Source organism: Myotis yumanensis, unplaced genomic scaffold (genome assembly GCF_028538775.1).
Source record: "Myotis yumanensis isolate MYYU_CA2020_CCGP unplaced genomic scaffold, mMyoYum1.0.hap1 SCAF_5, whole genome shotgun sequence".
In the NCBI taxonomy this organism is placed as follows: domain Eukaryota; kingdom Metazoa; phylum Chordata; class Mammalia; order Chiroptera; family Vespertilionidae; genus Myotis; species Myotis yumanensis.
In genome coordinates, this window is record NW_027223756.1 from 89,072,163 (window position 1) to 89,142,652 (window position 70,490).

At 52.9% G+C, this 70,490-nt stretch overlaps 1 protein-coding gene across 1 annotated transcript; it reads left to right on the plus strand.

The window, feature by feature from the left end:
• The first annotated feature begins 888 nt into the window (after positions 1-888).
• Positions 889-29,064, plus strand: AP1M1 (adaptor related protein complex 1 subunit mu 1). The gene is made up of 12 exons (XM_070416301.1): positions 889-1,052; positions 9,240-9,396; positions 9,998-10,065; positions 11,937-12,067; positions 12,726-12,873; positions 20,335-20,461; positions 21,326-21,468; positions 21,917-21,988; positions 22,641-22,799; positions 27,386-27,511; positions 28,076-28,151; positions 28,280-29,064. Exons 1-12 carry the CDS (start codon positions 1,011-1,013, stop codon positions 28,300-28,302), a joined length of 1,272 nt encoding a protein of 423 aa, XP_070272402.1. The 5' UTR covers positions 889-1,010; the 3' UTR covers positions 28,303-29,064.
• The last annotated feature ends 41,426 nt before the right edge of the window (positions 29,065-70,490 follow it).

Genomic DNA, 70,490 nt, shown 5'->3' on the forward strand with positions numbered 1-70,490 from the left:
TTATGATGGTCCGTTGGCACAGAATGCAGGCATTTTTCCATAGCCCAAATGTTCATAAAAGCAAATGAGATACAATTCAATTGACTAATCAGGGGTCACAATTTGCATTACCCATCAGTGACCACTACGCGCAGTGATGGCGAACCTATGACACCTCTGACACGGGAACTCATTTTTTTGGTTGATTTTTCTTTGTTAATTGGCATTTAAATATATAAAATAAATATCAAAAACATGTCTTTGTTTTACTATGGTTGCAAATATCAAAAAAGTTCTATATGTGACACGGCACCAGAGTTAAGTTAGGGTTTTTCAAAATGCTGACACAATGAGCTCAAAAGGTTCGCCATCACTGAGCTACAGAAATAAAAACGTGCTTTTCGCCCAGGTGCAATGGGGCGTGGTTTTCAGATCATTCCAGGCAATAAACAGACATGCTTGTTCACTGACTAATGCTGACACTAACAGGTGTCAGGTAGTGACTGTTGGTTAGGCTTGATTGCTATTCAGGGTTTGTTTGCCCTCTTTCCAAGTAACCACCACCTCCCCATTAAAGCGTATCACAATTGGTGACTGCATATTTATTTGTTTCCTAGGCTCCCCCATCAGAATAGGGGTTCCATAGGGCTGGGCCCCAGGTGGATCCATCAGGGGGATCTCTCAACTAACAGCCCACAGGATGGAGATTCCCGTGGCCAAGTCTTCCACAGCAGCTGTGCCCGCATTAGTTGGCTCCGCCCGGCCCCGTCAATCTAGGTGTTACTTCCGGGACGCTTTAGGTGGGAGCGTGAAATAAAGTCTCCTCGGGCGTACTGCGCCTGCACATACTGTGCCCTGCGCCTGTGCGTTCCTGGCAGCTCCGCCCCCTACCGGACATAACGGTTCGCGCGCGGCTCCCTGGACCGGAAGTGAGTCGAACCGTCGCAGGGTGTGCCTGGCTCTACTTAACGCCCGGCAGGTCTTGCCCTCGCCGCCGCCCTCGGCCACTGCCGAGGCTTCCCGCAACCGCCATGTCCGCCAGTGCCGTCTACGTGTTGGACTTGAAGGGCAAGGTACGGAGGGCTCCCCACCCTCCCTGTTGCAAAGCAACCGGCGAGTTCCTCGCCCCTGGGGACCCACCCTGTTATGGGTTATCGGCCAGTGGGACCCACCCTGGCCCTAAGCAAAGAAACCAATAGGTATCACCCTGTTGCTAAGTAACCCATCTGCCCGACGCTGCTTCCCCTGTGGGCCGGGGCCCAGGCCTCGGTGCTGGCCGCGGGGAGGGTGAGCCGTCGGCGGCTTCAGAGCCGGGCCTAGAGCCCAACAGCTGCGCGACCCGGGGCGGAGGTGGGGAGGCGTGTCGCGACCCGGGTGCCCTCGGGCCAGTCCCGCCCTCTCGACGTGCGGCAGCTTCTGTTTATCCGGCTGTTTCTCTGTGCTAGTCTCTGTAGGAATTTTTTAACGTTCGTTGTGACATGAAGTTACAAGGGTGAGGTGAAGTGGGTGGTGGGGGAGCCCTTCCACAGAAGGAAGAAACGAAGGCACGGAGATCGTCACACTGGTCACAGAGAAGTGGCAAGTGTAGGAGTTGAACCCAGAGCCGTCTGTTCATTCAGCGGACGATTGGAGGAGCGCCTCCTAGGTGCCGGGCAGGGTGATAAGCCTTGGGCTGCCTTGAATGAGCAACATCAGAATCAGGTGCTGCCCTTCTGGAGCTCACAGTCTGGGGGAGAGGGACACTGATCTCAAAAAGCACAAGTAAATGGAAATTGCAGTAGTGCCGCAGCGAGGAGGTGATAGGGAGGCTCAGCGGGGCTGGGGTGAGGGAGGGCTTCCTGGAGGGGATGACGAATCCGGCTGAAACCTGGAGGAGCTGGACATAACTAGGACCCAGGTGCCTTTCCGGGGGGGGGGGGGGGGGGGGGGGGGGGCGTGTCTGAAAAAGCTGCTTAAAGGGGGGCTTGCAAATCCTTTCAGAAGTGGTCTGTCCCCTTCCCCCTAGTCCATCCTGCTGGATGGAGAAAGCAGGTATCTGGCCTCTTGCATCTGGGAGCAACAAGAACAGGTCCAGCAACATTAAACTTTAAGCCCCACATCGATCAGTGAGAGAACTGTGGGTGTCCAGCCTAGGTGGGGCAGGCAGGAGTTAGCTCAGAAGCAGGGGGAAGTGAAGTTGAAGTGGCTGCTGCTTCCTGCCCCGCTCCTCACCCCAGCACTTCCCCAGAGCTCCTTGAGTGGGTTGCCTGCCTTGGATGCTACCCAGAGTCAACAGCCAGTGATTCCCAGTGTGGGGCTTCCTTCCCCAGCCTTCTTAGAGGCAAGGGAAGACACGGGCACGCCAAGGCTGGATGGGTGTTGGTGGGTTCCTAAGTCCCGGTAGCATATGTTCTTGCTTCCATCTTGGCCCCATGTCCCCAGAGGTCCCCCAGGCTGCCTGTCACAGCTCACTTGTTCCTTCAGCAAACATGTCAGCAGTACCTAACATGCACCAGGCCCTGTGCTGACCATCTCACCATGACTGTGGGGTTAGGGCTGAGGTCAAAACTGCTGCTCAGTGATGTGATCTTGGGCAAGTGCCTTCACCAATCTGGGCCCACAGTCCATACTAGCCAACATGGGCCTGCGGTCTGGCAGGGGAAACACACGGATCCAGATGGTCAGAGCCAGTTAGCCATAGGGGCAGGGTCAGTCCTGCCTTGTGGAAGCTCTTGAGGCAGCCATGGGCTTCCCTCCCATCCTTAGCAGCCACCCTGTCATTTATTATTCCACTCACCACAGACTGCATGTTATGAAAGTTTCCCTCCTGCATAGACTGCATTCAATCCAAAATAAAGTCATGGCACATCAAGAAGTTCACAACCACACATCTGCCTGCCAGCCAGAGCCTCTGATCACGAAGGAAACCAGCATGGCCATACTTAGCTAATAGACAGCCTCCGCAACACTTCTCTGCCCTTATCTTTCTTGCTCCTCTGCAGCTTGACACCACTGCCACTCACTCCTCAGCATGCTTCCGCTGGCCTCCAGGTCACTGTACTCTCTGTTTTCCTCCTGTTTCTCTCATTGGCTGCCAGCCCCTCCTCTCCTGCCCTCCCCTTGGATTCGGCCCTCAGGCTTGAGCCTAGATGTGCCTCTCTGTCCTCTTGGGCTGGCTTTGATTCATGTCAATGTGCCAATGACTCTCCAATTTGTACTGTACTCCAGAGCACTTATCTGGAGACCCACTGGCCTGTGGGACACCATGGAGGTCCCATAGAAAGTGCAAACTCGGCATTTCCAAAAAAGACCTGCTCTCTCTCCATCTCAGTGAGTGGCACTGCCATCCATGGGACTGTCCACATTAGAGACCTGGGCATTATCCTGGCCTCCTTTTTCTCACCCCCACATTCACTGCACAGACATGTACTGAGCAGCTACATGGGCCAGGCTCTGTTCTGGATGGAGGGACACAGCCGTGAATGAGTTGGAAGTGGTCGCTGTTCTCTGGGAGTGTTAGACTTTGGTAGAAGCGACAGGCAATAAATGAGGATACAAATAAATGCAGCTGTGATGTGGGCAGAGAAGGTAAACTCAGGTTGGGGGTAAAGAGGGATGGGATGGGATGGGATTTTTCAACCAGAGCAAACAGGATAGATTTCTTGGAAAAGGTGCCATCTGGGCCGAGGCTTGAGAAATGAGAAGAGCCAGGCCAGGGCATTCTGGGCAGAGGGAACTGCATGTGCAAAGGCCCTGAGGCAGGAGCAGATGTGGATTGCTCAGAGACCAGCAAGGGGGCCAGGATGGCTAGAGTGGGGTGAGCCAGGGGAGTGTGGACGCAGAGGGGTTGGAGAGGCTATAAAGAGCCAGATGGTCATGGAGACAGACTTGCAACTAATTCTGTGTGAGGGGAGGCCAGGGAATATTGAAGTTTCAGCAGGGGAGAGACCTCGTCTGACTTCTGTTTAAGAAGGCCCGTGGAGCATTTGAGATCTTGCTTTCAGGCATGTCATCAGTTTGGCTCAAATAAACTCATAAAAATCCACCACCCCCCCCCCCCCCAAAAAAAGAAGACCCTTCTCGCTCTCTGTGGGGAAGGAATTATGGGTTAAGAGCAACATCAGGGGTAAGAGATTGTCACCTCAATGTTGTCCGCCTCCTCCCTTTATCCTCTTATCTGGGAGCCAGCTTAGAGGTTATCCTTACTTCACCTAACCAGTGCTCCCAGGACCCCCATGGGCTGTGTCCCCTACACCTATGGCCTCCGCCACACTGGTCCCTCTGCTTGTATCCTGCCTGTCCCCTCGGACCTCAGTTTGAAGGTCAGATCCTCAGGATTGCCCTCAGTTTCCCCAAGCAAGTATCCCAGTATAGGGACTGTTCGTCTTGGTCATGTGTGTGTCCCTAGGCCCAGCACAGTGTCACCATAGAGGGACACATGGTATGTGCTTGTTGAGTTGAATGAGCAGACCTCTGTTCATCTCTGGTGAGAGTGAGCAAATAAATTGCCCCCTCCTCTCTCTGAGCACTCTGGGGGCCCAGGGCTCCATGCTAGATCCCAAAGTTTGGATGTCTGGGGAGGAAAGTGGCCTTGGGAAGCTCAGCAAACAATGTGCTTAGCAAGCAGAAGTGGCCCTGCAGGGAGTGAGAAATGGGGCTAGAATCCTGACTCAGCTTTGCTTGTCCTGTGACCTCAGCCAGGTAGCCCCACCTCTCCTGCATAGACTGCATCTAATCCAAATAAGGTCATGGCACGTCGATCTCTAAAAATAACAGTTCTCCCTCACGGCTGGGGCAATATATGAGGCAGTATATACTATACTCTTGGCAAGGAGTATCTGAGGGAGTACCCTGGAGTCCCTTAGCTGGTCTCACCCACTGGTTGCTGGGTCCCTAAGAGGCCTGAGGGTACCGGGTCCCTTGCCCACAAGCCAGGAAAGAGAAACTAGGAAAGGAAGGGTCTTTCTCCCTCACCTCTCTGGCTTGAAACGATAAAGACAATGATGTATTTTATGCAGCTACAGGTTCTGAGGCAGGCCGTTCCCAAGTTGGTCAGCTCAGTGATAATCTCAGCGAATTTCTGAGTTTTGCAGTTGGCTGTCCTCATGAGCCCACAAGAGCGGCAGCGGCTCTAGGTGGCATCTCCAAATAGAGCCTTGCTCAGGCTGGCAAAGCCTCAAACCTCCTTTTTATTCCTTCAGGGAGGTGTAACTTACATGTAACAAACTGGCTTATTTAAAGCCCAAAAGTTGAAGAGTCAGGCATTGTATATACCCAGGAAGCCATAAACACACATTCTATCACCCCCAAAGATTCCTCTTACCCTTTTGGTCCAGCCTATTTCCCAGGATTTTATAAAAGTGGCATCGTGCAGGATATGCCATCCATTTGCTGGTTTCCTCTTTTTTGTTTTTTTTTGTACATATAAATATATTTTTTTAAATCTTTATTATTGAGAGTATTATAGATGTCCCCCTTTTTCCCCGCCTGGTTCCCACCCCAGGCCTTCACCACCCTATTGTCTGTGTCCATAAGTAATATATATATGCATATAATATCTTTGGTTAATCTCTTCCCACCCCCACCCTCCTTCCCTCTGAGATTCATCAGTCTGTTCCATGTTTCCATGCCTCTATTTTATTCATCAGTTTATTTTATTCATTAGATTTCTTCTTTTATTTTGATTTTTAGATTCAATTGTTGATAGATAGGTATTTATTGCCATTTTATTTTTCATTGTTCATCTTTTTTACCTATATCCCCTCCTCCTCCTCTTCCTCCTTTCTCTTCTTCTTCTCTTCTTAAAGAATACCCTTCAACATTTCACGTAATACTGGTTTGGTGGCGATGAACTCCTTTAGCTTTTTCTTGTCTGGGAAGCTCTTTATCTGACCTTCAATTCTAAATGATAGCTTTGCTGGGTAGAGTAATCTTGATTGTAGATCCTTGCTATTCATCACTTTGAATATTTCTTGCCACTCCCTTCTGGCCTGCAAAGATTCTGTTGAGAAATCAGCTGACAGTCATATTGGCGCTCCCTTGTAGGTAACTAACTGGTTTTCTCTTGCTGCTCTTAAGATTCTCTCTTTGTCTTTAACCCTTGGCATTTTAATTATGAGGTGTCTTGGTGTGGACCTGTTTGGGACTCTGTGCTTCCTGGACTTGTAAGTCCATTTCTTTCCCAGGTAGGGGAAGTTTTCTGTCATTATTTTTTCAAATAGGTTTTTAATATCTTGCTCTTTCCCTTCTCCTCCTGGCACCCCCATAATGCGAATGTTGGTACTTTTGAAAGTTGTCCCAGAAGCTTCTTACACTATCTTCATATTTTTGGATTATTTTTTCTTTTTACTCTTCTGGTTGGATGTTTTTTGCTTCCTCATACTCCAAATCATTGATTTGATTTTCGGAATTCTCTACTGTTGAATTCCTATAAATTCTTCTTTATTTTAGTTAGTGTATGCTTAATTTCTGACTGGTCCTTTTTCATGTCTTTGACATTCTCACTAAGATCCTTGAAAATCTCACTAAGCCCCTTGACACTCTCATTAAGATCCTTGAAGCTCTCATTAAGATCCTTGAGTAACCTTAGAACCATTGTTTTGAACTCTGTATCCAGTAGTTTGCGTGCTTCCATTTCTTTCATTTGTAATAGATTCTTTGTCTCTGCTTCCCTGTGTGTGTTTTTATGTACTGGTTAGAGCTGTTGTGTCTCCTGGAATTGGTAAGTGGCCTTGTGTCTTAGATGTCCTGTAGGGCCCAGTGACTCAGTCTCTCTCCCCAGTCACCTGAGCTGGGCACCCTAGGTGTGCACCCCTGTGTGGGCTGTGTGTACACTCTCGTTGTAGTTGAGCCTTGACTGCTGTTGGAGTCACTAGGAGGAAATGACCTCCAGGCTAATCGGCTGTGCGGACCAGCTGTGTCTACAGTGGAAGAGCTGCTGTGCAAGAGACACCCCTATGGAGGACTTTGGTGCCCCTTGAGTGTGTCACTTGTGGATGTATAGAGTTGTAATCTGGTATGGCCTGAAGCACTGGCTCTGGGGCCACCCGGCAGGAGCTACAGAGAGATTTACAGATGGCTTCTACTTGTATTGGGCTAGGACAGGGGTGGGCAAACTTTTTGACTCGAGGGCCACAATGGGTTCTTTTTTTTTTTTTTTTTTAACTATTTTATTTTATTTTTTTTTTAATATATTTTATTGATTTTTTACAGAGAGGAAGGGAGAGGGATAGTGAGTTAGAAACATCGATGAGAGAGAGACATCAATCAGTTGCCTCCTGCACACTCCCCACTGGGGATGTGCCCGCAACCAAGGTACATGCCCTTGACCGGAATCGAACCTGGGACCCTTGAGTCCGCAGGCTGATGCTCTATCCACTGAGCCAAACTGGTTAGGGCCACAATGGGTTCTTAAACTGGACCGGAGGGCTGGAACAAAAGCATGGATGGAGTGTTTGTGTGAACTAATATAAATTCAAAGTAAACATCATTACATAAAAGGGTACGGTCTTTTTTTTTTTTTTTAGTTTTATTCATTTCAAACTGGCCGGATCCGGCCCGCGGGCTGTAGTTTGCCCACGGCTGGGCTAGGAAGTGCCCAGGGAAGGCCCAGCTATGAAGCAAGGCAGGCTGGTGCTAGTGCCAGGTCTTGGGCCTTTTATTGATAGGTTTGGGGCACACTGACTCCAGTTACTGCTAGTTTAAGATACTTTAGGAAAGTCTGAAGCCTGAGCCAGGACAGGCCATTCATGTGGGAAAGTAGCTGCAAATAGCTTGGGTTCGGGCTGCAGATTGGATGGGACGGGGTCTCAGGGAATTACCAGGGCAGAACGAACAGAGTGGGCTATGCTGATGGAAACTCAGATATGGCTGCCAGTCAGCTCTTACTGGTGGAGGTCCCAGCACAGGAACAGTGACCCCTGTGAGCACTCCTGTCTGGGAGAAAGCCACCCCCGAGTTCCTGCCCCAATGCCAGACAGTCCAGTTCCTCCCCGTGTGTCCCTGGAATCCCCCCAAAGATGTCCTGCGCTGGAGCTCAGAGGAAGCGAGACCGTGTAAATTCATGTATAGGCCTCTGTGTCATTCAGCCACAATCCTTGCTGGTTTTTACATCCCAGAGTTACAGGGCCTTCTCTTCCCAGCTGTGGAACCCTGGGCTGGGGCTCTGGTGTGCAGCTGGGGCCCCCTGCTTCTCACAGGAGGCCTTGGAGATAACCCTCCCGATTAAAAACACGCCACACGTGGGTGTAGGACTAGCGTGTTTCGCACCTCCGCCCCTCCCACCAGTCTCAGTGTGCTTTCTTCTGTACTTCTTTGGTTGTAGGATTTCCATTTACCCAGATTTCAGGCAGTTCTGAATGATGGTTTTCTGTATTTAGTTGTAATTTTGATGTGGTTGTGGGAGGCAATGAGTATAGGTGTTTACCTATTGGTTTTCCTGTTCATATAAATATTTTCCATTTGCTGGTCTCTTTCACACGGCCCAGTCATCCTGAGATTCCTTCATGCTGTTGCATGTGTCGTTGTCACTCCTTTTCATGGCTGAGGAGTGTCCCATGGTGTGGATGGATATGGTTTGTGTCTCTATTCACATGTTGAAGGACATTAACATTTTCTCCAGCCTGGGTCCGTTTAAAGTAAAGTTGCGTGAACATTTGCTTCTGAATCTTCACATGGACAGTATGGTTTAATTTCTCTTGTGTAAAAACCTGAGAGAGGAATAGCTGGGTCACAAGCTGGTTTAGCTTTGTGAGAACCTGCCAAGCTTTACTGAATGGTTGTCCTACTCTTTGTTCCCATCGGTAGTGGATGAGGACATAACCAAAACCACAGGCTGTGAAAGAGAGATGCCAGGAGAAGGGCTTCTCCTCTTCAGGCTACTGGGTGGGGTGGGAAGGGTGGTTGGGTTCCAGCAGGTGTGAGCACTCAGCAGTGTCCCCCAAACAGGTACCCTGACCCAGGCAGAAGAGCAGGGTGAATTAGCACAGGAAAGGCTCTGAGAAGGTCTGCAGTGAGAGTCTATGGAACGTTGTTGAACCTGGTGTCTCCCAAGCAATTCAGTCCTGGGCCCTTGCCCCACATCGCCTCCCACCCTCCCCTGCAAAACCCCTGCTGGTCTCTGTAGTTCACTTGGGAAACACTGTCCTTGAGGAATCCCCTAGGGTGTGGCAATCAGATGGCCAGTCTATACTCTTTGATGGATAGGGGTGTGATTGGGGCCCCCTGGGGGAGGGAAGCTGGCATTTGAATTGAGTGTCTTCCCTCCCTCCGCCCCTGCCCAGGTGCTCATCTGCCGGAACTATCGCGGTGATGTGGACATGTCGGAAGTGGAGCACTTCATGCCCATCCTGATGGAGAAGGAGGAGGAGGGGATGCTGTCACCCATCCTGGCCCATGGGGGTGTCCGCTTCATGTGGATCAAGCACAACAACCTGTATTGTATCCCTTTGCAGGAGAGCCCCTGGGGGACTCCTTTGTGGGCATGGAAGTGTGCACATGTGTGCTCACGCATACAACTGAGAGCTGCCAGCACCTGCCCTGGCCCGGCCCAGAGTGCCCAGGCACAGTCTTCCTGCAGCTCCCTGCTGCCTGAGGAGATGGGCAGAGAGTTCACAATGACAAGAGTGATGGGTGTTAGAAGAAGAGGGGGTGTGATGGGACCGCACCTGATCTGGGGATCCAGGAAGACTTCCCTGAGGAGGCGACATTCTGGAGGAGACCTGCAGGCAGGCAAGGCATCTGCCAGCCAGAGGAGTGGTCAGGCCCAAGGAGCACTAGGCCTGAGCAAAGGTTCTGCAAGGGAAAGCGGGGCTCATTCCAGAAGCTATGGCGCGGGTGGCTGGACCATGGGGAAGGGATGTGTGGTGGGAGTGAGACCCGAGGAGTCAGCAGGGTGCATACATTGGGGTCTCACAGGACATCACCTTAAATGTGATGAGAAGTGAACAGCTAGGGTAGGGTTGGGGAGGCTCCAGGCCCCAGGATCTGCGAGGTGACAGCTTAGGCTTGTGAATGCTCCTTAACTACAGCTGCCATGCAGTGGTCGCCACTTCCAAGAAGAATGCGTGCGTGTCACTGGTGTTCTCTTTCCTCTATAAGGTGGTGCAGGTGAGTCGAGCCTCAGGGGCCCCAGAGGGCTGTGGGTCACCTGATCTGTTGTGTGCCTCCCCATACCAGCCATTCCAGAGCTATAGGGGAGCTCCAGCTGCCCCATGTATGGGATTCGTCACCTTAGTTGTCTCCCCTCCCCTATTCCAACCCCCCCCCCCCCCCCGTGAGGAAAGTGAACAGGAGAAGGTGGGGCTCAGGGCAGGGGTGCCCGCTGGCCCTGGGAGGAACAAGTATGCCCCCCAGCTGGCTGTGGAAGGGTAGAGGCTAGTCAGCTGAGAGTTAGGGGTTGGAGAGGTGAGGTAATTGGGAGAAGGGCAGAGCCAAGCTCTGCTCAGGATCTCCTAGGGCTGTGGTTGGCAAACTAGCTCGAGAGCCACATGCGGCTCTTTGACCCCTTGAGTGTGGCTCCTCCTAAGCCTTAGGAGTACCCTAAAGTAACAGTGTACCTACCTATATAGTTTCAGTTTAAAAAATGTGGCTCTCAAAAGAAATTTCAATCGTTGTACTGTTGATATTTGGCTCTGTTGACTAATGAGTTTGCCAACCACTGTCCTAGGGGGCTCTCACAGTAGAGGCCCACTGAGGCCCACCATGGAGAGAGCTGACACGCCAGGCCCAGGCTGACAGCGAGATAGGGAGGCAGAGAGAGTGGCACATGCAAATGCCCTGGGGCAGAAGTGCACGTGGCGCAGTCAGGGAGCATCAGGCAGGCCAGTGTGCCCAGGACATAGGGAGTGAGGGACAAAGTCTGGGGCTGAGGTCAGCAAAGTTGTTAGAGCTGGATCACAGTGGGGGTGTGGAGAGGCATACAGGCCTGGTGAGTTCAGATTTCATTCCAAGTGTGATGGGAGATGGTGGGAGGGCTTTAAGCGAAGACTGCTCAGGCTGATCTAAGTTAAGATGATCGATCTCTGGCTGCTGAGTAGAGGAAGAATGTGAGGGCAGCAGGGAGGCCGGTGAGGTCCCTGCAGCTTGTAGAAGAGAAGTGGAGGGGCCTGGCTGAAGCTGGGTTTGGGGTGGAGAATGGGACCTAGGAGAACTGGGGTGGGCCCAGGAAAGCGTGTATACCTCCAGTGGTACCATGTGCAGCTAGCTCAGGAGCCACTTGTGCTCAACCTTCAGGAGCAGGGGCTGGTCTGACATTGAGGGCACGCGTATGGGAGGGGAGAGCAAGGAGTGGGCCTTCATTACGGGGCGGTGGTGCTGTCGCAAGCAAGGCCTGGGCGTGGGGAAGTGGGAAGGAGGAAGTTCTCCTCCATGGAGGGTCTAGCAGTTCTCTCTGCTTTGGTGTCAGTGCTAATGAAACATTCCTTCCTTGAGCCTTACAACTTCCTGCTGAAACGGGGACGATGTATCTGCCTGCACAGCTATACAGACTGGGAACTCAGGGAGGCCGGAAGAGTCCAGAAGCATCGCTTGTTCTGTCCCCAGTGGCTCTTGCCTGTCACTTGAGTTGCCTCTGACTCAGAGGCCAAGGATGACAGTTATAGTGAGGACTAAAGGGAAGCTGGGAAGGGGCCGCAGGGATGTGGATATGGGGCTTCTGACCAGGCTTCAGAGGACACCTGCAACCCCTAGCGTGGTTCCTGCCTCTCAGGTAGCCACATTGCTGCCCACATTCCCTGAGTCAAAGGTCTAGTCTGTAGTATGTTGCCAAACCTAGAAAATGGGCAGGTGCAGCTTGTGGACAAAAGGGTTGTTGTCTCTGGGCCTCAGGGCATGAAAGGCAAATGGATTTGTGCAGGCCTTTCTCCCTTCCTCGTCCTTCCCTCACCCATCAGCCTGCCCCCACTGTCAACATCACAGGTGTTTTCTTTTCTTTTCTTTTTTATTTGTAAAATTTAAAATTTATTTATTTTAAATCACAGGTGTTTTCAGAGTACTTCAAGGAGCTGGAGGAGGAGAGCATCCGCGACAACTTTGTCATCATCTACGAGCTGCTGGATGAGCTCATGGACTTTGGCTACCCCCAGACCACAGACAGCAAGATTCTACAGGAGTGAGTAGGCAGAGTGGGGGTCTGGCGGGTCACAGCAGTGGCAATTTGGGATCCTTTCCCATGCAGCAACCCTGCACAGTATGAGCATTTTCCTGTTACTAGGTCTTTATTTTCCACCCACAAAGGTGCACTAAATGCTTGGTTGTTCGAGTGTCAGTCACCTGCCTTTGTTTTTTTCTGTCACAGAGGAGGCTGTGATAAAATATCTTCTTTTCTGGAATCCTGCCCTTCAAATAATGGCCACTGTGGATTAAGCGCCTCTTGTGAACTGTGCCCTGTGTGAGCACTTAGCATCCACTCGATTCACCATCAGAGGCACTGTCTCCCATTGTACCAGGGAGCAGTGTATCTTGCCCCTGCCCATACCTGTTGCTCCCCAAGTGGGCATGGGGTCACCACGTTACTTTACCAGGGGCTTAATCCCCCTCTGCAGACCAGTAGTGCTTTTCCTCACTACCGCTGTCTCCTTGGACCCCCCAGATGAACGTTCAATGCTCATTGTAATGAGTTTTTTGGGCTTTTTGAAATTTACGATATTGTTGAATTAAACAGCCACAGATGAAACCAGAGCCTGCCTTTTCTGGAGCCTGTTACGGTGAGGGGCTGTTTTCAAGAAAGTCGGTGCTTTCCTGCCTTAACTCTGAGCATGGTCTCACAGGTACATCACTCAGGAAGGCCACAAGCTGGAAACGGGGGCCCCGCGGCCCCCAGCCACCGTCACCAACGCAGTGTCCTGGCGGTCTGAGGGCATCAAGTACCGGAAGAACGAGGTGTTCTTGGACGTCATCGAATCTGTCAACCTCTTGGTAGGCTGCTTTTCTTTATTATTTTAAAATGTTGTCTCCTCCATGATTGTTGTGAAAGCAACTAGACTTTTAAAATTAGTGAAACCCTGAGAAATAGTTAGGTTCTGTGTGATAGATCAGCAGGATTCAGTTGGGGCTACTCATTGCAATGTGAGCTTGTTTTATCTTCATGAGCTTTTGTTTTTACTTAGAATCAAGACATTGACATTGTTTTTAAAAAGAAGAATATATAAAATTAGAAAGTGAAGGGCTCCATAATCAGAAAGCCCGCCTCACTATATAAACATATGTTGTTTTTCTATAAAACAGAGCATAAGGTGTGGTTTTTCTGCAACTTGTTTTATTTTGGTGGGAGGGGTGTTGTTTTTGTCTTACTGTTTTATAATCTTTGTTTTTTTCTTTAACTTTATTTTTTAAATACCATTAGGTAAAATTGACCTATGAATTTTAGAATGTGTACATGTTTGTGTACGCACTCTCATTATCAGGATACCAAACAGTTCCATCACCTCCAAAACCTCCCCCTTGCTGCCCCTTGGTAGTTGCACCCTCCTCCCTGTCTCCAACCCCTGGCAACCACTGATCTGGTCTCCATCCCTGTAGTTTTGTCTTTCTGAGATTGTTCTATGAATGGAATCCTACAGTACGTGACCTATTGAGTCTGCCTTCTTTCACTCACCATATTGCCTTGAGAGTCATCCATGTTGCTGTGTTTATCAAAAGTTTGTTTCTTCTTAAATTTGTTTATTTTATATTCTGAACCACAGTATGTTTATCCATTCACCCACTGAAGGACATTGTGCTGTTCCCAGTGTTTGGCATTTGTAAAAAGCGTTGCTATAAACATTTCGTGTACAGGTTTAGATGTGGGCAGTTTTCATTTCTCTAGGGCAAATACCAAGGGATGGGGTTGCTGGGTCATATGGTAAGTGCATGTTTAATTTTATAAGAAATTGCCAAACTGTTTTCCAGAAGTAGCCACAGCATTTTGCATCCCTACCAGTAGCACAAGAGAGTTCAAGGATGCTTCACATCCTTGATTAGTATTTTGTTTTTGTTGTCCTACTATGTATATAGTGGTATCTCATCATGGCTTTAATTTGCATTTCCCGAATGGCTAATGATGTTGAACATCTTTTTATTGCTTCTTTGTCATCCGTATAGCCTCTTTGGAGAAGTGTCTCTTCTTGTCTTTTGAGCACTTTTAAACTGGGTTGTTTGTTTTCTGATTATTGAGTTTTGAAAGTTCTTTATATATTCTGGATATAATTCTTTTGTCAATATGTGATTTACAAATATTTTCTCCCAATCTGTCACTTGTCTTTTCATTCTCTTGGCAGTATCTTTCACAGAGCAAAAGTTTTTAATTTTTAGAAAGTTCAATTATTGAGTTTTAAAAATTGATTCTAAATTTTCTTCTTTATAGTTTTACATTTAAATCTGTGATCAATTTTGAGTTAAATTTCACATAAGTTATGAGGTTTATATTGATTGTTTTTGCATATAGCATAATTTTTTGTAGTTCTAATAATTTTTGAAAAGACTATCCTTTCTCTATTGAATTACTTTTGCATTTTTGTCAAAAAGTAATTGGTCATATTAATGCAAGACTATTTCTGGACTATCTATTCTGTTCCATTGGTCTGTATATTTATCTGTTCCTTTGCCAATACCACACTGTCTTGATAACTGTAACTTTATAGTAAGTTTGAAAATTAGATAATGTGATTCTCCCAACATCCCTGTTTTTTTAAAAAATTGTTTTAACTATTCAGTTCCTTTGTATAGAATTCTAGGATCAACTTGTCTGTACCTACAAAAAATTCTGGGATTTTGATTGGTATGGTGTTAAATAACTATTTAGTTTGGGGAAGAATTGATATCTTTAAAAAATATATATATTGATTTCAGAGAGGAAGTGAGAGGGAGAGATAAAAACATCAATGATGAGAGAGAATCATTGATTGGCTGCCTCCTGCATGCCCCATACTGGGGATCGAGCATGCAACCCAGGACCCTACAGTCTGCCGGCTGACGCTCTATCTACTGAGCCAAACCGGCTAGGGCTGATACCTTTTTTAAAAAACTATGTTTTTGATATTTTTAGAGAGGAAGGGAGAGGGATAGAGAGATGGAAACATTGATGAGAGAGAAACATTAATTAGCTGCTTCTTGCATGCCCCCTACTGGAGTTTGAGCCCACAACTCAGGCATGTGCCCCTCACCAGAATTGAACTGGTTCATGGGTTGATGTTCAACCACTGAGCCACACCGGCCAGGCAAGGATTGGTATATTTAGCGTATTAAGTCTCACAATCCATGAAATAGTATTGTTTCTCTGTATACAAGGTGGGGCAAAAGTAGGCTTACAGTTGTGAGTCTGCGAAACACAGAGTTTATTCTTGTATTATTAATTATTGTATTTGCTATACTTACAACTGTAAACCTACTTTTGCCTACCACCACTCTTGTGTATTTAGGACATCTTTGATTTCTTTCATTAGCATTTTGTAGTTTTTACCATGTACATGTTTTGTTATTTAGGTATTTTAGTGTTTTGAAGCTATTATAAATTGTATAGTTTTGCTTTTATTTGGTAGAATTCACCATTGAAACTATCTGAGCCTGCAGATTTCTTCTTTTAGCATATTTTTAATTACAAATTTCAATTCTTTTAAGTTGGTCCATTTCATCTAAGTCATTGGGTTTATATGCATAGTGCTGTTTATAGTATTCCCGTATTATCTTTTTAAGCCTGCAGGGTCTCTACTGCTATCCCTTCTTTTATTCCTGATATTGGTAATTTATGTTATCTTTTTTCTTTGTCAGTCTTGTGAAAGTTTCATATATTTTACTAATGTTTACAAAGAATCAACATTGATTTTTTTCTTTATTATTTTTGTTTTCAATTTCATTGATTTCTGCTATTATCTGTAGTATTTCTTTCTCCATGATTTGGGTTGATTTTGCTCTTCCTTTTCCAGTTTCTTAAGGTAGAAACTGAAGATATTGATTTGAAACCTTCCTTCTTTTCTAATATAAACATTTAATGCTATATATTACTCACTAAGCACTGCTTTAGCTGCATTCCACAATTGGGGATTTTCAGATTCAAATTTTCAAAATATTTTTAAATTTGACTTAGATTATTTAACAAAAACGTTTTGGTTAATTTCTAAATGTTTGCAGATTTTTCTTTTATCTTGTCATTGATTTTTAATTTTATCATTATACTTTGTATAATATCAAGTCCTTAAAGTTAAGGTTTGATTTAATGGCCCAGAATATGATCTATCTTCTCACTTTGTTCTCATCATTTCACATTCTGACATGAATATTAGACTTTCTGTTATTGTTCCATGGTTCCCCGAGGTTCTGTTCATTTTATCCCATCATTTTTCTGGTAGTTTAGATCGGATAATTTCCATTGATCTGTCTTTAAGTTCACTGACCCTTTACTATGTTATCACCATTCTGCTATTGAGCCTATCCAGCAAGTTTTTAGTTTCAGTTATTGTATTTCTTAGTTGTAAAATTTCCATTTGGCTCTTCTTCCTATCATGTTTCTTTGCTGAGATTTTCTGTTTTAACATTTGTTGCAAGAGTGTTTGCAATAGCTGTTTAAAGTGTCAGGTAATCTCAGTATCTGTACCAGTGTCGGCATCTGTTGGTTATATTTTCCATTTGAGCCGAAATTTTCATGGTTTTTTGTGTGCTGAATAATTTTAGATTATATTCTGAAATTTTGGGACTTTATATTATAACTAGAGGCCCAGTGCACAAAATTTGTGCACTTGGGGGGAGGGGAGGGGGTCCCTCAGCCCGGCCTGCACCCTCTCGCAGTTGGACATCCTTAGCACTGCTATGGAGGTGGGAGAGGCTCCCGCCACCACCACTGCGCTCGCCAGCTGTGAGCCCAGCTTCTGGCTGAGTGGCACTTCCCCTGTGGGAGCGCACTGACCACCTGGTGGTCCGTGCACATCATAGCAACCGGTTGTTCTGCTGTTTGGTCAATTTGCATATTAGCCTTTTATTATATAGTATATTCTAGTTCTTGTTTAAATTATATGGAAAATGTTGATATTTTTGTGTTAGCCAACAGTTGACCTGGTTCATTGTAGGCCATGGTTTCAACCCCCACTCTGTGGGGCATGAATGTCAGTTCTGTTTTCAGAGCCTACATGCCATTTGCAATTTGAGTCTCTCCCAAGAATGCATTGCCCAGTGGTCAGTCAGGGCACTTTGGTTCTCAAAGTCTTTGACATGCATGCCCATTTCTAGAGACATGAACAACTCCATGGGGTTGCTTTCCTCAACTCCTCACTCTCTGCTATCTGCCTGGTACTTTCTAGCAGCCTGGGGCTTCCCTTTTTAGTTCTGGGGTTCTCGATCCCCAAACTATCACACTTGTCTGCACTTGAGCCTGAATCCTGGGCTTGCCCCGCCTCTTGGAATAGCAGCTACATTGCACTGCCTGGGGCCTGGGACATGAGAGAGCAGTGAAGTGGGGGAAATGAGGGATTTCTGTACTCCCCCTGAGTGGCAGGAAATTCCCTTGGAGGCAAAGCTAGAGGTTTCTGAGAGCTCAGTCTGCACCCCGGTGACGCTCACTTCTACTTCCAGGTTCCTCGCACTTTCACATGGGGGAGGGTGCACTGCTCCTGGGCCCCTCCTGGGTCCTCCTGCTGAACTTTTCAGTCTTCCTGCATAGTTGCCAGTGCCTCATGCCCAGTTTTTGTAGTTGAATTTAGTGGCAGAGAAAGAATGCAAACCAACCCCACCTCACCTGCATGCTGCCTGTCTCCTCATTGGGAATTGTCCCGCCTCTACTGTTTGGGTGGTCCATGGCGACTGGGCCAGTCCCGTCATGTGGCTTACTCGGGTTTGCCCATTCTGATTATGACAGATGGTGGAGAAATGAGCGTGCTCATGCATCCTCAGACGTGCATGTTGGACATCTCCCTCACCTGGGCGTGATTTCTAGAGGTTGAGTTCCCAGACGTGGCATTGTTGAGAGAACTTCCCAAAGAGGTGCTCCTAGTGGACTTAATATGACTGTACTTGCCTTCCTTCTCTCTCTTTCTTTAAAAATTTTTTTTATTGATTTCAGAGAGGAAGGGAGAGGGAGAGAGAGAGAAAAACATCAGTGATGAGAGAGAATCATTGAGCTGCTGCCTCGTACTAAGGATTGAGTCCACAGCCTGGGCATGTGTCCTGACCAAGAATCCAGCCATGACCTCCTGGTTCATAGGTCGATGCTCAACCACTGAGCCACACCAGCCAGCTGCCTTCTTTCTTTTTAAGCCAAGGGGTAAGATGGTAGCCTTGCTAATAACTATGTTCCCTCCTGCCTGAAGACCTTGGTCTGACATTTTGTTGAAACCAAAACATGGTCCATCTGGTTCTGGGAGGAAAAGCAAATCCCAAGATCACTTTATAACCATCTGCATGGGAAAACCTGGAGTTCAGAGGGTTCGGGGGCATGTTTGCGGGGCTGTGCCTAAAGAGCCCTGCTCCTCCCCATGCACGGAGGCAGGTATGGACACCTAGGCACGTTAGAATGCCTTATCCCTAAGTGTGTTTGCAGAGCTGGCAGCCGAGTCAACATTGGCCTCCAGATTCCGGAAATCTGGATCGAGTGGAGTACTTAGCAGCTGATCCCTCAGCAAACATCTCTGTGCCCACCTGGAGAAGGCACTGGCTTTGGGCCACCTGTCACACCTCAGCTGGAAAGGGCAATTTGTCGTGATTGCTGCCCAGAGGGCCAAGATTAGCCTCTGGCTTTGTGGCTTTTTGTCTCCACTTCCTGGTCCTCCTTCCCAGCATTCACGACTTCCTGTGTTTAGTTACAGAAGGCCATGCAGTCTAAACTCCCCAAGGAGGAAACAGCCCCCCAGAGAAGGGGACCTAGGGGCAGTCACAGTCATGGGCAGCACGGAGGGCCATGGATTGAGGCAGGTGGGAGTAGCACCCAGCCAGCCTGGAAAAAGAGGACCCACATCTACCGCGCTTGCTGAGTGCCTCCTGTCCTCGGGCGCAGTCTCCCTGCTGACCCTGCAGCGAGCAGCTTGGCATAGCCCCTCCCTAGAGAGGGGATGAGACAAGCAGACAGGCTGGTGAGAGGCAGGGGAAGCGGCAGCTGCTGTGCCCTGTGAGGTCAGGGAGCTGCCTGCTGGGGCAAGGACAGGAGAGGCAGTGTGGCCAGAGTATAGCAAGTGATGGGGGTGATGGAGCGAGAATCTGTAGGGCCTTCTGTCCTGTTTGGTGCCTTTCTCAGGGTCATCAGCCACTCGGCACTTCAAGTCTCTGCCCCCGTCAGAGGCAAAGGCTTTCATGTGGCATGTGGTGCTGTTGGGACCCTCACTAAAGACTGGACAGAATTTCCTGCTTCTCTGCAGGATAGGCAGCTCAGGCCTCCACCATGTGAGTGTGGCTGGCCTCTGAGGAGTGACCCCGGTGGCCCCAGACTCGCTGTTGGTGTGCATGTGGCCTTGTGCAGAGGGACACGGGTGGTGGTCAGGGCTGTGGCCCCAGCACCTGCCAGCTGCTCTGTTCCTTTGGTACATGACTCCCCCCCCCCACTTTGTCTCAGTGTCCTTCTCTCTAAAACGGACTCAAGGAGAGTAGCTCCAGTCCTGCTTGGTTGCTCAGTGGTTAGAGCATCACCCCGCACACCGAAGGGTCGCAGGTTCAATTCCCAGTCGAGGGCATGTACCTGGGTTGTAGGTTCAATCCCTGGCTCCAGTCTGGGTGTGTGCGGGAGGCAACCAATCAATGTGGGAGGCAACCAATTGCTGTGTCTCTCTCACATCGATGTTTCTCTCTCTCCCCATCCCTCCCTCCACTCTAGATAGATAGATAGATAGATAGATGAAGGAGAGTGGCTCCAGTAGCCTCGTCGCACTCTCAGATACCTCCCTGTTGGCATATGAGTTATAGGGTTGCTCATGCCATAGCCCAGCCCCACAGACTGTTGAGGGGTACAAGAGGGGGCCTGGTGCAGGGGCACTTTTTGGTCCGTGTGAACACCGATTCCCTCTGTTATTTTGGATCCATGGTTATCAGACTTCGGGGCAGCCCTGGGGAGCAGGGAGGGTTCAAGGCTTAGGATGCTCCTCCTTTAACGAACCCTAGGGATGTGAGCCGGGTGGCCTCCCTGGGGCGTCTGGGCTCCTGAGAGGGCGTGGTGCATGGGAGAGCCTGAGACAGTGTGCCAGGCCCAGGCCCCAGGCTTGTCCATGAGGGAGGAGCTCATGTGGCCCAAGGCCTCGAGGGTAAGGCCCACAGTGTCTGCCTCACTGACCCTGGCACGAAGGCTGGATGGGACAGAGGAGGCTCCCCCAGCTCAGGAGACAGTGAGAAGGGCATCGAGAGTGGAGGTGGCTGGGAGAGTCCTGCAGCATGGGGCAGGGACAGCAGCTGGCGAGCTGGGACCTCCCTCACACCCACCCTTTCCCACAGGTCAGTGCCAACGGCAACGTCCTGCGCAGCGAGATCGTGGGTTCCATCAAGATGCGGGTCTTCCTCTCAGGCATGCCCGAGCTGCGCCTGGGCCTCAACGACAAGGTCCTCTTCGACAACACGGGCCGTGAGTACCAGGGCCACGGGGCTGTACACAGCGCAGTCTCACCCACAGCTGTATCCTGGGCTCAAGTTAGAGCTGAGGGAAGGTCACCCAGTGAAGGAACACATTGATCCCAAGCACCTGGAAATATTTTCACATCGTTTACAAGACAGCTATGAAAATTAATGAATAAATACCTAGAAATGATAACCTAAAATTAGTAATAAATTAATAGGAGGGACCTGGCCTAGAAGTAGAATTCCTGTGGTGGGGCAGGGCCAGAGCAGCCTCAGGGGTCCAGATTGTTGGGGCTTTGTGTTTGCAAACTGGATCACCCACCTCCCGGCCCGCCACAGGCCCAGCAGCGGGAGCCGTGTCCCGCCTGGTCAGTTATATCCGCAGCAGCAGTAGTCGGGGCCTCTCAGGCATTCGCCCATCAGGGCAGCTCCTCTCCGGGGCTGGATTTGACCCACACAGGTCTCTGTGGGGTGGGAAACCAAGGCAGGACTCCAGAACCCATGGGTCAATGGGGTCAGAGCCCTCAGAAGCCCCGAGCCATCACCACAAACACAGCAGCTGGGTTTGTTAGTCATTCAACAAACGCCCCAAGCAGCCACCCTACCTGGTGATTGGTGTGAACCAGGCCAACCAGCCCTGCCCTCAGCATGAGCCCAGTGTCTGGACATGAAGGGGGGCCTCCATGTGGGAGAGGAGGGATGGGGGTGGGTGGAGAGGGTTGTCTCAGAACCAGGTTCCTTTCGTGTTCGTGGCCCAAGATGCTCTCACAGATTTGGGGCAGCTCTGCTCTGCCAGTGTGGGCCCCAGGTGGTGGGAGCGTTGCTGAGAGTGGCCCGGAGGCCTCGGATCCTTACGCTCCCCTCCCCTTAGGCGGCAAAAGCAAGTCAGTGGAGCTGGAGGACGTGAAGTTCCACCAGTGCGTGCGGCTCTCCCGCTTCGAGAACGACCGCACCATCTCCTTCATCCCGCCCGACGGCGAGTTCGAGCTCATGTCCTACCGTCTCAACACCCACGTGAGTGCGCCAGGCTCCTCTCCCCGGAGCCGGCTCTCAGCATTGGGCAGCAGCGCGGGGGCTCCATGGTGGGGGTGGGTTGGGGGTGGGTCCTTTCTCCTTCCTGTGGTTGGGACAGTCCCTGTCCAGGACGAGTCTCCTGTCCATGAGGTGACACTCAGTGTGGGCACGGGGACCCTGTGTTTGAAGACCCAAACTGTGGGAGGGGCCAGGCTGCTTTGGCATCACTGCTCCTTCCTGGGAACCCCAGCAGTGATGGTCCCTGCATTGTCACAGAGGCCCTTGGCATCTCCCTGTGACCGGGGTCCCTGTGTTCTGGGCTTGCCCAGCAGTGTGTGTCTAGCTCACACCTGGGTGAGCGATCCCTTGCCCTGGGCCCCGCCTCCCCTCTGTGGAACGGGCTTTATGAAACAGCCAGGCGTGAGTGCCCTCTCCACTCTCCCGACAGGTCAAGCCCTTGATATGGATTGAGTCAGTGATCGAGAAGCATTCCCACAGCCGCATCGAGTACATGATCAAGGTGGGTGTGTGTCCTGTGGACAGAGTCAGCCTGGGGGCTGGGACAGTCCTTCCTGGTGAGGGTGCTTCTGTGTCTCTGGCCTGTCCAGGCCCTTGGCACAGAGTTCTGACACAAGGCGGGGGCTGCCGTGGGGCTCAGTGACTCCCATCCTGGGGAATGAGGCCTGTGGCTGTCATCCTTGCTGCCTCACTGTGAGCTCAGGTTCGGGAGTGGGCCGGGGGCAGAGAGGAGACACACTGCCCAGGTACTGGGCATGGCCATCATGTCAGTGGCCACATATCAGGCAACCAGGAAGGCTACTGCCTGCCACGCGGACCACTCCTGCTACTCAGTGAGTCTGTCTAGCCCCGGCCAGTTGTGGGGACACAGACCTGGTCCCAGGAGGCCAGGGCTGGGCCAAAAGGAGGGATGGGGAGCCCGGACGGCCAATGGAATAGGAAGGCAGAAACTGAACTTTCAAAATCAAGCATAGGGGGACTCTCGGGGTAAGAGAGGGTGTGAGTAGTGCCTAAGAATGGGCGGGGGTCAACTTGGTGGAGGGTCCCACAGACCAGGCCAAGGGGCACATGGCCCTGTGGGAGCACGGTGGGTGGGGGCTGGGCCGTCTCCCTTTCACCTTTTACAACCTTGACCATGTGGGCCTCTTCTTTAGGCCAAGAGCCAGTTCAAGCGGCGGTCAACAGCCAACAACGTGGAGATCCACATCCCTGTGCCCAATGATGCCGACTCGCCCAAGTTCAAGACAACGGTGGGGAGCGTCAAGTGGGTCCCTGAAAACAGCGAGATCGTCTGGTCCATCAAGTCCTTCCCAGTAAGCACTGTTCTCAGCGGGGTGCCCCCTCCAGACTTCACCCACATTCCACGTGCTCCCTGTGCCCCGAATAGTGCTGTGGCCTGGCAGCTGTGGGATACCCCCAAACCTTGAGACAGGCCACAGGGTAGGATCCCCACCTGGAGCTTCTGGGAGGGTCAGGAGGGAGGGGAGAGCTGAGGAGCCGGCTGGGCAAGGAGGGAAAACTGGAGCCTCCGGGGAAAGCAGATGCTGGCTCAGCCTTGTGGGCCCCTCATCACCTTCCTCTCCAGCATCAGTAAAGTGCCCCCTCCCCCCTCCCTCCTCCCTTCCCCTCCCTCCCTCCATCTGACACTGTGGTGGGAACAGACTGCCTTGAGGCCAGAGCAGCACGGTTCTCGGGAATCCAGCTCCAGGAACAGGCAGCACTTTGTGCCCTGTGCCAGCTCTGCCTGCTGGCGCGGCTGCCTGGCTTGTGTTCAGGATTTTGAGCACCAGAGTCTGGGTTTGCGGGGATAGCGCCTGGGGAGCCTGGAAGGCAGGTGTGTGACCTGCCAGTCACTGCTTTCCCACGTTCTCCTCTGTCTGAACCTCGGTGGGGCTTGAGGACAGTCCCAGCTGAGTTACAGAAGTTGGGCATGCAGTCATGCTAGTGCCTTGAGTTTTTTTATGTTCGCAATTTTCCTCAAATCTATGATATAATTACGTTACAGAAAATAGAGGAAAAGGAGAAAAAAGACTGTAATCCTGCCACCATAATGCAATTGCTGTTAGGATTTTGGTGTGTTTCATTCTTATCTTGCTGTGTGTTTTTGTTTGACGTTGTAAAGCAGAGACAATCTGGTGTTCTTTGTCCTTTGTTCTCTCAGCCTTGTGTCAGAAGCATTTCCAGGTCATTGACTGTCTTCTTGGTGGTCAGTTTGTCAGCAATAGAATATTCCATGGAGGGAGTAATAACCATCCTAGATGGTCGACTGTTTCCACTGTTTAGCATTTATGTTAAAAAACACAATGGGAGAATAAATCAGAAGATAAATCGCATGGTTCGCTCTAGGGGAGGCAGGGGACATGGCCTAAGGGCTAGATGCCAATCATCGTGGACTGTACCTTGTTTGGTAGGCTGTGGTTTGTTTCAATCTAATCTTTGAAATTTTCACTTGACGTTAGTCGGGACATTCGTAAGTCAAGGCCCTACTGTATATTTGTGTCTGGAGCCAGGAAAAAGCCACAGGACACTCCACACCCTCCGAGTCTCCGGGACTCACTGACAGTTTTGCTCATTTCTTATTAAGATGATTTTTTAAAATATGTTTTTATTGATTTTTTTTTTAAGAGAGAGAGAGGGAGTGAGGGAGGGAGAGAGACATTGATTGGCTGCTTCCTGCATACACTCTGACTGGGAATTGAACCTGCGACCTTTTGGCGCATAAGATGACCATTGCTCAACCAACTGAGCCACACGAGCCAGGGCTCATTAAGATGATATGTAAGCCAATGTTTTGGTAAATGGGGTCTTCTCTTCCATTCTGTCTTTAATAGGTCACTAATATTTGCATGGCAATTTTATGTCCTGGGACCTTACTGGATTTTGATTTGTGGTCGCTTTTTTTTTTAAAATAAATATTTTTATTAATTTCAGAGAGAGGGGGAGAGAGATAGAAACATCAATGATGAGAGAGAATCATTGATTGGCTGCCTCCTGCACACCCCCTACTGGGGATGGGGCCCACAACCCGGACATGTAGCCTTGGCTGGAATTGAACTTGGGACCCTTCAGTCCGCAGGTTGACGCTCTATCTACTGAGCCAAAACAGCCAGGGCATGGTAGCTTTTCTTTTGATTCTCATGGGTTTTCAGATCTCCTTTCAGGTCTTTCGCACCTAGATGCAGTTTCTCTCTCTTCTCTCCTATTCTTTTCCATCTGATGGCTTCTGGCATCTCATTGCTTCTGTCTCCAGGGCCCTAAAGTGGTGGAGGGAATGGCCTCTTGCCCTCTATGGAGCCACCAGGGCTTCTCCTCCAAGTTCAATGCAGCTGGGACTGCAGACTCAGCCCAGGCCGAGTTGCTGTGGTTTTAGCACAAGTGGGCATCGCATTTAGCAGCTGCCTCGTCAGTGTCCATTTCAGTGCAGATCTGCTCATGGGTGGATCTGGAATGATATAGTATTTGTGCATCTGGTAAGCTCCACCTGATCGTAGTATCTTTTCTTTTTAATATGCCATTGAATTCTGTTGGTTAACATTGTATTTAGGATTTTTGCATTGGTATTCATACCTGAGATTGACTTTTGTTTTTGGTATAGTCTCTATCAGGTGTCAAAGTTATACTCATTTTATACATTTTTTATCTCCCTTCTCTATGCTGCAAAACTGTTTAGCCTGGAGATTGGTCTTGAGACAGTTGGTAGGATTTAGCTGTGTGACTGTCTGGGTGCCTGCTACTTTCTCTCTTGGAATGGAATTTGGGCCATTTAGAGTTTCTGTTGGAGTCTGTTCGGGTAAATTATATTTTTCTACAAAATTAATCAGCTTTTCAGATTTGTCTACACAAAGTTATAGAACGTGGTTCTACCCCCCCCCTTCTCTTATGACAGTTACATTTCTTATTTTGTATATTTGTGTCGTCTTTTTCCCTTGATAAGGTTACCTAGTGATTTATTTTTTTCGGATTTGCTTTTCAATTTATTTGTTTTAATATTTTCCCATTTTATAAGTCTTTCATTTTAATTCCTTAGTCTTTGTTGTTCTAATTCTAATTTTCTGAGGTATTTTAATTTGATTATTTTGTTTTTAAATTTGCATTGATTTAAGTATTTGAGACACAGTTGTTCCTCTTTAGCTGTATAACTGACTTGTTTTATTTAATATCATCATTATCCAGAAATTCTGTGATCAAGTAGAGTTGAGTTGTGTTTTTTTTGTTTACTTGTTTGGTTGGTTGGGGTTTTTTTTGTTGTTTTTCTAAAATATATATTTTATTGATTTTTTAGAGAGAGGAAGGGAGAGGGATAGAGAGTTAGAAACATCGATGAAGAGAAACATCGATCAGCAGCCTCCTGCACGCCCCCTACTGGGGATGTTCCCGCAACCAAGGTACATGCCCTTGACGGGAATCGAACCTGGGACCCTTCAGTCTGCAGGCTGATGCTCTATCCACTGAGCCAAACCGGCTGGGGCGGTTGGTTGGTTTTTAATTGCCTGCTAGAAGGGCCTTTTGTTTCCCATTTTCTCCATTTCCATTTGGTACACTGAGGTCAGAGAATGTTATTCGTACTGTTTATACTTTTAGAATTTATTGAAGTGTTTGTTGTGGGCCAGTTAAGGTCAGAATTTATAAATAGCCCACCCCGTGTGCACTTGAGAAGCAGGTAAGGCCTGTTGTTGGGGTGGAGAGTTTGACCTCTGCGCCCACGAGGTCTGCATTGTGCTGTGACAGCATCACTGGAAGCTCTGCTTCCCTTCACATTTCCTGCAGCATCTGCTTCGCAGAAGCCGTCCTGTCGCTTGGCTCATAGACACCCATCAGTATTATGTCTTCCCTGTGGCTCATAGAACTGCAGCTTCTAGGACTGTGGTCTGAAATTCTTGCCCTGAACGTCTCAGATTTTTGCTCTGGTTATTGTTTCACACACAGGCTGATGGAGCTGATTTTATTATTTATTTTCTGCTGCTTTGTTGCCAAGCCCACATTATTCTCCCCTCAGTGTCCCAGAGTCATTAGCACACGACACCGAGTCAGGCAGAGCACAGTCCCTGCTCTCAAGCTGGCCCTAACGGCCACGACTGGAGAGTGACCCCTCCATCCCGGGGAGGGAGGCGTGAGCCAGGCGCTGGGAGCCCTGGCTCTGTCTGAGGTGGAAGGACAGCCCCTCCTCTGGGGCAGAAGCCGCCCTGGTTGGCAGCCGCTCCTGCTGCCAGAGCCCTGGGGACCCAAGGTGGTGACCCACATGTGACAAGACCTGTGCTCCTCCCTGCTCCCCACTGCTCTGGTTGAGACGCACGGGGAGCTTGGACAGCCCATACTCCTCTCACCGAGACCCCTGCTCCTCTCGCCAGGACTCAGGTCCAGTCATTCCTGGCCCTGCTCCGAGCCCTGCCCCTGGTGTCACTGCTCAGCCTGAGGCCGGAGCCACCACCCTTGGGGAGCAGCTCCTCAGGCAGCCCCCGCCGCGGCCTCTTAACGTTTGTCACCTCTCCTGTGCGTTCCTCACTTTGACAGTCCCCTCCTGCTCCACGCATCCTCCTGACACTGGGCAGGGGCTGTTCACTGGACTCTCGTCCCCGGCAGCCTGCACCTGCGCTCTCCTCTCTTCCTCCTTCCCACACCGTTGGTCTCATCTGCCTTGAAGCAATTAGTTTTCTCTCCCTGGGAGCCTGTGAAACTTTCTCCTGATCCTTAGAATTCAGCCATCGTGCCCATCATGGCCTCCAGTCTTCCCAGTGGGGGTGGGGCAGTCCTGGAGGACAAGTGTCCATGTGTTCGAGGAGCTGGGGTGCCAGGTGTCCGATGGCCACACTGGGAGGGCTCGGTGGCCAGGCTGGCAGCCTGTGTTCTCCACCTCGGCCGGGGCCTCGGCCTGACCATCCCCACCCGTCTGCTTTCCCAGGGCGGCAAGGAGTACCTGATGCGGGCCCACTTTGGCCTGCCCAGTGTGGAGGCTGAGGACAAGGAGGGCAAGCCCCCGATCAGCGTCAAGTTCGAGATCCCCTACTTCACTACCTCGGGCATCCAGGTACGTGCCAGGGCTGCCAGGCCCAGAGCAGACGGGGACAACAGAGACCCAGAGTCCATTCAGGCCCAGAGGACTGCAAGTGACACACAGCATCACAGCAGCTTAAAGGGTTCCCATCAGATTGCCACAGCTCTGCTCCTCCACGGGCAGCCCGGCCCCCACAGAAAGAGGCCTGTACTTGTCTCCTCTGCCCTGCCCTGTGCTCTGCTCCAAGCCCAGGGGTGCATTTGGTCCCCAGAACTGGAGTTTGAGCCTCTAGTGTCCAGACTAGACACTAGTGGGGCCCATCTTCCTGGGCACCTCCATGGGAAACCTCTGAGGGGAGGAGAAGCCTGGACCTCTCCCGGAATCTCTAGAATCTCTTGTGAGCACACATCCTGGCTCTTTGCCGCATCTTCTAGAAGCACAACCTCAGGGCGTTGCAGACAGACCAGTGCCCTTCACCTCTTCCTCTCACCTCTGTTCACTCACTCATCACAGCCTCCCCGTCCAGCCCAGGGGGATGGTTAAGGGGTCACCAGCAGAGGGCGGCATGACACGCTCAGGGCCCTACCTGTGCCCCAGGTGCGCTACCTGAAGATCATTGAGAAGAGCGGTTACCAGGCCTTGCCGTGGGTCCGTTATATCACTCAGAATGGAGGTATGTGCAGCCCACTGTGGGGCGGGGAGTGGGGGTGCAGGCTGAGAGGGTCCCTAGTGGCCGAGCAGCGGCCTCCAGGGTGGCTGCCCCTAGGGTGGCACTCATGGACACCTCCCTCCGTTTCCTAGATTACCAGCTCCGGACCCAGTGAGGGGTCAGTGCCCCAGCCCTGGTGCAGGGGCTCCTGGGGAAGCACTGGAAGGCCTGCCAAGCCCGCTGGAAGGAGGACACCCCGACACTGGCCACCATCCCGGCTCTGCCGGGAGACCCCTCCTTCTCCGGACATGCCTGCTCTGCCGTCTCCACACTTGTCTCCAAAGCCCCTTCTCCCAGAAGAGGCTCGTCTTCCAGGTGTCCTGTCTCTGTGCCCGAGCCCTTCCTGGGGAGGGAAGCAAAGTCTTTGCCCAGAGGCCACGCGCAGCCTCGGGGCCGAGTCCCGGCACCAAGAACACGAGGAACTCGCCAGGCTCCTGCGGGGCACGGTTCTGCCTTCTTGCCGTTCTGTTGGCCTGTGTTTGATGAGTGTCTCTGGGGTCTTGTCTTCTTCCTTGTTGCTGTTTACGTGACCCTGGCTGTCTGCTCCTGCTCCTCGCCCTGAAGCACTCAGGCAGCACTTAGTGGGGACAGGAGCCTCCCCAGCCTCCTTCCACAGTGCGCACCCTCCACTGGGGCCAGAACCCCAGCACTTCGGGCCCGTGGGGCTCCTGGCCTGGACCCACAGGCTTCGGTGAGGTGCCTCCCCAGGGCCAGCTGTGCCACACAGCGCTGTCGCTCAGCCGCATCAGTGTTTGTCCCACCTGGGAGGGGGTGCAGTGAGGGCCCTGGCTCAGGGCACAGGTCATCCATGCCTGTGCTTGGTCACCCCTCCCCTGTCTGTGTTTGTGTCATAATTAGATTAAATTTCATTAATTAATCCTGTGTCTGCCTTCCCTCAAATGCACTGTGGTGCAGATGCCGCCCGGGTCTCCAGGGGCAGGTGCAGGGTTCATGTCGACCTGTGTATGGCCTTGCGTGTGTCACCAGCTCCCAGCGCCTCCGCCCCGCCCCCAGTGAAGGAGGGACTGGGCGGTCAGTGGGCAGCAGAGCCATTGCCCTGGACCACCTGAGGGCACACAGGCAAATTCTTTCCTCTCATCCAAGGTGGTGGTTGTGACCCCCAACCTCAGACTGCCAGCAGCTTGCCCCCGTCTCTCCTCTGCCTGATGCCCTTTCTCAGTGTGGTCTCATCCCAGCAGCAGCAGTGTCCCCTGGGAGCTCACTAGACATGCAGATTCATGGGTCCACCCTGAGCTGTCCAGGTAGCATCTGGGAGAGGGCCCAGGAGACAAGGAACAGACTGCAGGTGGTTTGTATTTGCACTGGAGTTTGAGAACTAATGCCCGTCCATGGAGAGGATTGTGGCTGCCTGGTCCACAGGGAAACGTGGCAGGTGCATGGACAGCAAGTGCCTCGTCCTCCCACCACAGCACCTGCCCTCATGCTCACTGCTGCTCTAACACTGATGGCCTCCCCCCACCCCCACCGATTTCAAGGGCTGTGCTTTCTCCTGCCGTACCACCCAGCTCCCCTTGCAGGTCTGGACATCAGCCCGAGTGCAATCGTAGCATCCCACCCACTTGGCGTAAAGAACATGGCCCGGCCCAGGGCTCAGGCCACAGCACTCTGAGCCACCATGGTGCCTGCCCTTCTCTGCCCATACCCACATCCACAGCAAGCCAGAGGGCCTGGTCTGATTGCATTTTCCATTCTTCCTGCCATTCCTGGAGGCCAAGCCCCAGCCTCTAGCGCCCCAGAGGGACAGAGTGGTCAACACAATGCAGAGCAGACCCTCTGCTCCCGGCGATGTTCAGGGCAATGTTCCTGGCCAGCCCGCTGTAAATACACAGAAACACATAAACTAAAGTGAATGCACCGCTGAGCCAAGAAGGGATCTCTGCACGAGCCTAAAACAGGAGCCAGGCGCCACAGGTATAGCAGGAGCTGGTTCTCTGGGGAGCCTAGGAATTTGGATTGAAGGGCCAGGTAGTGGGTGGGACTTTGGGCCTGTGGAGATGGTGAAATGCCAGGGAGATTCCTACATAGTGACAGTAAGAAGATGGGCTCACTAGAAAAACTGCCTGTCGCCTGGCCCTCAGGGACAGGAAGCCCTCTCGACTCTTGGCTAGAGAGCTGGTAGAGAAAAGTCTCCGCTGAAGTATTGTAAGGACCAGTTTAGAGCTGAAATGTGCATTGCCCAGATGGTCTTGGAGACACCCAAGCCAAGACGATTATAATTTAAACTCTCAGCCTGACTGGTTTGGCTCAGTGGATAGAGCGTTAGCCTGCAGACTGAAAGATCCCAGGTTCGATTCCGGTCAAGGGCACATGCCTGGGTTGTGGGCTCAATCCCCAGTAGGGGGTGTGCAGGAGGCAGCCAATCGATGATTCTCTCATCATTGATGTTTCTATCTCTCCCTCTCCCTTCCTATCTGAAATCAATAAAAATATTTTTAATAAATAAAACAGACTCTCGGGCCCGGCCGGTGTGGTTCAGTGGTTGAGCATTGGACTATGAACCTGGAGGTCATGGTTAGATTCCGGTCGGGGCACATGTCCAGGTTGTGGGCTCGATCCCCAGTGGGGGTGTGTGCAGGAATCAGCTGATCAATGATTTTTTGTCATCACTGATGTTTCCATCTCTCTCCCTCTCTAAAATTAATAAAATATATATATATATATTTTTGAAACACACACATACCCAGACTCTCCGGAGGGGAGTGACTCCAAGGTTCTCACTCATAGAGCCACCCTACACGAGTGCACATCCAGAAAATTATAAAACGTGGGTGCGAGTGCACTGTGTAAGCAGTAGGATCAGATCCTCAAGACCTTCATGTAAGGATTATCAGACATATAATATGCACATATGCCCTAAGTGATTACAGGCTCATGGACTCAAGTGTAGAAAAGAACAAAATGCTGTTCAGACAGGACCGTTGGCAACATCTAACTGGGCAAGTAATCTGTATACAAATTATGTGATAACTTCTAGAAATCAGAAAAGGAAAGAACCCAATAGACATGGGCAAAATGTGTGAGCAAACAATCCTGAGAAGATGAAATACAAATGGCAAGTAAACGTGAAAAAACATCTAACCTTGTCATAATTAAAGACCACAATTAGATGCTATTTCACACTCATCAGATTGATGGGAAAACGAAACTGACAAAACCAGATCCTAGTGAACAAGTGGAGCTTGAGGACATGTTTATCCTGCTAGTAGTTCTGTAAATTGATATAATCACTTTTTTTAAATTAGCAAGACCACAAGGTTCAAGTGCTGCTCAGGCTGGTGGCACACAGTGGGTAACATGCAGTGAGCCCTACCCCAAAGACATGCACTTCACACACTTTACATACGTGTATTATACCTCAGCGTTTAAAGCTTAAAAATGCCAACAGCTAAAAAAAATAGAAACCATGTTAATGAAATGAGCACATTGCAGGAGGAAGTTGTCCTATTATTTATACAAAGTTTAAAATCATGTAGCCCAGCCAGCATGGCTCAGTGGTTGAGCATCAACCTATGAACCAGGAGGTCATGGTTCGATTCTGGTCAGAGCATATGCCAGGGTTCTGGGCGCGATCCCCAGTGTGAGGCGTGCCGGAGGCAGCTGGTCGATGATTCTCATCATTGATGTTTCTATCTCTCCTCTTTTCCTCTCTGAAATCAATAAAAATATTTTTAAAAATAAAATTACGTAAAACAATACATCATATTGTTTATGGCCACGTAGTATATAATAAAATATAGAAGCATGTAAGCAAAAGACTAACTCCAAACTCTAAACAGTTGTACCCTCTGGGGTGGGAGAGAAATGGGCCCCACCTGGGGACCATGGGCAAGTTTTGTTTCTGGTCTGTGTGCATACTTGGACATTTGTTCAATAATCACCAATGATTTTGTGATGGTGTAAGACTGCTCTTAATATTGTAATTCAGATCATGTCCCCGTCCTGCTCAGAGTCCTACCATGGCTCCCCAGTGCCCTTAGAGTAAAACCCTCACTCCTTGCCCTGCAACCTGGCCCCGGCCCCTCCCTGGCTTCCATCTCGCCCCCAGCTTCTCACCTCAGATACTTTGCAGATAGATGCAGGCCCCCTGCCTGGTGCACCCTTCTCTTGGCACCCTCCTCTTCGACACCCACAGCTCCACTCAAAAGTCGCCTCCCCCGGCCTCTCCAGCTTGGGACTCTATGCAGTTGCCTTTGTTTCACACTTTCCTGTACCCCGTCTGCCTAGAAGCCCCCAAGGGCAGAGTCCGCTGTTAGGTTAGTCACTGCTGTGTTCACAGGGTGCAGGGCAGGGCAGTGCCTGGGATCAGCCCCCGAAGCTCTGTCAGTTTTGGCCACCAGGGGGTGACCATGGGTCAGAAATCAATGTTTGGGGACAAACTCGGCCTGAACCAAGGACACGGAGAGATGGTCCAGACAGGCCTGGGGAGTGAAGGGCTCGGAACACCTGATCACCCAGTGGTGCCCCCTCGGCCCGTGGAGGAAGCTAGGGCAGCCACGGATGAAGGGTGGGCAGGGGCACCGGGGACCCTGGTCTTAGGGTGGTGCCTGTGATCCCCACCAAGTCGGGGCCAATGAGGGGTCAGGCCGTCCCTCCCAAACTCCAGAATCTCACAGCCCCCCACACTGCACACCTGGGGAAACTGAGGCCCAAAGACAGGCTGGAGCAGTCTTTAGGGGACCAGGACCAGGCAGGGCCCCCACGCCTGGTGCTGCCCACCCAATCCCCTCCAGCTGCCCTCTGGGGTGAAGTTGTGGGCCCAGTGGGGGAGGGAAGGCAGGGCACCTGTCACCCAGCTCCCTAGTCAACAGACAGGAAGCTGGGCTGCCCCCACGCTCGTCCCCCACCCTCTACCCCCCACCCCCAGGCTCCCCCAGGAGCTCCTGTCCAAAGCTGAGTCCCACAGAATGGCTCCCCTTGCTGTGTGACCTTCTCAGACTCCTTGCTCTCTCTGGGCCTAGTTCTATGACCACGTGTGGCGTCCGCATGCCATTTTGTTAGAGGAAAGAGTCTCTTGAAGAAGGAAGTTCTAGGTTGTTGTCAACCAGTTGCCTTATCTCGGGGCCAAGATCCTTTTAGAAGATGCAAAGGCCCTGGTGTTGCCAATTCACTGTTGTTTTTTTAATGAAGTGAAATTCACATAAGATACAGCTAACTTTTAAAGTGAGCCAATCTGTGGCATTTAGGGCATCCACAAAATTGTGCAACCGCCGCTTAATTCTAATTCCAGAACGTTTCATCACTCAGTGAGGAAACCCGCACCCATGAGAAGCCGCTCCCCACCCCAGTCCCCTGGCAGCCTCCCATCTGCTCCCTGTGTCAATGGACTCGCTTCTTCTGGGCATTTCATATAAACGGAACCACACGACATGTGGCTTTGTGTGTCTGGCCTCTCTCAGCAGAGTTTTCGAAGTTCATCCACATTACAGTGTGTCAGTGCTTCATTCCTCTTTATAGCCAAGTAATATTTCGTTTTACCAAATATTGCTTATCCATCACTTGTTCATAGACATCTGGGCCGTTTCCACTTTGTGCTGTTGTGACTAGTGTTGCTATGCCCATGAGTGTAAAAATGCCTGTGTGAGTCCCTGCCTTCATTCTTTTGGGTCTATACCCAGAGGGGAATTGCTGGGTCACATTTAACTTTTTTGAGGAATTTCACTGATTTTTGTAAGACTCAAAGGCCACGGTTCCTGGCCAGACTGCGAATGCTGTGCCTGGAACTCTCTGGCATGTTCTTTTCGATGAGCCCTTTCCTCTGCCAACCTGCCCCTCCCATCCACCCGCTCTACCCTGACGTTCATACCACAGACCCCGCCCCACCGAGACCCCAGCCCCCAGCCTCCATTCCTTGCCCCACCTCCGAGCAGCATCTCACTCTGCTCACATCATCACCCGCACGTTTTAAATGCTAGATAATACTGACATTAAATACTTCACGTATTTAAAGTGCTACCCATTTTTGTTTGTTTGTTTGTTTGTTTGTTTTAGTGACTGTACAAATTCCCTTTGGGGTTGAGATATAACAACCACAAACTGTGCCAAATACTCAGATCTGCAGTGTGCGGCCTGGTGCATTTCCCCCCTGTGTGTGCTCAGATGACACTCACACCACCCCATCCCCCAGGGAGGCTCTGTGTCACCTCCCGGAGAGAGCCAGGGTCCTGTTGGAAACAGTGTTGGTTCATTTCCCCTGTCCTTGAACTTCAGATCATCAGAACCACAGTTGGTTCTGGGTAGAATCTGACTGCTTTTGCTCAGCATCATTTCTGTAGGACTCACCCACGGTCCCCACCCTTTTTCCTCGCTGTATACTATTCCACGCGTGACTTCCATGCCATCCGTTTGCCCAGTTCGGTGGATGTGCATTTGCATTTTTATTGTGTCCAGAGGGATGAGGGAGAAGGCTGCTCTGAGCACGTGTGCGGGGTCTCGTGCCTGCTGCCTGTGTTCATCTCTCCTGGGTCCGTGCCCCTGGCGGATGTCTGGGCGACAGGGAGAGGAGAGCCGCGTTCTGCTTCAGCAGACACTGCTGCACGGTATTCCGAGGTGATGGCACCACTTCAGCTCCCACAGCAGCAAGTGAGAGTTCCTCATGCCTGCGCCACCCCCACTGCACCCATGCCCACCGCCAGGCTCCCTGCCCGCGTCCCAATGGGGCCACGCCCGCCTCTTAAGCCTCTGCCTCTGTCCTCGCCTTGGCCACCACCTCCCGTGTTTCCCTCCCACGCGCTCCGTCTTCATCCCTCAGCGGAACCCGTCTCAGCTCCGTCTGGAGCCAAGCATGTCTCCAGGTCCTCCTGCCGCCCAGGAAAGGACCACAGAGCCCGAGGCCCCAGCAGAGCCAGGCTCTAACTCTCCTCCCCCGAGGGGGGGAGCGCTCCTGCCGGGGTGAGTGCGGCCCGCGATCCCACAGCACAAAAGGGAAACCGAGGCTCCCCCTCCTTCACACTGACCAGCGATGCTCTTGCCCTTTCCGCCTTCGGAATCTCCCCTCCCCCGACTGTTGCCTCCCCTCCTGCACCCACCTAACTAAGGCCCTTTGTCCACTGCCCCGGACAGGCCCTGCCAGTCCCATTCCCCGTGTGGCACGCGCCCCTTCGTCCAGCTCACACCCAGGCGCTGCTCCTGTGACCGGCACCAGCTTACAGCTCTGGATGACTTCCCAGCACTTGTTTCTTGACCGGGCCAGTGAGTCCCTGCCCAGTCCGGCTCCTCTCACCTCTAACCCTTGGGGGGAGTGGGATGGGGTGACAGGTGATCTCGGTGCTCACGGCATGTGGGGTGCTGGATGGGGGCAGGGAGGGGCAGACCACCAGCCCGGGGTGGCAGGGGAGGGTTTGGGATTTTACAGCTTCCCCTGGGGGGTGGGGGTGGGATGGGGTGGGCCAGGCAGGAGGGAGGGAGGAGTGGGGGAAGGGGATGGAGAGAAGAGGTCAGATTTGGGGGGCATCTAGAGAGCTGAGAAGGTTGAGGACAGCAGGGCTGTGGGTGGGGAGGTCATGGGGGTGAGTGCAGTGTGGGGGGGGCCTCCCACACATTCTGGGCAATAAACACACCCAACCAGGCGATTCAGTTCCTCAAAAACGCCACATACACGTGTGCACACACGTGGATGCAACATGCACACAGACAGACGCACGTACAACGCACAGACACACGCTCACTCTCAGCCTGGCCTTCGAAGGGACGATCTTTTCTGCTCCCACCCCTAAACCCCCAGGACCCTAATCCCTCCTAGGGCCAGGTCAAGTCCAGTGTCACTGAGCCAGAGTCAGATGGCCCTTCCTGCCCCTTCGCCCTTGCCCAGTCCTGACCACAGCGTGATGCGTGTCCCGCTCCCTTCCCCATACTGGGGTTCCTCAGGGCGCATGTGGGTGTGGGAGGAGTGAGCAATGCCTATTGAGCAAAAGGGTCTTGGTCCCCTGAGCCTCCCTCCCCTGCTGCTGCCCCCACTCTCCCATCCTCATAGCAGGGCTCCCCACTCCCTGACCCCTCGTCCCACTCAGCCTCACCCTTTGGTGCAGCCAGGCACAGACACCCAGCTCTGAGGGAGCAGGGGTGAGACAGAGGAAGGGCGGTGGCCAATGGCAGAGCTAGGCTCTATCCCAGAAATCAGGGAGGGCTGCCTGAGGGAGGGGCATTGGAGCTGGGTTTTGTAGGATGGGCCGGAGCTAGCCGGGCACACAGGGAGGGAGTCCTCTAATAAGAGGGACACGCCCAGTAAATCCCTCTAGTACCGCCTGAGCCCAGAGCCGTTCCATGGAGGGGTCGTTGGGCCATTTGCTTTGTTGTTGTTGTTAGTCCTCACCCAAGGCTGTTTTTCCATTGATTTTTTGAAAGAGTGGAAGGGAGGGAGGGAGGGAGGGAGAGAGAGAGAGAGAGAGAGAGAGAGAGAGAGAGAGAGAGAAACATTAATGTGAGAGACACACATCAGTTGGTTGCCTCCTGCACATGCCCTGACCGGGGCCGGGCATTGAACCTGCAACCCAGGTATGTGCCCTTGACCGAGAATCAAACCCATGACCCTTCTGTGCATGGGCCAATGCTCTAACCACTGAGCGCACTGGCCATTGCTGCTTTTTAAAAAGTGTGATAGAACATGCAGAACAAAGTTTACTTTCCTTTTTAACCATTTTAAGTGCCCAGGTCAGTGGCATTACGTACATTCACACTGTTGTGCAGCCGTCACATCATCCACCTCTAGAACCCTTTCATCTTCCCAGACAGAAACCCTGTCTCCGTTAACACGCACTCCCCGCCCCCCCCACCCGCCCCAGCCCCCGGCAGCCACTGTCTGCTTTCAGTCCATGAACCTGACTCCCCGAGGAACCTCGGGTACAGGACGGGAATCATACGGTGTTTGTCCTTCTCATTTCATTTAGCATAACGTCCTCAGGCTTGTCCATGTCACAGCAGGCGCTAGAATGCCCTTCCTTTTCAAGGTGGAATGATATTTCACTGTCTGGAGGGACCCCGTTTTGTTTATTCATTCATCGGTCATGATTCTATTTTCAATTCTCTGAGGAACTGCCATTCTGTTGGCTGCTTGCTTTTAAACCCAGTGTTTCCCAGGTGTCCCATCGAGCACCTGAACAGCCCCCCTGCCCCCATTTCTGTCTGACAAGTGGGGTGCCCCCTCAGCTGAACCCCTCAATTGTTTCCTTCCTCAGATCTGCTCTGAGAGGCAATGATTGTGATAAAGCCCATTTCGCAGATGAAAACTGAGGCTGGGAAGCAGAATCGACTGCCCATGGTCACCCAGCAGGGCCTGCCGTGTCCCAGCTCCTGAGCGAGACCACAGGCTGGGAGCCCTCCCTCGCCCCCCTCCCGCCTAGAATGTTCCCAGCCCCTCGGCAGTTCCTGAGTTCCTGCGCAGGCAGCCCATCCCCTGCCGCCCGCCCCGCAGAGCGCGTTTCCCACCCCATCCTGGCGCTGAGCCTTCCAAGAGAAACAGGTTGCACCTGGCACTGCTTCCCAGAAGGCCACGGGCGGCAGGAGCCCGGCCACGTGAGTGGGTGTGTGTGGGGCCCGAGGTCACATTGCCGCTCCCACCAGACCGCTGCTCAGGAGGGAGGCCCGGGATCCAGGCCCAGCAGGAGGCCTGGGAGCTCTGCGCACACAGCTCGCCGCTCGCCTGCTGGGTGACCGAGGGCGCCTGAGCCTCAGTCCAGCATCTGGGAAATGGGCTCACGGTGGCCTTTGCCCCCAGGGAGGATTCTGTGGGGAGACTCGGGGGACACGTGCAGGACCGGTCGGGTGCTGGGGCAGCTGACGCACCGGCACTGGTGGCAGCAGCCTCAGCACAGCCATCAGCACAGCAGGGGCGGGCCCTCCAGCCGCAGCCGCGTCTTCCTACTCAGCGCTGACTGCACCTACGGGGTGAGGGGGAGGGTGGGAGGGGAGCCAATCCCACCCACAGCCAAGAAAATCAGAAAACAGATTTAAAAACCACAAGAAACCACCACACATCTTAAAACTCATTTTTTTTTAAATCCACATATCATAAAATGAATAGGAAACATCTTAACACGAACAATTCAAGGGCGTCCTGTGCATTCACAGGGTTGTGCAGCCACGGCCAATATCGAGTTCGAGAACGTTTTCATCACCCTAAAAGGAGGCCCGTCCCATTAGCAGTCACTCCCCGGCCCCAGCCTCTGCCGGCCACGCATCTGCTCCCTGTGCTTATGGATGTGCCTGTTCTGGACGTTTCGTATGGATACGATCGTACAGCATGTGGCCCTTGTGTCTGGCGTCGCTCAGCCCGTGTTGAAGCGTGTGTCCGTGCTTCGTGCCTCTTTATGGCTGAGTAATATTCCACCGTGTGGGTGGACATGGTTGCGTTTCTGCTTTTTGGCTACGTGAATCGTGCTGCAGTGAATACTCACACATGTACATTTGTCCCTCTACACCAGTGGTTCTCAACCTTCCTTGTGCCGCGACCCTTTAATACAGCTCCTCATGTGGCGGTGACCCGCAATTTCATTGTTACAAATTGAACATAATGAAAGCATAGTGATTAATCACAAAAACGCTATGTAATTATATATGTGTTTTCCGATGGTCTTAGGCGACCCCTGTGAAAGGGCCGTTCGACCCCCAAAGGGGTCGCGACCCACAGGTTGAGAACCGCTGCTCAACCAGGAGAGTCAAATGGCTCAGGCCCGATGGAGACAGCACTGATTTATTGAACAAAGTTCTACATTTTTCTCACATCCCTTGAAAAGCATCAGAGGTCCTCTGTCTCCCCCAAACTTGGGGCTCCTTGGGGGCTGGGGGGCCAGAGGTGGAGGTGTGGAAGGAAAATGGAGACACACGATCCCCGCTTGATGAGTGAGGGTGACCTGGAGAGGGCCCGACTTCCCAGGAGCACACAGCCATTTAACCCACAGCCACAACTCAGGTGGACTCCAAGTACAGTGCTCCTTCCACAGGCTTGTATGGAATGACCGACCACCCTCCTCCGGCCGCTCATCCGGGCCCCCTGCAGCCCCTGCCCAGGCCAGAACAGCCTGTCCCCTGCTGGGGGGAGCTGTCCCCCCCCCCGTGGCCTCAGGGTCACAGATACGGCCACTAGGCCTGGCTATCAGCAGGAAACAGCTTGGCAGGACAGGAAGCCACAGCACTGGCCAGCCGCGCCCTCCCCCGCGTTGGCCAATCCGTGGCCAGATATTTTGGGAGCCACTATATAAACCCCAACCCGGCTCCCAGTTGTTCCCGGGGAAGCGCGGCGCTTCACGTTCCCCAGCAGCCGGCTGGCCCTGTGGCTGCTGGGACGGGCACGTGGGAGCGCAGAGCAGGGCAGAGGGCAGGGCGCCGGCTCGGGCTCACGCCGACCCCGTTCTGTCCCTGTGCAGCCGCTTGCTTGCTGAGCCACGCGGGCAGTGCCTACCTCGCTGTGTCTCAGTCCTCCCCTCCCCACGGCCCACCCCGGCCCCGTCCTGCCCCAGGAAACACGGACTTAACTCCAAACACACTCATGGGTCCCCGGCCTTGCCTGGCGCTTCTGGGCCTGAGGTGGCACCTGCTGACACCCAGGGGCCCACCCAGCCCTGGGCAGGGCCCAGGAACCTGCATTTTAAACCATCCTCATGATGAGGTTGTTATACAAGCTCAAGTTTCTCCAATTCAAGGACATACAACGGGTCCAGGTCTCTCCAGGACTCCTCCCCTCCCCCAGCCCAGCCAAGCCCCCCGGACCAGCCCCCAGCCGGCCAGACCCGCACAAGTGCTGGGTCAGAGAGGCAAAGCGACAAAACCGGGGTCGGGTTATTCCCTGTTCACCGAGGAGGACAGTGAGGCCCAGAGACTGGGTCTCTAGAAGACGGGCCCGGGGTGTCCTCCTGGGGCTGAGTGGCTCCAGAGATCACATGGTCAGCGGGTAACGGGTCTGGGACTCAAACCAGGTCTACCTGCTCCCCGGCCCCAGCCCTGGTCAGCACAGAATGAAGCCCCCAGGGCCTAATAACCATCACCTGGGACCGGCTAACAGGCACCTCTCACCCGGGACGAGTAAAAGTGAAACGCAGAAGTGAAATAAAAATACTCAAGCGCTCACTGGGGCTCGGAGTCAGCTCCCGCTCTCAGCCCCTGACCTTTTCCTGGGGAGAGGCGAGGGGGCAGGACAGCAGGCCAGGCGGAGGAGGCCAAGCATGGCTATGTAAATGGCGGCCCGGCACCTGCGGGCCCCTTGCCAGGGCGGGTGCTGGAGCATGGCCTGCCGTCCCCACCCGGGGCAGCTGCAGCCGGCGAGAGGGAACGGCCGTGCCAGATATAACCCACCCTGACTCCACCCACAGCCAGAGCTCCACGCCAGGCCTGTGCCTGGAAAGCTGGGTTTGGCCAAATGACCTTGGACAGGTCACTGTCCAGCTCTGGGCTTTCCTCTTTCTCCCGGGAAAGGCCTCAGCATAGCTGTGTGCTCCCTGCGGTCCTCCTCAGGCCTGGAGGGGGTAAGGAACAAGACTACCCTGTCGCCCCAGCCGGTCTGGTTCAGCGGACCAAAGGGTCCCCGGTTCAATTCCGGTCAAGGGCACGTACCTCGGTTGCAGGCTCCTCCCTGGCCCGGGCCCTCGTCAGGGCTCCTGCAGGAGGCAACCAATCGATGTGTTTCTCTCACATTGTTATTTCTCTCTGTCTTTCCCTCTCTCTTCCATTCTCTCTAAAAATCAATGGAAAAATATCCTCGGGTGAGGATTAACAAAAACAAACAAACAAAAAACAAATACATAAAGGTGATTAAATGTAAAAAAAAAAAGACTACACTGTCCCAGCCCATAGTCATAAGCTCCTGCTCAGCTTGCTGCCTAGGAGACATCAGCTGGCGTGTCTCTCCTGACAGGATGCTCACTGCCATTCGAAGCAGCCTGGCCTGTGGCTTAGGAACTGCCGGGTGAAAGTTGGTGCCTCTCTCAGGGCCCATCCTGCCCTGCTCTGCCATCTAGACACCTGCAACAGGTGACAGGGCCTGTGTCTGTCCTTCTCCAGGTTAAACATCTTAAAGCCACCAGTGCCTTCTCCCAGGGTACCACTTGAAAGTGTACACATCCAGATGCACACACACACTCACACACACACACTCACACACACACACACACGCACACACATACACACGCACACATGCACACACACGACTACTCTGGTAGTGTTATGGAAGACTGCAATGGTCTTCTCCAAACCTGCTGCCATCAGTCTGCTGCAGGGATATTAGTCTGTGTGTGGCAGGGACAGCTGCCTGCCTGCTCTGACCAGCCCAGAATGGGGAGGGAAATCACTTCCCTCATTCTGGAGTCTATACCTTTATTAATGGAACCCATGGGCTCAGGAACTTGTTGGGCAGCTTTATCACAGGCAGAGCGCCCCTCATCTAGTCATTAATCATCAATGCAAAATGCTGAGTCCACATGGGAGCTTTGGCAGGAGGGGGATAGTCTGGGAATGTTCTGTTTCTTGATCTGAGTGCTGGGCACATGGGTGCATTCACTTTGCAAACGTTTTATCAAGCTGTGGACTTAAGGATTTAGGCATTTTTATACCTATAGTTATCTTTGAACAAAATACTTAAAAGAAGAAAGGAAAAAAGGAGGCAGTTTGACATCAAGTTGAGGCTGACAAGCAAGTAGCCGTAAGTAGAGGAAGTTTGGAGGCACGGAAGGATGCAGGAAGTGTATTCCAGACAGCAGGCCCAGCAGGTGCAAAGGCCTGAGGTTCCGGACGAGCCTGAGGTGTTTGAGGATCTGCAGGGGCCTGTGTGGTTGCAATGGGAGGCAGGGACTGGCCACCCGGAGCCTCAAAAGCAATGCCACCAAGTGGAGGCTGACAACCTGGGATGGACACATGCAAAGGCCACTGAAGCCACAAACAGGCGTGAGTGAAGAGTGTTCAGCCCATTTGCCAGAGGGGAAAACTGAGGTCCAGTGAGGCCCAGCTGCTTGGCCACATGTAGTGGTGGAGATGCCACTCGAGCCTGGCCTATCAGGCCTCTTTCCTTCCAGTCCAACAGGCCGTGGGCCTGAGGGGTAGGAGGGATCCTTATGCCTAAGAAGCAGTCAGGCGTCCTGGGTTCGAGTCCCTGTCTGAACTCACTGGCCTCGGTGTTCTCATCTGTAAAATGGGGCCTGGGAAGGCTGAGAGGGGTCCTTTCTGGACCCATTGCAGGGGGTGCTCAACAGGCCGTGAGTCCAGCGGGCTCCTCCAGCTCCAGGGTACCTGGCCAGCCCAAAGGGCATTTCATAACCGGGGACCGCAAAGACGGCTCTTCTGAGAAGCCCAAAGCCAAGGGGGAAATCCTTTATGTGTGGGGGGACCTTGGGTAGGGGTGCCCCCCCCAATCCCGTACCAAAAAAGACTGCAGAAAGGGCAGAAGGCGGGAGTTTTAAAAAGAAAACCATGTTCCAATAATGCAAATTCAAGCCCACGGGGGTGAAACTGAAGCAGGAAAGAGAGAGCGACGGAAGCGCCTGCCGGGGGACGCCCACTCGTGCCAAGCAGGGCAGGTCGACACCCAGCCCTCCTCCCAGCCTCCGGGGCTCGGCCCCTCGCTGTGGATCGGGGACCATGCTGCCACCCCACCCGTCACCCTAGTGCATCTCTGGCTTCCAGCCCAGACCCTGGCACCCGAGGGGCTCTGAATAAACAACGGCAGGTCGCCCACCCCTCTTATCTCACGGGGGCAGGGGGGCGGGGGGCTTTATCAGCCTGCTCTGCCCTGCCTGGCTTCAGTCTGGCCGTCACACGAGCCCCCCTGTTCTCTTACGGGAGTCCCAGGAGGTAGCCCATGGCACACGGAAAACCGGGGACAAAGAAAGTGCTTGGTAGATGGTCACTGTCATCTCCCCCACACCCCATCCTCGCCTTGCACCCTGAGCTGGGGCTCTGGTCTGCACCCCCACAAGGGGAAGGTAGGGCAGAGGCAGCCCTCAGGGTCTGACAGGGACTGGCAGACCGCCCCCCCCCCCCCCAACCTCGGTTCTTTCTAAGAAGCAGCAGTGATAACATTCCTCTAAAAAGGGAACCGGTGGGTTGGGCTGGTGTTGCAGAACCTCCTGCAGGCCCTCCCCCCACCCCCTGCCATGCACAGCCCTGCTGCTCCTGGGCCGGCTTCAGGGCCCACTGGGCCCAGCCTGGAAAGATTTTTATGTAAAAGTGGTCGATGCAAATCCAGGGGCCTAGAGACCACGAAAGGCCCACTTCCCCCTTCACCCCTCCAGCCTGGGGGCAGGTAGGAAGGCAGATGGACACCCCGTTGCCCTGACTAGAGCGGCTTCCAGCGTCCACCTCTTCTGAACTGCCCGGCTGCTGGGCCAGAGGCAGGGGGAGGGGCCATGTGGACCGCCAGTCCCCTGCTTGAGGGATAATCACAGAGGCCAGCTCGGATTTTTTTTTTTAATTGAGATAAAATTAATTACCATTTTAATGTGTACAATTCAGCGGTTTTCAGAACATTCACCGTGTTGTGCTACCACCACCTCTAGCTAGATCTAGAACATTCCATCACCCAAAGGAGGCCCCGTCCCCATTGGCGGTCTCGCCCCATGCCTCCCCCAGCCCCTGGCAACCACTCCTCTGCTCTCTGTCTGTGGGTTTGCCTGCTCTGGACACGTCACACACATAGAATCACATGCCGTGTGGTCACTCGTGTCTGGCTCCTGTCGCTCGGCCTCGTGCCTCAGATCCCTCCACACTGGGGCGCGGGCCAGCGCCTCACTCCTTTGTGCTGAGCGACCCCCATGGCGTGGACGGGCCACTGTGTTTGCCTGTCCCCTCGCGGATGGGCATTTGGTTTTCTCCGCTTCGGGGCGATCGTTGCCGGGGCTGCCGTGAGCGCTGTGCACAGGGTGTGGAGTCGACGCCTGTCCTCCCTCCTCGTGTGCCCATCCCTGGGGCCAAGTCGCTGGGTCAGACGGTGGCTCCATGTTCCATCTTTTGAGGAGCTGCCAGGCTCTCCCACAGATACGGAGCCTTTTCACCTTCTTCCCGGCCCCGCAGGCGGGTCCCAGCTGCACACCCTCGCCAACATGTGCTCGTTTTTGCCTTTGATGCCGTCCTATTGGGTGTGACGTGGAGCCCTTTTTCTGTTGTTGTTTTTTTTGGTTTGTTTTTTTTTAAATATATTTGATTGATTTTTTTACAGAGAGGAAGGGAGAGGGATAGAGAGTTAGAAACATCGATGAGAGAGAAACATGGATCAGCTGCCTCCTGCACACCCCCTACTGGGGATGTGCCTGCAACCAGGGTACATGCCCTTGACCGGAATCAAACCTAGGACCCTTCAGTCCACAGGCCGACGCTCTATCCACTGAGCCAAACCGGTTACGGCTGGAGCCCTTCTTTTAAGACAGGAGCACTGAGGCTCGGCGAGGGGGACCCACTTGTGCGCAAACTCAGCTCCTCAGCCTCGAAGGCCGGGAGGGAGGTGGGTGGATCGCGGGGGGGAAATGGGGCAGGTGAGCGCCAAGGAGTTCTCCCCGATTGGGAACCAGAGCCCTGGGTGGGAGGTCCGGGGTCAGAGCAACCTGTCCAGCGTCACTGTGCCGGCGAGGAGCCTCCTTATGTGCTCCCAGGACAGGGTGCCCACCACCCACAGGGCCGCCGTGGGGACCCTCAGCCCAACAGTCCTCGGGGTGAGGAGACTCTTCCTCGGACGGGGCCTCCAGGTTCTCCTGGACCCTCACCAGCCTGCCCCTGACCTTGAGGACCCCTTGCCCAAGGCAGCCTCACAGGGGTCCACACACACAGCCCGGCCCCCACTCAAGCTCTCGCTGGCTCCACCACCGGATTTCTGACACATGAAATCCACGCTTTTAAAAGGAGCCGAGTGCAGTGTGGGACCCGGGGCGCATACAGGACCTCGTGGGAAAGCTGGTGGCATTCTTAAAGCCTGGCGCTCAGTCCGCAGTGACGTGAGCACACCAGCACTGGCCCCTCAGGTTCGGAGAAGGTGCTGTGAAATGTGCTTTTCAAAGCAGGGAGGGTGGACGGGGCTTGTCAAGAAGCTTAAAATCATTCCACAATGAAATGTTTATTGAAATCATCATCTGGACATAAACACACATCGAGTCCCCAGATCCCGCGGTGGCAAACAGAAAAAGAATCATCTCAGAACGCAGGGCCTAGCCGGGTCTGGGGACCCCGGGCTGCCTCACCTTGCTGTTCCCGGGGGGGGGGGGGGGGGGGGGGGGGGGGGGGGCTCTGTCCCAGCCTGAGCCGCGCCCACCCCGCCTCCCAGGGAGCAAGCTCTTCACACCTTGTCTTCAGTGTCAGCTCGGAGGCCCCAGCTGACCGCCCCAACCCCGTCAGCCTCCTCCCCACCTCACACAAGCCCATCAGACTCCACCCATCCATTCACAAGCACTTACTATGCAGCCGCTATGTGCTCTGCTGGGAGTGTGGCAGTGGGCAAGACGGACAAGAATTCATATATATATTTCTTTATTGATTTCAGAGAGAAAGGAAGAGGGGAAGAGAGAGAGAAACATTAATCAGCTGCCTCCAGCAGGTCCCCTACTGGGGATCGAGCCCGCAACCCAGGCATGTGCCCTTGGCCGGAATCGAACCTGAGACCCCCCAGTCCTCAGGCCAACGCTCTATCCACTGAGCCAAACCAGCCAGGGCCGGACAAGCATTCTTGTCAATGAGGAGAGGATGTATAAATGTTCAGAATGACATCAGGTAAAATCTCTGTGATACAAAAACAATGGATCAGGATCCGCAAAATGTGTGGGAACAGAAGGGCTGTCATGGCTGGGAAGGCCTCCTTCAGGCTGAGACCTGCAGGAGGTGAGGGGGTGCGCAAGGGAACAGCATTCTTGGCAGAAGGAACAGCCAATCACACCCTGAGGCCTGGTGTGATCATGGAACAGCGAGGAGGCCGGTGGGCTAGGACTGGGGGGAAATGAGGTCAGAGGGTGGCCAGGACCAGACCGCTGGGCCTTGTGGGCCTCAGTGAGGGGTTCAGATTTTTTTCCGAACATGCCCGTGGGCACACCCAGGACAGGGCCCAGCACAGTACAGCTGCTCGGAAAATATTTGCTGAAAGTGGGCGGGCAAACCACAGGCCCAGCTCTGCCTTTGGAGCTCCAGGGCCTTCGTATCTGCCCTTGGAGGCCCCAGGGTGCAGGGAATTCAGGCCTGCGTGTGCCTTCCGGAGGCAACTGGAACAGTGTGAAACTGCATGGAACAGCATGAACGAATGCATCCTGGAACCAAGCCTCCGCCTCCAGCAGGACTGTGCTCAGTCGGCCTCTCCAGGCAGGAGGCCTTGGCCAACTCCTGTCAGCCTCAAGCCTGAACCCAGGAAGAATGAACAGAAAAGAGGCCACTGTCCCACACAGTGGAACCTGAGCTGCTGGCACTTCCTGCCAGTCAGTCCCCCAACAACCCACACATTCTCCCTGGCGGGGGTTTATTCCACGACTACCATACCCCGTCTATGAAGCAAAGGGTGTTTCAGACCCACCTGGCAATGACGCCACTTCACCAAGCCAGAGACCCAGGAGAGGGGGCATGGGGGGGGGGGGGGGATAGGACCTCAGTTTCCCCATGTGTAAAATGGACAGGAAAAGCTCCCCACCCAAAGCTCCCCGCGAGCACGGGAGGCCTGCCTCACGCTGGGTCCCTGAGCACCCGGGCGCTGCCCGCTCCTGACCACGGGAGGGCCCGGGACTGTTTTGATCTCTCCCTGCTCGGTAGACCCGGTGCCACAAGTCTGATCGCTGCGAAAACCACAGCGCGGGGGCTGCTATCTGCTATCAGCCGCGGGCTGAGGGCGGTTTTGGGGCCTCTCTCTGCGTGTGCTTCTCAGAAGAGCTGGCCCATGTCATCACAGGGTAGTTGGCAGAAAACAGGGGGTTATCAGGCCCCTCATCACGATTCTGGCCGATTAGAGCCTTGCATGCATCTAATGACTTGTTTACAGAGCTTCTTTTTAAGATTTTTTTCCCCCCGATGCCTGTCAGGGGTCAGGGCTAGGGAGAGGGGAGGTCCCCTGGAAGAAGGAACGCCAGGAGAGGGTCCTGGGGCCTGAGTGAGGGTTAGCTGCAGAGCGTGGGGAGGGCTCTCCAGGCAGAAGGACCCGCGTGGACAAAGGCCTGGAGGCGAGGGCCACCTGGCAGGTTCCGGTTGATGAGCTGGGGCTCAGCTCCAGGGCAGCGGGAACGTTGCAGAGTTTAAGGCAGGAGGTGAAGAGCAAGGGTGAGGTTCTAAGCCCAGCTCTCTGCCTGGGCCCTGTGATGGGACACGTGGTGTGCACTCTCTGAGCCTCAGTTTCCTCATCTGTGAAGTGGGGAGGGTGGGAGCCATCACCCCAGAGGGTGGGCCTGAGGGAGAAGCCCCCTGCAGGGACGAGCAGGCGGGGGCTGAACCGGCCGCCGCATCAAGAAATAGGAAATCGCCCTAGCCCAGGGGTGGGCAAACTTTTTGACTCGAGGGCCACAATGGGTTCTTAAACTGGACCGGAGGGCCGGAACAAAAGCATGGATGGAGTGTTTGTGTGAACTAATATAAATTCAAAGTAAACATCATTACATAAAAGGGTACGGTCTTTTTTTTTTTAGTTTTATTCATTTCAAACGGGCTGGATCCGGCCCGCGGGCCGTAGTTTGCCCACGGCTGCCCTAGCCGGTTTGGCTTGGTGGATAGAGCATCAGCCCGAGGACTGAAGGGTCCCAGGTTCGATTCCAGTCAGGGGCACATGCCTGGGTTGCCGGCTGGATCCCCAGTGGGGGGTGTGCAGGAGGCAGCCAATCAATGATTCTCTCTCATCATTGATGTTTCTATCTCTCTCCCCCTCTTCCTTCCTCTCTGAAATTAATAAAAATATTTAAAAAAAAAAGAAATAGGAAATCCCTAGGGCGGGAGAGGAGATGGGTAGTTGCTTAGGGCTGGATGGGGGAGGGACGGTGACAGCCAAAGGGTAAGGGTGCATCCTGAGGTGGCAAAACGTTCCCCAATGTAGCCCGGTGATGGCTGCGCCACTCCAAATGCCTAAACGCCATTGAATCGGGCACTTTAAATGGGCAGTGTCATATGGTACGTGCATTTCTGTCCCAATAAAACGTAAAAACACAAGCGCAGGAGGCAGATCCAAACCGCCCGGTGAGAGACATACTGTGTGGTGCTGAAGGAGGGAGGTAGTGAGCGCCCCGTCACCCAAGCCAGCACCAGGTGAGCCTCCGCTGGGAACCCCGACCTCCCCGGCTGTTTCTCCCCCTCCTCCAAAGTGCCAGGGGCAGGGGCTGCCCCTCAGCTGTGGCATCAAGCACCGGGCCCCCCGCCTGCTGCGATGCCAGGCCCAGCCTGGGGTTTCCGCAAATCTACTACCTGTCTACCTGCTAAGCCACTTCCTCTGAGGGCCGCCGCCTGCCCGCCTGTCTGGCTGGCTTCCCCGTGCCGCTGGCACAGCCTGGCCGTGAGGAGTCAGAGCACTTTTGCTTTGTCCCCCTGGGGGTCCTCCAACAGCAGAACCTTCACTGGGCGATGGGGCTGACATCGCCAGCCGCACCGGACGGCTGCGAGGCGCAGGGCCTTTGCACTGGCTGTTCCCTCCGCTGGTGTCGTTCCCGCTGGCCTCTCACCCCCTGGATGAGCCCTCCCCGACTCCGGCACGATAAGATGTTGTGTCTGTTTCCTGGAACACACCTCCCACTGGCCGGAGAGCCCCTTAGGAACGTGGCTTTGACCGTCCCTGCCCCCAGCAAGGGCTCCATAACTATTTGCTAAATGACTAGGGAAGCGAGTCTGGGGGAACCGTGCCCACAAATTCCAGGGGGAAATGACATGTGGTTTTATCGTAAAGTGAACAAGAAAATGTCAAGGAGTCAAGGGAAAAAATCAGGTGCGTTTTCACAATAAACCCTGAAACTCCAAAGAAAATTTTGTGCTTGGGGAGGTGTCAGGCTGGGTCCAGCCCCACCTTCCACCTCCGAGAGGCCAAGCTTGAGCAGTGGGATCCTGGGGACACTCCCCGCCCAAGGCCTGCCCAGCCTCCCAGCCCCATTGCCCACCACCTCTTGCCTTCAGATAGTCCTAAAACCAGAGGAAAAAAATGAAAAAGGACCCTTTCCTCCCAGCCAGGAGCTCTGTTCCTGTGGTTCAAGGACCACCCCCTGAGCCCAGGGCCTGATCAGAGAAATCTCCTGCAAGGAGGAGCGGAGGGTAGGGGGGAGGAGGGGTGTAAAAACACTGGCCTTCTTAAGCCTGACCACAGCTCCAGGCTGGGCCTGGGACACAGCATTTAGCAAGACCCCTCCCAGTATGGCTGCTTGGGAATAGGCCTCAGTTTGGATGCCACCTCTGAGAAGGCCTCCAGGATACACATGTCCATCCTGGGCCAGGTATGGGGTCCTGGGGCTCTTCCTTCACCCCACACTCTTGAAACCAGGGGTGACCCAGCGTGATAGACATCACCGTCTCCCTTGCCCCACCCCTTGGCATGGACAACTGGCTCCCAAGCAGTGGGGACAATTGTGCTTCTCAGAACACAGCTCCAAGGTGGGGAGGCGTGCACCTCTCCAGTTCAGGAAGAGAGAAAGTGGGAGCTGGAGGACGGCATCGAGGTATAGTCAAGGGCGAGGCGTCCAGAACAATAATAAATGGAGCTTGCACGTCTTATACCTCAACCCCTGTGGACTGCGCCTCAGCAAACTTGTGCCCCAAAGAACGATTTGCAAAGATAAAAAGAAAGCAGATATGATGACCACAGGACTCTGACTGCAGGACGGAAACTTAAAAACATGGTCTAGAATTAGCATCCCTATGCTATGTTATCTGCACCTACAGCAATACCTTCCTCCGACTGATGTAATGTTCCCCTTCCCTTTCTCATAAATTCCCTTTGCCTTTGTCTCCTAATCAGATGTTACTTGGGCTTCTGCCTGAATCAGTGAGTCTTGAATAGCTATTCGATTGACCTCAAAGAAATGCTTATTGCCAACAGGCAAGGCCTGGGTTCAAATTCCGCCTCTGCTCCGATGATGCATTCCTATCCGTGTCGCCACCATGACTATTATTATGTGTTAGGTGCTCTCTCTTCAGAGGAAGGCCAGCCCTTTGGGCCGGGGGGGGGGGGGGGGGGCGGTTTCAGAGGCAGCCAGTGGGCCCCAGCAAGGCAGATCTATGAGAAATTGTGTCTGGAAGCCAGGTGAGCATGGCTTTTGCTTTCCCCTGAACTGATCTCCCCAAAGTTTCTGGCAAACCTCTGCCCACCTCCTCCCACCACCCACCTTGCCCTCTCTGCCTGGGTCACACACTCTGCAGCCTTGTGGCTCCTTAGAAGCCCAGCTTGTTGCCTACCCCAGGGCCTTTGCACGTGCTGTTCCCTCTGCCTGAAGTGCCCTTCCCCCAGATCCTTACTCAGGGGATTTCCTCACCTCCTTCAGGCCTCAGCTCAAATGTCACTTCTTGGGAGAGGCTCCTTTAGCGCCCCACCTCCCCTGTGACTAAAGTAGCTCCCAGAGCCCCCCCCCCCCCCCCCGCTGCCCTGTTTATATAATTTCCTGTCTCTACCATGACTTGTAATCAAATGATCAGAGTCCCTCCCCCTGGAACATCAACTCCATGAGGCAGGACTGGGTCTGTCCTGCCCACTGCTGTGTCCCCTGGGTGGGGGGACCAAGCCTGACACATAGTAGGTGCTCAGGAAACTCAGAGAACCAAGGGGCATTGGTTTTTGGAAACCTGAGGTCTTTAGACCGAGAGGAAGGCGGGAAACAGGACTGCGACCCGACGGGGACAGCAGCAACGTGCCCAAGTCCTCTGTCCCCGCCCCCCCACCACCCCCCACCCCCGCTGCCCCACTGACCCCTCTTCTTTCTCAATTTCCCCCCTTGAACCACTTCCCTTCCAGGGCACCTCGTCCTGGGGCGGGGGGGGGGGCAAAACACACTGCCCTGCCTGTGGGTTCCTTGGGCCTCACCCCAACCCTGAAGGGGGAAGAGAGATTGTTATTACACCCCCAGGCTGATGAGGAACAAAGTTAGGGGGCCCAGAGAGGGGCGGTGGGAGGCCCAGGGTGCTATAAAAAAACCTGCCTCTGCAAGAAAGAGACCGTGTAATGCAATCTATGTAAAAATCAAAGTGAGCACAGAAACTTCCACGATGAAGAAACGGTCATCCCTGCAGCCTTGTTTACAGCAGCCGAGATGTGGAAGCCACCCCAGCGCCCGTCAGCAGGCGAGTGGCCTGGACGGCGGTGGTGCATTTACACCATGGAACACCCCTCGGCCGGAGAAAAGAAATGCCACCCTTCGCGACTGCATGGATGGACCGGGGAACATTGTGCTAAGTGAAATAAGCCCGTCAGAGAAAGACAAGGACCACCTGATTTCACTCACATGCGCTAACAAGCCAAATAGAGACAGACCCCTAGATCAGCGGTTCTCAACCTGGGGGTCGCCTAAGACCATCGGAAAACACATATATAATTACATATTGTTTTTGTGATTAATCACTATGCTTTAATTATGTTCAATTTGCAACGATGAAATTGGGGGTCACCACAACATGAGGAACTGTATGAAAGGGTCGCGGCATCAGGAAAGTTGAGAACCACTGTCCTAGATGGAGAGCAGGCTGACAGCTGGGGAAGGACTGGGGGTGGAGGGATTAAACAAAAATGTTTAAAAAAAGAGAGAAAGAACTCATGGGCACGGACAACAGTGTGATGATTGTGGGAGGAGGGGCTGGGTAGAGGTGGAGGAGAGTATGGGGGAGTACATAGTGATGGGAAAAATAAATCAATAGCTATTTGAAAAAATTTTAAAGAAACTATCAACATTCTAAATAAAGATGGTGCGGCCCAGCTTGGGCAGGATTCCCCCCTCACTGTCATCACCCTGGTCCCGAGGGAACCAGGCTCCGAGGGACAGCTGTCCGGCCCCAAGGACCCCTGAGAAGTCGCAGTTGCAGGCGGAGTTCCTGGGAGGCGGTGCCAATGGAATATGATGATAAGGGTCCGGCCGAGGTCCCAGTCCCAGGGACACTGAGTGTGTCAGGGAGGGAAGCCAAGGCGGCCACACACTAGAAATCAACCCTGAGTCCCTGAGCAACTCTGGGGGGGAGAATGGGGGGAGGAGGCGAGGCTCGCGGGGGGGGGAGGGGCGGCAAGGAACACAAGCAGCGAGGTCCAGACCAGAGGGAAACGCAGGACAAGGGACCCAGTTCCTCGGCACATAAAGAGCAAAGAGGGGAGGGGAGGGGAAGGAGAGAGGAGAAGCTGTACGTTAAAGAGACACAGAGACATTTCAACCCAATGCCACCCGGGCTTGGAACAGGGTTTAAAGAAATGCATCACAGCCCCGGCCAGTGGGGTTCCGGTGGTTGAGCGTCATCACCTGTGCACTAAAGGGTAGCTGGTTCGATTCCTGGTCAGGGCACATGTCCAGGTTGCAGGTTGCAGGTGGCAGATTTCGGGTCCCATCCCAATTGATGTTTCTCTCTCCCTTCTTCTCTCTAAAATCAATAAAAGTGTATTTAAAAAACATTTTTTAAGTAACTGCAAAAAAGATATGCAGTATATTTTAAAATTTATACATAATCCTCCTATATAATAAAGAGGTAATATGCAGATTAACCCTCACCCTCTCACAAGATGTCTGCCTATGACCAGGCCGGCAGGGGGGTTAGTGAGACTGAACAAGCAGGCTGCATGGGCGACCAGGCTGGCGGGGGGGGGGGGGGGGGGGGGGCCGTGAGGGGCGACCAAGCTGATGGGGGGGGGACAGTGGGGGGTGACCAGGCCAGCAGGGGGGGCAGTTAAGGGCAACCAGGCTGGTGGGGGGTGCAGTTGGGGGCAAGCAGGCCAACAGTGGGGGCAGTTGGGGGCGATTAGGCTGGCAGGGGTGGCAGTGAGGGGTGACTAGGCCGGTGGGGGAGACAGTTGGGGGTGACCAGGCAGCGGGGGGTGCAGTTAGGAGGGACCATGCTGGCAGGGAGGGGGCAGTTGGGGACAACCTGGCCAGCAGTGGGGGACAGTTAGGGGTGACCAGGCCAGTAGTGGGGGGCAGTTAGGGGCGACCAGGCAGGCAGGTGAGCAATTAGGAGCCAGCGGTCCAGGATTGTGAGAGAGATGTTCAACTGCCGACAGTCAGACATCCCCCAAGGGGTCCTGGATTGGAGAGGGTGCAGGCTGGGCTGAGGGGACACCCACCCCCTGTGCACGAATTTCGTGCACCAGGCCTCTAGTATAAATATATAAATGTAAATATACATATAATATATTTACATGTAGTAGTTTTGCCTACTTGCACATATATTGTGTACTTGCACATATAACATATTTACATGTAATATTTACATATAATATGTAAATTGGCTGCATCCTGAATTAGCAAATACTGTCCCTCGATCCTCCAGGAAACACAGGGCCAGGCTCCTGCGAGCCCCTGGTCACACTGTCATCAGCGGGTCAATACATAACCGTGCTTTGCACGTGTTTCTGTTGAAAGACATCTTGTTTAATTTATATCGTTGATTCGTTTACATTGAACTCGCGGCCATCAGCGCTATAACTCACCCCTGAATGAAGTTCACCTAACGTATTTTTTCCACAAGGCACATGGACAGCATTTCAGCACTACAGTTGGGGCCTTTTTAAACAGCAAAATCACCAACGAAAAGCATAGAAATGGGAGAACCGTGACCCTAAATAGACACTTGTTCACAGCCAGGAAGCTGGAACAGAGGGCACTGCGTCTGCCTCCGCTGAGAAGGTGTGTGTGGGTGTCAGTGACTCAAATTTCTTGCCGCTCTGCCTGTGTCCCCAATTTGATTTTGAGGTTCCACAGCTGGACGAAGGGGCAAGGGAGAAGGGGCTGGGTGCCTGTCCCTCATGTCTCTGAGAGGCCAGGCCCCTTCCCACAGGCTGCCGGCTCCCCTTGGACCCAGGGTGGCCGCAGGCCCAAGGCCCAGGGAACCAGGGAACCAGGCAGCCTGACGTCTCCGTGCTGTGGAACAGATGCTGCTGTTGGGCCAGTTTACAGATGAGGACACTGAGGCTCAGAGGGGAGACGTGGCTTGCACAGGTCACACAGCTGGTAAGTGGCAGAGCTGGGATTTGAACACACAGCCAGCCCAACTCTAGAGACCACGCGGCACTATTTCTCCTCAAAGGGATGGGCTTTCAGCTTTGCTCAGCCCTGCTGAGCCCCTCCCCAAAGCCCCACTTTGTCCTGGACCTTCCTCCCGAGATGTGAAGCCAACTCCTGGGCTGTGGTCTGGCCAGGAAACCTCCCTCCCTCTATCTCAGCGGTTCTCAACCTGTGGGTTGCGACCCTTTGTGGGTCGAACGACCCTTTCACAGGGGTCACCCAAGACCATCAGAAAACACATATATAATTACATATTGTTTTTGTGATTAATCGCTATGCTTTAATTATGTTCAATTTGTAACCATGAAAATACATCCTGCATATCAGATATTTACATGACGATTCATCACAGTAGCAACATTACAGTTATGAAGTAGCAACGAAAATAATTTTATGGTTGGGGGTCACCACAACATGAGGAACTGTATGAAAGGGTCGCGGCATTAGGAAGGTTGAGAACCACTGCTCTAATCTGGACCCTATACCTCTGCTGATGCGGCAAAGACTCACTCCCAGGCCCCACCCCTGCCCCCTGCTGAGTCATATCAACCCAACGGAACCTGAAGTTTTTCTCACAGGTGCTGCTGACATGCCATTATCTCCCCCAACTGCTCCTCGACATTTCCTTTCCTTGAACCCAAGGGCAGAGCTGAACTTTTAAAAAAAAAATTGCAGTGAAATTTACATAACATAAAAATTTACCGTTTTATCTTTTAACTGATTTGAGAGAGAGAGAGGAAGGTGGGGGAGAGAGAGAGAGAGAAACATCAATACGGTGATCCACTTATTTATGCATCCACTGATTGCTTCTTGCATGTGCCCTGACCAGTTATCGAACCCAAAACCTTGGCGTGTCAGGACGACACTCTACCCAGCCTGGGCCAAAATTTACCATTTAAATATAAACAATTCAGCTGCATCCAGTGCATTCACACTGTTGTGCCACCAGCACCTCTCTCTAGTTCCAGAGCGTTTCCATCACCCTAAAGGAGGCCTGTCCCCAGGAACAACTGTCACTCCCCGCCCCCCCCCCACCCCCCCCTTAAGCCAGTGACGGCGAACCTTTTGAGCTCGGCGCGTCAGCATTTTGAAAAACCCTAACTTAACTCTGGTGCCGTGTCACATAGAGAAATTTTTTGGTATTTGTAACCATAGCAAAACAAAGACATATTTTTGATATTTATTTTATATATTTAAATGCCATTTAACAAAGAAAAATCAACCAAAAAAATGAGTTCGCGTGTCATAGGTTCACCACCACTGCTTAAGCCCTGGCAGCCACTAATCCGCTCTCTGCCTCGGTGGCTTTGCCTGCTGTGCACATTTCGTATCGACGGGATTCATGGATTATGTGGCCTTTTTGTCTGGCTCCTGTCACCCGGCATGATGTTTTCGAGGTTCATCCATGTATGGCGTGTGTCAGAGCTGCATTCCTTCTTGATGGCTGAGTAATGTTCCATCGTGCGGCTGGAGCATGTATGGTTTGTCCACTCATCCACTAATGGGCATTCCCTTTGTTTTCACCATTTGGCAACGGTGAATGGTGCTGCTATGAACATTCGTGTACAAGGTTTGTCGGAACACCTGTGTTCCATTTTGGGGGCTATATTCCTAGCAGTGGAATTGCTGGGTCCTATGGCAACCTTATGTTTAAGTTTTTGAGGAATCGCCAAACGTCAGCAACTGCACCATTTTTTAAAAAAATGTATTGATTTATTGATTTCAGAGAGGAAGGGAGAGAGATAGAGAGATAGAAACATCAATGATGAGAGAGAATCATCGATCGGCCGCCTCCCGCACGCCCCCCACTGGGGACCGAGCCCTCAACCCAGGCACGCACCCCTGGCCAGAATCAAACCCGCAACCCCCCACCCCCGCACTATCCCCCCCAACCCCCCCCCACCATCCCCCCCATCCCCACCCCCGGTCCGCAGGCCGACACTCCATCCACTGAGCCAAGCCGGCCAGGGTGCAACTGCACCATTTTACATCTCCCCCAGCAAGGGCCTAGCATTTTTAATCCTTGTGACTTTCACCTAACTAGGATCCCAAGTTTTCAAATCTTGATTCAACCACTGTGACCACATACTCCTTTTCTTTCCTATCATCCATCCTGCTTTTCTGGTAACTCCCAGTTCTGTTTCCCGGAATCACCCATCTCATCCTGACCAGCGGGCCTGTTGACCCCAGGGCCCCCCACTCCCTGGTCTGGGGGTGGGGGTGGGCAGAGGGATTTGGGGAACCAGAGACGGCTCCTCCAGTCAAGAAAATCCCTACTGACAAGGTTCGAGATCCACTTGCGGGGAGCAGAGAGAAGCGGGCAGCTTTGGCGGTTGCTAGAGGCTCCTGAGCCAGCAAGATTTTAAATCTGTTTTTGCACAGAAATAATCGAGTAAAACGGGAATAAAAAAGAACCTGTGTTTAGAGTCGCGGGCCGAGCGTCTAGGCAGCTGGCAGCGTTTAGCCTGGCACAGGCGATCTAAGGCAAGTGTGCGGTTAAGGTCGTGTTCAAAAATACGGCTGCAAAGCAGCGAGCGCAGGCTGGGCCGCGTGCCCTGTAATTCTCTTTCCAAATAAAAGGCAGAACTATTCCTGGCTGGGCTGGGGGACTTCTGCGGCCGCCGGGGCTCCAAGGAGGCCAGCCTGGAATGTCAGGCATGGCCCGCGCCCTGCCAGGCCGGGCCTCCTCCGGCTGGAGTTTACGTTTCAAGTCTGTAATTGTAAGACTTTTTAATTAAAATGTTATTCCTGCGGGGGCTGTCCAAGGCGGCCTGAGCCCAGGAGCCCTTACACAGGAGACCCACGGGCTCGGGGCTGAGCGCTGGGAGTGTGTGGTGTTTGGCACTTTGAGTCCATTTTGAGCTATTTGTGGAGGGGATAAAAAAAAAAAGAAAGAAAACCAAACATCCTTTGATGTTTGCCAAATATAGTATTTTGATTTTCTATGAGTAAAGCCCTGATTTTTTTTTTTTTAAATAATGTCCTTGGTCAGCCATACAGAGGAACGAAGCCCTGATTTATGCTATAAGCAGGATGAGCCTGGAAACCGTTATGTTGAGTGAAAGAAGCCAGACATAAAGGCCCCATGCTGTGCGATTCCATTTATACAAAATGCCCAGCGCAGGCAGGTCCAGGGACACAGAGAGCCATTTGGTGCCGGCCACAGGCTGGGCCAGAGGAGTGGGGAGTGACTCGTAACGGGGACCGGCTTCCCTGTCCTCAGGCACATGCGGCCGACCTGTCACCTCCCGTTTCTGCGCCAGGGAGCCAACACGGCCCTCACGCAGGGCGGGCCACTCAGGAAAGTGAAACGGGCGTGAGCTCACCACAACGGCCCAGGCCTGCACCCTGTGACCCCGACGCCCCATGTCCCCCGACACCCCCTCATGCTCCTGCTGCTGCAGCCGCGGATGCTTCTATGTTGCTGGAACCCTGTTCTGAAGCCGTGTGCCCCTTTCAAGAATCCCGGTGTCCACCTCCTGCCCAAGGGTCTGACTTCATTGGGCTCTGTGGGGCCAGGCAACCAAGGCTCTGGGTTGTGTTTCGCAACATTTTATTTTGAAAAATGTGCAACCAATAGAAAAGCAGCTAAAATAATGCCATGAACATCCACACACCTTGCACCCAGTTTCACACACTACCAATGATTTAACCACATCCTCTCTCTCTCTCTCTCTCTGATATAAATGATATATACACAGTACATAATTTATATATTAATTAGAGGCCCAGTGCACGGATTTGTGCACTGGTGGAGTCCCTCGGCCTGGCTTGCGGGATCGGGCTGAAACCGGCTCTCTGACATCCCCCAAGGGGTCCCGGGTTGCAAGAGGGCACAGGCCAGGCCGAGGAACCCCACCGGTGCACGATCAGAGCCAGGGAGGGACCGCAGGAGCACTCCAGGGTCCTCTTGCCCAGTCCCGATTGGCTGGACCCCAGCAGCAAGCTAACCTACTATCTGCCCCCTAGTGGTCAGTGTGCATCATAGCGACTGGTCGAACGGTCAGACGCAGCATATTAGGCTTTTATTAAATAGGCTATATTGTTTAATTTGTTCAGGCTGCCATTAACAAAACAGCACAGACTGGGTATCTTAAATCACAGAAATGATGATCTCACAGTTCTTGAGGCTGGAAGGCCCAGATGGAGTGTTCAGCAGGGTTCGTTTCTCCTGAGGCCTCTCTCCTTGGTTTGCAGATGACCGCCTTCTTTCTGCCTCTTCAAATGGTCTTTCCTCTGAGCACATGCCCACCTGGTGTTTCTTCGTGTCAAGTTCATCTTCTTATAAGGGCACCAGTCAGATTGGATCAGGGCTCACTCTGTGACTTCATTTTAAACTTAATCGCTTCTTTAAAGACCCTACTCCTCCAAATGCAGTCACATGCAGTCTGAAGTACTGGGGGTTGGGATTTCAAGAGATGAATTGGAGGGGGAGAGGGGAAAAAACACAAATATTCAGTGCATAGCAATATAATATGATATCATTTTGAATCATTTGAGAGTGCACTGCAGACATCATGCTCCATGACCCCTGAATCTTCCTGCCTGCATCTCCCACACAGCCCCAGGGAAAGTGTCTCACTCCCCAAATTTCACATTGAGAAATGCCATTATCTAACCATTCTGTGGTCAAATTAACTCAACTGTCCTAATTAGACCTGCTGTGGTCTGAATGTTTGTGTCCCCCTAAAACTCATATGTGGTAACATATCCCCCAATATAATAGTGTCAGGAGGGGAGGCCTTTGGAAGGCAATTAGGTCATGAGGGTGGGGCCCTCATGAATAGGATTAGTGCCCTTATGAAAGGGACCCCAGAGAGCCCCCTTTCCCTGCTGCCGTGTGAAGACAGCAAGCAGGGGCCATCTATGAACCGGGAAGTGGGGCCTCACCAGACACCGAATATGCTGGTGCTTTGATCTTGAACTTCCAGCTTCCAGAAATGTGAGAAATAAATTTGTATTTATAAGCCACCCAGTCGACGGTATTCCGTTACAGCATCCTGAGTGGATTAAGAGGACGTCCTTTATGGCAACTTCCCCTTTTCTCAATTAGGATCCAATCCAGACTCACCTGCTATCTTTTGTTTTTATGTCTCTTCAGCCTCCCCTTCATCAGAAGGGCCTTCAGCCTTTCCTGGTGACGGTTTGAGGAGGTCCAGGCAGCTGTTTTGCAGAACGACCCTCAGTGGCCTGGACTGCTGGTTCCTCTGCACAGGTCCAGGTTGTGCGTCATGAGGCAGGATCCGCAGAAGCCATGCTGTTCCTACCTGGTGCATTGTCTCAGGAGGCCCCTCTCGTAGTCTTGCTGGTGATGTTAAAACTGTGCTCTCTTGGCTCAGGTGGTGGAACCATGTGTCTTAAATCTCTCCTGAGCATTTAATGTTCAAGCACAGCTGGAAACAACTGGCAAGCCTCCACATCCAGCTCGGGGCTCCCTCACCCTGATGTCCTTTCTGGTCAGGTGATAAAGAACCAACAGGGCCCAGGCGCAGCTTAGACTCTCTGTGAGGACAGATGGGATGCATTCCCGGAAGCTTCCTGGAGGAGGTGACCTGCAAGCCATGCCTGCAAACGGGCTGCACCCAATGCCATCCCAGAGTCCTAGATTCTCATAAAAAAATCGGTAGGAGCCTCTTTCTCAGCTCACCCAGCCGGGGGCTCTTCCCCATGCCCCATCACACACTGCAGTTTCCCAGTGCAGCGTGCAAACACGCTCCGGTCCCCATCATTGGGAGCCAGACCAGCTGGCCTTCTTGGAAGTTTATGGCCTCCAGGGGTTGGGATTTGAATATCTTATTTTAACCCTGCTTCTCTGAATCTGAACCACAGGCCACTGTGTTCGGCAGCTGCCTTGGAGGGAGAGAGAGGGGGGAGCTATTTTGGGCTCTGAGGGCTGTAATTTTTGCTGCTCTGAAAACACCTGGGGGATGGGGAGCAGGAAGACTGATCACTGGCTTCCTTTACTGAGCCTCAGTTTACCCATCTGCTAAAGGGGCACGTCCTTCCCATCTGGCAGGAGGGCTGTGAAGAGTGGGAGAGACGCTGGGTGTGAAAATGCCCCCAGGGTCAGCTCTCAGTTGGGGTTTTGTCCTATGAGGAGGTGGGGGGGGGGTCTCCCACTCCCCTCATCCATGCCACCAACCAGGGCGCATGGGGGGAATGGCGACTTTAACCTCCAGGGGACATGGGCGATGTCTGGAAGCATCTGGATTGTCACAACTGGGGAGCGGATGTTACTGGCATCAGGTGAGCGGAGACCAGGGACACTGTGCGATGCCCTCCAGGGCCCAGGCTTCCTCACCCCCGAGGGCAGTGGTGCCAGGGTGAGAATTCCTGGACCCAGGGAGCCAATCGAAGAGGACATTTGAGCTGAGATCAGAACATGCCACCCTTAGTGATATTTGCAGGCCCAGGCAGAGGGGACAGTGACACTCACAGGCTAGGGCACAATGATCAGCAGGGGAGAATGCAGGAGGCTGGCACTGGCGTCCGTGGGCAACACGGAGGTAGCTCTGTGGTCACACGGTTTGTCTCAATGGCTCAGCTCTGCCTGGTAGCTCAAGGCATCTGCAGATAAGATGTACACACATGGGTAAGGTCGTGTGCCAATAAAACTTTATTGATGAACAGCAACATTTGAATTTCATAGGACTTTCCCGTGTCATAAAATATTGTTCTTTCAATATTTTTTCAACTGTTAAAAAGTGTAGCCCTGACCAGTTTGGCTCAATGGGTAGAGCATCAGCCCGCGGACCGAAGGGTCCTGGATTCAATTCCGGTCAAGGGCACGTACCTTGGTTGTTGTGGGCTCGATCCCCAGTAGGGGGCGTGCAGGAGGCAGCTGATTGATGTTTCTCTCTCATCAATGTTTCTAATTCTCTACCCCTCTCCCTTCCTCTCTGTAAAAAATCAATAAAAAATATATTTTTAAAAAGTGTAAACACCATTCTTACCCGGGGCAGGATGTGATAGCTAAGGAGCACAGGGTTTCTTTGGGGGTAATGAAATCTTCTAAAATTGATTGTAGTGATGGATGCACAGCTCTGTGTATGGACTAAAAGTCATCAAATTATATAGTATGTGGATTATATCTTTTTTGTTGTTAATCCTCACCAAGGGTATTTTTTTTTCATTGATTTTTAGAGAGAGTAGAAGGGAGGGAGAGAGAGAGACATCAATGTGAGAGAGATTGGTTGCCTCCCACACTCTCCCGGATCAGGGATCGAGCCTGCAACCGAGGTACATGCCCTTGATCGGAATCAAACCCGAGACCCTTCAGTCTGCGGGACGATGCTCTAACCCAGGGGTGGGCAAACTTTTTGACTCGAGGGCCACAATGGGTTCTTCAACTGGACCGGAGGGCCGGAACAAAAGCATGGATGGAGTGTTTGTGTGAACTAATATAAATTCAAAGTAAACATCATTACATAAAAGTGAACTAATATAAATTCAAAGCAAACATCATTACATAAAAGGGTACGGTCTTTTTTTTTTTTTTAGTTTTATTCATTTCAAATGGGCCGGATCCGGCCCAAGGGCCTTAGTTTGCCCACGGCTGCTCTAACCACTGAGCAACCAGCTAGGGCTGTGGATTACATCTTAATAAAGCTGTTATGAAAGGGAAATCAATATACAACAGCCCAAAGTGGGAACAACCCAAATGTTCATTGGCCCGTGAATGGATGGATAAGCAAAACATGGTTCACCCATACACTGGAGTATTATCACCACAAAAAGGAAGGAAATTCTGACACATGCGACAGCACGGACGGGCCTTGCAGACACTGTGCTGAGTTCAAAAAGCCAGACACAAAAGTGCAAACCCTGTGTGATCCCCTCGTATGAGGTCCCTGGAGGAGTCAGATTCATAGACACAGGAAGTAGATGGTGGGTGCCAGGGGCTGGGGCGGCGGATGGGAGGTCGTGGTTAATGGGACAGCGTTTCAGTTTGGGAGGATGAACGAGTCCTGGAGATGGATGCGGTGATGGCTGCGCCGTGACCGAAGGTGCTAACACCGCTGACCTGTGCACTTAAAGATGGTCATCATGGCGACTTTTATGTCATGTGTATTTTATCACCATTAGAAAAAGGGAAAGGTCAACCAAAGGACTTGTATGCATGCATATAAGCATAAGTGATGGATGTGGACAACAGGGGGTGAGGGTGAGGGCAGGATTGGGGGGATGAGGGGACATTGGGGGGATAAGGACACATTTGTAATATCTTATTCAATAAAGGGGGAAAAAAGTCACTGAAAAAAAGAAAAAAAGAAAAAGACGAAGACAACAAACATTCCCAGCTCGCGGGCTGTTCACAACCAGCCCGATTTGGCCCCTGAGCTGTAGTGTGCAGGCCCCTGGGCCGCCCCGTACAGGTTGGCTCTGGGAATTAAAGTGTGTGGAGCCGGATGGAGTGGCTCACCACGATCCCCACCCCCACCCCCAGGAGAGGAGCCCACCCAGGCGGGCGAGGGCTGCACCCCTACTCACTCTGTACCCCTGAGACCAGGCCAGTCACGTACCCTCTCCAGGCCTCAGCTTCCCCATCTACAAGGGGAGGGCCTTCCTGTGCACACAGTTCCTCTGGATACTGGGGCCAACGTCAGGACACGAGAGGGGGACCAAAGGCCTCGCCCAGCATCCCCCGGCTGGCAAGGGAAGGAGGTTGGATTGGAACCAGGGTCTGGTTCCCCGCTGCGCGCCCCCTCCCCCCGGAGAGAAACCATGACTGTGCATAGAGGATGCGGGAAGAGTGACACATCGCGGCAGAATGGAAGTGTCGAGGTGGCTTTGTCTCGGAGCCCCTCTCTGGGCCTCCTGCCAACGGGCGCACAGTGCTTGTGAGTGGCTCTTCTGCAAATAGCAGCATTTCCAAGAAGAAAAATGACAGGATATTGACAAATAATCTCTTTCGAACCCGGGCCTGAAAATCACGATGAAACACAAAATCCATCCCTCCGCAGGTGAGCGGATAAACGAAAGGCGGCCCACCTATCCGATGGAATATTACTCAGTCACGAAAAGGAGGGAGGCGCGGGCTCGTGCGAGAACATGGGCGAACCTCGGAAACATGATACTGAGTGAGGGAAGCCGGACACTGAAAGCTACGGAGTCAATGATCCCATTGATAGGAAACATCCAGAATAAGCAAATCCACAGACTCGGAACGCAGACCCGCGGCTGCCAGGAGCTGGGGGCGGGCACGGAAAGTGGCTGCCGATGGGGACGGGGCTTCGTTCTGGGAGACGAAATGTTTCGGAACTTGGTAGAGGTGGTGGTTGCACGACACTGAGAATGTACCCGATGCCACAGAATTTTCCACTTTAAAACAGCTAATTTTATGCTATGTGACGTTCACCTCAATAAAAATACACGGATAAAAATAAAAAAGAAAACAGACGCATAAAAAGAAACCCTCAGTGCCAGCGTTTGTCTGTCCAGTTGGAGAGGGTGGGTGGGCACACACTTTCTTCCCACCTTGGGGAGGGACCATGGAGTCTGGGAGTCCTGGGCATGGGAGTCCTGGGCATGGGCTGTGCCAATGTGCCAGCGTGACGGGGGCGTCCCGGCTGGCAGGAGTTCAGGCCTCCCAAAGGCTTTCTGTCAGGGCTTGAAAGGGGGCCGGGTGCCCCCCCACCCCCTGCCCCCCACCCCCGGAGCCGAGCAGTCTTGGGCCTGTTGTTCTCAGCAATCTCGGCCTCGTGTTAGCAGGAAACACGGCCAAGTAGGGCTTCCTGCGCGTCGGAGAGAGGAAGCTCCGTAATGTTCTGGAAGGCTGGGTTAAAAATAACCCCGGTATATAAAGAGCGCGGAGGGTCCCCTCTCTCCCTCACTCCCGCGCAGGCCGGCTGGGCGCCGGGCAGAGCAGGTGGTTTGGGGCCTGAGTGGGGCCCTGGGGCTGGGAAAGACAGCCAAGTTCAGAGTCCTGAGGCCGCCTCGCTTCCAGAACTTACGCAGAGTCCGGACATTGTGGGTGTTCCTGCTTTAAATCCTTTTTCTCCGGCAAAGTAGTCAGCCTCCCAGCACCATCAGGGGAGAGAGGACTCAGCTGGGATCGCGGCTGTGCACGCACGCAGGCTCAGGGGCTGGCAGCCAGGGTTCAAATCCTGCCTCTGCCACCTCCCGCAGGGGCTGTCTCCCCATCTGTAAATACAGGACCAACAATGGCTCCTGTATTGTTGTGAGTACTAACCGCTCAGAGGAGACCCTGCAGTGGGTGCTCTACAGGGCTGAACAAGTGCTATGAAGTCTTATCATGATCTCCACGGTCTTGACTTCCCCTCAGAAAGCACACCCACCTGTTATTTCATCCAAGGTGTGCGTCAGTCCTAGCATCATCCCACCCTCCACGGGCCCAGCAGGCGAGGCCTGGCACCAGGAGCGTCACTGTGACCCGAGACCACACGGCCACGTTGTCTGAGGAGCTCTTTCCAATCTCGCCTTCCGGGAGCCATGAGCACCACCTGACATTCTGCACCTGGAGGCCTCGCTCGCCTCACCTCGCCCCACAGAGATCGGTCAGGGTCCTCCTGACTCCGGGGCCCGTGTCCTTCCTGCTCTACCTTTAGACGCTACCATGTGGGAGTCAGGAGGGTGCGGTGGGGAGGTGGATGATCATCAGCCTTCACGTAGGCAGGTTGTCCGTGCTCTGAGTGGGTGGGGATGGCCTTCCCGTAGGACTGTCATTGCCTTCAGAACAGCGAGAACACAGCTGGGCACTGCCCACGTGTAGGGACAAACCCAGCACCAGGGTTGGGGGCATCTCACCCTGGTCTGAGCCACACGGATCAGGAAAATAAAAGAAGCTTCAAATGACCAAGGTCAGGAAGGAGAGAGATGACCCATGACAGATCCTGCACACAGTGAAGCCATCACCAAGGCACATTATAAACATTTGATGCCGATCGATGGCTCTGATGACGTGGACACATTCCCGGAAAGACGCCAATTCCCAGCGCTCGCTCGAGGAGAACCAGATCACCAGGATGGCCCTGTATCCGTGGTGGGAAACGTCCCACCCAGAAGCCTCCAGGCCTGGAAGGCGCCCCTGGTCAGTCTCCCCACACACTCGGGGAAGAAATAATGCCAGTTGTACACAGACGCTTTCATAAAACTGGAGAGGAAGGAAGGCTTGGCAACTCGTTCTAAATGCGGGGCTGCTGTGGAGTGCACCGTTCAGTAGAGCAGCAGGGCCCCCACCCCCCCTCCCCCCAAAAGAGCTCCTGTTCCCTTCAAGGGGATGTTTTCTTCTGCCGTGAGGGCAGATCCCCGCCCGGCTTGGGGAAATGAAAGGAACGCTTGCTCTCCAGAAATCGGATCCAGACGTGCCAGGGTCTTGAACGGCGCCTTTGTACCCTGCGTGTTACCACAATTGCGCCGTCCCTGGCTGTGGCCTGCAGATCGCGGCCGCCTGGCTCTGGGGCCTCGTTCAGAAGTCACCGGCGTCCTGTACCAGCTATTTTTAACCGGCCGAAGGGGACTGGTTATGGACCGGGGGACGCAGTGAGAGGAGATGTGGGGGGGGGGGGGGGTATCTGTGAGGCCGAGGGCTGTGGCAGGCAAGCCAGGGGCTCCCCTGGGGTGAGGTGAACAAATGATGGTGAGTGGGTGCACCCAGTCAAGCTCCAGGCCTCAGTTTCTCTCATCTGTCAAATGGAGGTTTGCATTTCATCAGGGGCTTTGATTCCAAAGTAGCACGAGAGCCAAATTCCATCACCAACCAGCCTGGAGGGTCTCTCTCTCTCTCTTTCTCTCTCTCTCTCTCCCCTCTCTCTCTCTCTCTCTCTCTCTCCCTCTCTCTCCCCTCTGTGGGATGCATGCATTTCTGCGCAGCTCTGCCTGCGCGGAGAACCACTCTGCATTCCAAGAACGAGATGACCAGTGCTACGGCCCCATTTTCTTTATTAAAAGAAAATGCCACTGATTGATGGATGGATCGATTATTCCTAAATACCAGGCCCAGACCTTGTGCACTCACCCCCGTCCCCACGGACAGGGCAGGCTGCCTTCTGTCCCCAGCATTTCAGAATGAGCCCGTGTTCTCTCCGGGAGCCGAGTGTTCCCATGAAACAAGTAAGCAGACGGCCAGGTCCCTCTGGGAAGGGGTCTCCTGCCCCCGCTGAGATGCCCCCGAGAACCTCGAACTCCCAAGGGGCTGGGCTCAACTGCTCCCCAGCCCACATGCAGCAGCACCTTCCGCTAACACTCTGCCAACCCGTCGGGAGGGGCAGGTACAGAGGGGAAACTGAGGCATGAGGAGGTGACGTCCCTCCCCCAGCCCAATCGGGGCGGCTGCCTGGCACCAGGAACCGGGCTGTTCACCAAAGTGTCTCCTGGTTGTCGAAATTCAGGCTCTTTGCTGGCCATCACTTGGCCCTGCACATGGAGTCTGTGCTGGGGGCCCGGCTCCTGCCTGGTGTGGGGGTCACAGCCCGTGAGGCTGCCTGGCCTATGCCCCTCCTTCCTTGTTACCTCCCCAGATGGGAATCGGCCCATGGTGGCTCTCCGTGGGCCCACCCCCACCGTGACTGCAGATGGCATTTCCCTGGAGGGACACCCCTGGGCTTGGGGGGGTCCACAGACCCACATTAGAATCCCAGCTGGCCACTGACCTCCTGGGCCTCAGTGTCCACTTCTGTTAAAGGGGCACATCTTCGATCCCTGCAGCCGAGGATTATGGGGGCCTGCCAGCTGAAATATATGGGGTGTGGCTCCTGGGAGCAGCTACCCAACCAAAGAGGGGCCCTGCTCCTTGCTCCCTACTCTCCCGGGACCCTGGCCACCGGCCTGAGGAGAGCTCAAGCCCCTGCCTGGTGTTTTAAAAATTGTGGTAAATGTACAGAACATGTAATTGGTGCCATTTTAAGCACATGCAAGTGTGCGATTCAGAGGCATTTAGTTCGTTCACGATGTTGTGCAACCATCACCTCTATCTGGTTCCAGAACATTTCCATCACCCCAGAAGGAGACCCTGCCCCCATTAGCAGCCCTTCCCCAGAGCCCTCCGGCCCCTGGCAACCACGAATCTGCTTCCTGTCTCTGCGGGTTTGCCTGTTCTGGGCATTTCATATCCACAGACTCATGCACGATGTGTCTGGCTCCCTTCACTCAGCACAATGTTTCCGAGCTGCCTCCACGTTGTAGCGAATGTCCGTACTTCGTGCCTCTTGATGGCCGAGTAACACTCCGCTGTACGGACGCACCGGGTTCTGTTCACCGAGTCGTTCTTCCACTGATGGGCACTGGGGCTGCTGCTCTCCTTTGGTGACCGTGAGCAGAGCTGCTATGCACATGTGTGTGCAAGGATTTGAACATCTGTTTCCAAATCTTTGGGGTTGATACTCAGGAGCGGAATAGCTGTGTCACGTGGACATTCTATGTTGAACTATTTGAGGAGTCCTGCTCCGTTTTGACGCTGGTAGAGTTAAACCTGAATTCCCCCTTGGACACACCTGCTGTCCGCAGCACCCCGGGTTGCTCACCAAGCAAGACCCTCGCCTTGCCCCGGCTTCTCTCAGCCCTCGTCTTCCTCACCAACGCACCGGTCATGGCCATGATTTAAAAAGATGTAAATAAAGCCCCCGCCGTGGCCTGACACCCACTGGGACCTTAAGCCAAAACGGTTGCTCCCTCACCCCCCCCCCCCAACTTCTTGAGTTTTTTGTTTTCTCCTCTGTGTAGTATTGCCAGAAAAAACACAGGATGCCCAGCTAAATTTAAATTTCATATAAACAAAAAATTTTTCTCATTCTGTGCAAAAGTTGGGATCTACTTATGCTTTAAAAAAAAAAAGTGTTGTTTATCTGAAATTCAAATTTAATTGTGTGTCCTGCATTTTTCCCCTGAATGTGGAGACGGCCTTTGTGACCATGGCTTCTCATACCGGGCGCAAGTCTCCAAACTCACAGAGATCACAGCCAGGCAGGCCCCGAAGGCACTGCGTTCGTGGCCCCAGCGTCCAATCCACCTGCCTCCCGACAGCAAAATCCCGCTGAAGCCTGAACCACCGAGATGTCTCCAATTCACAGCAAGTTCCTCGAGAAAGCTCTGGGGACAAGGAAGCCGTTAAGACCCTGGGAATTCTGAGAAGGTCCATTTCAGGCTGATGACAAATGCTCTAAATTGGTCCCCAGCCCCCCACGGCCGGAAGGCCAGTGAGCAAAGGGGTGAGCACACAGGGTGGCCCCATGAAAGGACACCTCACTCAGGCCTGCCTCCTGGGGCCCCGAGGTCTGATTCACGCTTCCTCGTATTCAAACGGAGCCCACCAGGGCCGGAAGCCTCTCTGTGAGGGGCAGGTTGGCCCTCACAGGCGACACTTCTCCCCCTCGATGTTCCCCAGGACCTGGCCCCGGCCCTGCGCACACATGAGGCTGGGAGATGCCGTCAGTGCCTCGAAGGGAACCACTGCCATCACGTCCATCAGAGACACGGCTGGAAGGAGGGCACCTTCCCCTGGGCCGGCTGATACGAAGGGACGGGAGGCCCAGGGCCGAGGACTTTTTTTTTATTATTATTAATATTTTTATTGATTTCAGAGAAGAAGGGAGAGGGAGAGAGAGATAGAAACATCAATGATGGGAGAGAGTCATGGATCGGCTGCCTCCTGCATGCCCCACACTGGGGGTCAAGCCCGTAACCCAGTCGCGTGCCCTGACTGGGGATCAAACCGTGACCTCCTGGTTCACAGGTTAATGCTCCACCACTGAGCCCCGCCGGCCAGGCAGGGCCCTAGGACTTTTAGGAGCCACCAGAATTTCTCAATTTCTTTTCAAATCAGAAGAAAAGAAAAAGAACTTCTTTAAGGCGGAAAAATACATTTTCATTAGTCCCTTGCCTCCAGGGAGAATAAATGAAATATTTAGGGCCTATGAAAATCTACTCAAGTATTGTAACTTTTAAAAAATATATATTTTATTGATTTTTTACAGAGAGGAAGGGAGAGGGATAGAGAGTTAGAAACATCGATCCGCTGCCTCCTGCACACCCCCCACTGGGGATGTGCCCGCAACCAAGATACATGCCCTTGACCAGAATCGAACCTGGGACCCTTCAGTCCACAGGCCGACGCTCTATCCACTGAGCCAAACCGGGTAGGGCATAACATTTTTAATGAAGGGAGTATATCCCGTTCCATGCAATATTTGGTATATATTTGTGCTAAAAAAAGTGCTTATCTGAAATTCAAATTTAACTGGATGTACAGGGTTTTATTTGCTAAACCTGGCAGCCTGGTCTTTCGGTGATAGCTGGCCCGCACAGCCAGGCAGGAACCTAAGGCACAGCAGACGTGCCCAGCCCCTCCCCCCGGGGGTCACACTGCAGCCTGAGCCTCTCCCACAAAGATCAAGATGGTCTTACTAGATGTTCGCACTGTGGAAGCAGGAAAAGGCCTCCTCGCCTGTGAACACAGCAAACCCACTCTACATGTGTCAATGTTGGGAGGCACCTAAAGACACAACCCATTTGTCAGATGACAAAACTGAGGTTCAGGAAAGAGAAGCAGCTTGGCCAGGCTCCAGGCTGTGGTTCTCTTAAAAACCTCTTCTGGCCCAGCCGGTGTGGCTCAGTGGTTAAGTCGACCTATGAACCACGGTTCCATTCCTGGTCAGGGCACATGCCCAGGTCGCAGGCTCGGTTCCCAGCAGGGGGCGTACAGGAGGCAGCTGATCAAGGATTCTCATCATTGATGTTTCTCTCTCTCCCTCTCCCTTCCTCTCTCTTCTGGGGCAGTTGTTTTGTATCTTTTTGATATCATGCCCCCTCTTCCCACCACCCCCACGTGTGATGAAAGTTGTAGACACTTCATTGTAGAGAAATGCCCCAGTACCTTGCCTTCGGTGTCGGGGGTCCATAGGCCTGTGAGACTCGTACAGAGAAGCAAGTCTGGGTCAGGACAGAGGCTTCCCAATCAGACAGCTGGCTCCTGGCTCCACAGAAAATCAGCTGTGCCTCGGTTTCCCCTCGCCCGCTATGAAGTGGTGGAAATATTACTGCCTCTCCAAGTCCTACAGACCAAGAGGGCCCCACGCAGGGACTGACACATAATAGGTCTTCAAGCAGAGGATATTTTTTCCATTGATATTTAGAGGGAGTGGAAGGGAGGGGGGGGAGAGAGAGAGAGAGAGAGAGAGAGGGAGAGGGACAGGGATTTGAGAGAGACACATCGATTAGCCTCCTGCATGAGCCCGGACCAAGG

What these genes read in the sequence shown, in the direction of transcription:
- AP1M1 (XM_070416301.1), top strand. Translation starts at nt 1,011, where the DNA reads ATGTCCGCCAGTGCCGTCTACGTGTTGGACTTGAAGGGCAAG. An exon ending in TGTTGGACTTGAAGGGCAAG is followed by an intron (nt 1,053 to 9,239) that starts GTACGGAGGGCT and finishes GCCCCTGCCCAG; the next exon opens with GTGCTCATCTGCCGGAACTA. An exon ending in CCTACCGTCTCAACACCCAC is followed by an intron (nt 21,469 to 21,916) that starts GTGAGTGCGCCA and finishes CTCTCCCGACAG; the next exon opens with GTCAAGCCCTTGATATGGAT.